Source organism: Medicago sativa, chromosome 1 (assembly GCF_051527215.1).
Source record: "Medicago sativa cultivar Bolivia chromosome 1, Bolivia_mono, whole genome shotgun sequence".
Classification (NCBI taxonomy): Eukaryota; Viridiplantae; Streptophyta; class Magnoliopsida; order Fabales; family Fabaceae; genus Medicago; species Medicago sativa.
Genome location: NC_140749.1, coordinates 62,350,225 through 62,406,055, shown reverse-complemented (window position 1 = coordinate 62,406,055; position 55,831 = coordinate 62,350,225). Strand labels below are relative to the sequence as shown.

The 55,831-nt window shown below is 32.3% G+C and overlaps 3 protein-coding genes, 4 long non-coding RNA genes and 1 pseudogene across 7 annotated transcripts in view; 4 read left to right on the top strand and 4 right to left on the bottom strand.

Moving 5' to 3' along the window:
* Positions 1-17,191: 17,191 nt before the first annotated feature.
* Positions 17,192-18,252, bottom strand: LOC146956175 (uncharacterized; annotated as a pseudogene).
* Positions 18,253-19,295: 1,043 nt separating this feature from the next.
* On the bottom strand, positions 19,296-21,126 carry LOC146956174 (uncharacterized). Its single transcript, XM_085749124.1, has 5 exons — positions 21,096-21,126; positions 20,353-20,485; positions 20,101-20,212; positions 19,741-19,809; positions 19,296-19,376 (listed from the first exon to the last, which is right to left on the bottom strand). Exons 1-5 carry the CDS (start codon positions 21,124-21,126, stop codon positions 19,296-19,298), a joined length of 426 nt encoding a protein of 141 aa, XP_085605250.1.
* A 129-nt stretch (positions 21,127-21,255) lies between these two features.
* Positions 21,256-25,355, top strand: LOC146956173 (WAT1-related protein At2g39510-like). The gene is made up of 7 exons (XM_085749121.1): positions 21,256-21,278; positions 21,901-21,966; positions 22,369-22,485; positions 24,192-24,405; positions 24,516-24,683; positions 24,832-24,983; positions 25,089-25,355. The coding sequence occupies exons 1-7, from the start codon at positions 21,256-21,258 to the stop codon at positions 25,201-25,203; spliced, it is 855 nt and encodes a 284-aa protein (XP_085605247.1). The 3' UTR covers positions 25,204-25,355.
* Positions 25,356-25,554: 199 nt separating this feature from the next.
* Positions 25,555-26,299, bottom strand: LOC146956172 (uncharacterized). The gene is made up of 2 exons (XR_015014479.1): positions 26,247-26,299; positions 25,555-26,003 (listed from the first exon to the last, which is right to left on the bottom strand). It is a non-coding gene; the product is annotated as an uncharacterized LOC146956172 (long non-coding RNA).
* Positions 26,300-31,803: 5,504 nt separating this feature from the next.
* On the top strand, positions 31,804-34,155 carry LOC146956171 (uncharacterized). Its single transcript, XR_015014396.1, has 4 exons — positions 31,804-32,002; positions 33,393-33,488; positions 33,588-33,681; positions 33,838-34,155. It is a non-coding gene; the product is annotated as an uncharacterized LOC146956171 (long non-coding RNA).
* Positions 34,156-34,792: 637 nt separating this feature from the next.
* Positions 34,793-35,535, bottom strand: LOC146956170 (uncharacterized). The gene is made up of 2 exons (XR_015019487.1): positions 35,414-35,535; positions 34,793-35,295 (listed from the first exon to the last, which is right to left on the bottom strand). It is a non-coding gene; the product is annotated as an uncharacterized LOC146956170 (long non-coding RNA).
* Positions 35,536-49,630: 14,095 nt separating this feature from the next.
* On the top strand, positions 49,631-52,125 carry LOC146956169 (uncharacterized). Its single transcript, XR_015014351.1, has 2 exons — positions 49,631-51,461; positions 51,567-52,125. It is a non-coding gene; the product is annotated as an uncharacterized LOC146956169 (long non-coding RNA).
* Positions 52,126-54,641: 2,516 nt separating this feature from the next.
* Positions 54,642-55,831, top strand: part of LOC146956168 (uncharacterized) — a 1,764-nt gene continuing 574 nt past the window's right edge. Inside the window, exon 1 of the mRNA XM_085749115.1 lies at positions 54,642-55,831. This exon is cut by the window's right edge and continues 574 nt beyond it. Within this exon, the coding sequence (XP_085605241.1) occupies positions 54,642-55,831 (1,190 nt within the window).

The following is a 55,831-nucleotide window of genomic DNA, read 5'->3' as shown; positions in this document are numbered from 1 at the left end:
GCTAAAACAAATTGAGGTCAATAACTTTTGAATGAACATTCAAGTTCGTTATTCAACAGTATTTTTTTCTTGAGATAAACTTAGCCCCAGCAAAAATAGAACACAAAATAGTCCGTGATATTTTTCTATTTAACATAAATTAGCCCTTAACTTATTATAATGGAACGAGTAAAAATAATATTTGCAAAAATAAAAGAAACCATTAAATTTTAAAAATAACTTTGATTTAAAAAATTATAAAAATAAAGCAATTTAAGTTTTTTCCCCTTAAAGTAATCCAAGTTTAGCTTATGTAAGTCTGTCCTTCATGTTATTTGAGGAATTAATGATAGAGAGATTTAAATTTTAAAGTATTTTTTTTTTACAATTTTTTTTATATCTATTTAATACTTTGTACTTCATTTTGAATCCATTTATTTGATCAAGCATTAATGAATAAGTTGCAAAAGAGAAATGTTTCAATGTTACTTGATGAATAATCACACATAGATAAGATTGGGTTAGGAATTCCTTAAAAAAAAACAAAGATTGGGTTAGGAATATTCCTAAAAAAAAATGGGTTAGGGATATTCCTCAGGAAAAAAAAATTGGGTTAGGGACTATAGGGCGGTTATGAAATTATTCACTTTAAACATATGGTAAATAGCAGCCATAAATGTAACCCCTTCTTCATGTCAATGTAATAAACCTATATATGGTGGATAGATATATTGTTTTTGGTTCTTTAGTTCAATATTTTTTTCTATCTCATGAAATTTATTATAAAAAAAAGATAAAAAACTTATAGTGGGGGCAACGTTTAGCATGGGGAAATTGGCATATTTCCCCATCTTAGGTCAATTTAATAAGGGTCATTGATTTAATATTGGCATATTTCCCCATCTTAGGTCAATTTAACAAGGGTCATTGATTTAATATTAATAAAGATCAATGGATAAGATTGCTCTCAAATGTTTACCTAGAACTTGGATGGATTTTAATTTTTAAAAACTAATGTCCATTATTTGAAATTGTACAAATCATCTAGTTTTGATTGATTTATAGATTTGGAACCTGTAGAAAACTGTGTTGTTTTACTTTCTGTTACCAAATTGTTTTTTTTAATCAAAATAAATATTTCATTTTTCTTTATTATTTAGAAAAACTCGATAAATATTAGTATTTAAATTAATATTTACTCATTTATCCGGTTTGAACTTATAATCTCTAACTACTTTGACAGTGAACTCAAACCAATTGAATTACCTAACTCTCCATTCAATTTGTTTATTATAAATTTTTATATTAATATCATTTATTTGAGTTTTTGTTTGGCGTAAACATGAAATCTTTTAAAATTAATTTTTTATTACTTGTGTTTATTACAAATATTAATTTTTTAATTACTTGCGTTTTTCATGAATATAGCAGAACACTTGAACTTTTTTTGACAAAAGCAGAACACTTGAACTTGTTCATTTCCTTTTGCTTGCGGTAGAATTTGCCATGACCTTCTTTTTGACCAATGCTATTAACTTCTTGATTTTATTTTTATAATTATTATTTCAAAAACAAGGTAAATTTAGTATTAATAATGATGGTCTTAATAACTGTTTTACCAATAATATGAATTTTGACTATGTAGATTTAATCTTTTTTATGAACCAAATCATACTCATGTAAAAAATAATAAACCAAGTGATATTATTTATTTTTAAAAGAACGTTTTTCACTAAAATCTGAAGGACAAATAATTGAAATCTTTCCTTTTTCGAGGGGATTAAGGAAATGAAATCTGAAATCTGAAAATGTTAGTAATGTTATTTGGGTCTATGTTTTCATATTAAAAAAAAAATATTGAGAATGGTGCTGGAAAAGACTAGCAGTAAAAAAAAATTGTACCTCCCTCCCATAAAGAATAAACAAATTAATTGGATTCAAATTATAATTTTGAGCCAGGGGTAGAAATTGGAATATAAAAGAACAACTCATAACAAGTAAAACAAAATTGACCTAAGATGGAAAAGTTTGACAATTTGCCCATATGCTAAAACTCGCCTATAATGGGACCATGTATGCAAAACACTTTTGCCGTATGTATCAGTTTGAGAATCACTTTATTGATTACACTAAATAATTGGAAAATTTTCAACCAAATCATTCTTAGCTTTGAACTTTTAGGGCTTTGAGTGTAAGTATGCATTACTACCATTGCACTTAATTACTTGCATTGTTGTGTGATTAGCTGTCATCTTCTATTAATAGTATATACCTAGGCTCTGTTTGCATTTTAAACCCAGACAAATAAATCAATGAGAAAGGAAAGAGTTCATTTGAATATTAATACTTCATTTCGTTCATTTTCCCTATAGTTAAATACTCCTTCTTAGTTTGCAGGATTTTTTCACTCTTTGGTCAAAGATTATTTGATATCCTATTTTGAAAAGGATTTTCTCAATCTCTTTCTTCATTTGAATAATCAATACTCCATGTTGTTTTGAGGAGTTTTTGTTTGAATATCCATTTATTTATTTTTTTATATCAATGTACTCTATTTTGAAAAGAGCGCTGCTATATACCACGAATACTTTTTTCCCGAACTGTTCACGAAAACTCCCATCCTTGTTATTTTGCCACCCACCTCGTAGAGACAGACTCCCACCCACCTCTGTTCACTAGTTATTTTGCCACCGACTCACATCCTTGTAATTGGTCTTCATTGTGAAACACTATCAAGTAGCCTAACAACCATAAAATACACACCATGAAGATAGGAGGAATAAATTAAAGACACGTATACAGTGGAAGGTGTGGGTGTGTAAAAGCCATGGGATAATATATGGGAAGGTGGCTGTATTTTGAAAGGTATAATTTCAGTGGAGAGAAGTGAAAATAGTGTGTACAAGCCTTTCGGGAAAATTTCGAGGTAACTTTTGTCGGGACATTTAGCATTATTGTTTTGAAAATATGAGTATTATATAAACAATCAAAATGTTATAACTTTTTAAATATCATACAAAAATACACATAAAGTTAATGTTAGTTTGATTAAAGAAGAGAAAAATTTATTATTAAAATTGACAACGGTATAAAAACACAATGTCAAGCTTTTTTAAATTGTCAAAATAACTTTTTTATTTGGAGAGTTGAGGTGTCATAGATTTTCACTGTGACTTTAAAAGTATTTCCAAAGCACACGGTGAATACGTGCGACAACTAAACTCTCCAAATAGTATAGCTTTTAAAATTCCAAGATAGGAAGGCTGAAAACGTGCTGCAACGGTGAGGGTGCAGCTCAACCAAACACATACTAAGTCATAATTAGTCTAATTGAAATCGACTGAAACATAGGTTCATCTAAATTCAAACTACTAAACTATAGTTAGTCTAATTGAAGTGGGTTGAAAGACTAATCTATCTAAAGTCAAACTACTAAATTATACTCCCTCCGTTTTAAAATGAGTGTCGCTTTAGCCAATTGCACACAAATTAAGGAATGGAATAAAATACTCAAATGTCATAGCAATTTTACCAAATTATCCTAATCAACTATTGGTTTGTTTTTCATTAAAGAAAAAACAATACTTTGGAAGTAGTGTAACATAGTATTAATTGAAGGATACAATTGAAAAGAAAAAGTTATTATTGCATTGGAAACTGAAAGTGACATTCATTTTGAAACAATTTTTTTTTGCTAAAACGACACTTATTTTAAAACGGAGAGAGTAGTTAGTCTAATTGAAATGTCAACTCATTAGTGAAAAAAGGGTTGGCCTCTTCATTGATCTCATCCTATTGAGTTGAATTAGGTATCTCAATTGATTTGAGTTAAAAAACAATAAAAAATCGAGGTCATGATTTCAAGCCTAAACGCAGAATTAATATTAATCTACCAACTAATTATTAATATTTCTCATTCAATTTTTTTTTAATACTCATTAATGAAAAAAACAAAAACGGTGTTTATAAAGAAGAGTAGTTTGCCCTCTATTGTACCAAAAAAGAAGAGTAGTTTAACTCAACACTCTATTGGGAGAAAATCTTGTGTGGACCAGGACCAAAAATTTTGGTTTGGTCACACACACAAGAATTTGCCTTCTCTCTCTTCTCTTCTCTCTTCTCCATTTTCTCTCTCTTCTCTTTCTCTCTCTTCTCTCTTCTCTCTTTGTGTGTGACCAAACCAAAATTCTTGGTCCTGGTCCACACAAGTGTTTCTCCTATATTGGCTAGTACCACTCATTATAATATTAAAATATTTAAATCCATTTAGTTTGTTTTAAGATAATGAGTCGGAGGGATAGAGTTTTTATTAAATATTATATATTTTTTTGAAAGATTAAATATTAAATATTATAATTTAAAAACACTAAAATACTCAAAATTGAATTTAACAAAAAGTTAAAGTATTCAAAAATAAAAATCTTCATTGTGGATGGATGCTTTTGCAGCAAAAAGGAGAGAGAAAATCAAACACGTCTAAGAGCATCCACATTTATACCACTTATATGGGTGGTATAAATGGATCCCACGTAATACAATATATTACTTCACACTTCCCAATTATTTAAACCACTCAACTACATTTTCTAAATATCCATACCACTCTTCCAAAACTTTAAAATAGGTCACACTTATCTTATACTTTATATTATATTTTTTTAATCATTTTAATTCAAAAAAGTAACATCAAAAGCACTTTTTATTATAAAAGAACAATAAAATCAGACAATGCTACCGTATCAATGCAGTGCTACGGGATCAACTATTTACCACCCAAAAAACTCAATTAGTGGTGTTTTTCCTGACATGCTCTGTTCACATATACTCCCTCCGGTCACATATATAAGCAAAAAGTAACTTTTTAGGTTCATTGAATGAATAATGTACATGGTCTATAAATGTGACTAGATGCAATAATTATTCAATGAATCTAAAAAGTTGGTTTTTGCTTATAAATGTGACCGGAGGAAGTACATATACTACGACCGATATTTATGCTAAGTGCAAAGAGGTGGAAGCAGATTTCCTGACAATTTTGAGATCTACAATTTGAAGTGAAATATGGAGTAATATAATTTGTTAATAGGTGAGTTTTGAGATCAATCTGTTTTCCTGACACTACAAAGACTAATTGCAGACTATATTCAGGAGTCAGGACTGAGAGAGAATTACGAAAGTTTCTTTTTGTTCTATCATACAGCTGGACTGGACATTTATTATCATCAGGAAGACACAGCACACCCAAAAAAGCACCAAACAAATTCTTCTAAGAACCTTTGGTACTGTTTGAATTTACTCTCACATGTGGGACCTAGCTAATTGACTCTTTCTGAGGTTTCTCCAACAACTGTTTGGATCTTCATTTGTTGTGACAGTGCCGTACAACATGTGCGATGGTTCCACATGTGAGAGTGAGACTCCTATAAAAAGAAATGTGAGGCTAAATTAAATTAAAAAGGTGAATGGCTAACCATTGCTTTTTCTAACTCAACACTTTAAATACTACCTCCGTCCCAATTTAATTGACACAATTTTATTTTTCCACACATATTAAGAAAAATGTATAAATAAAGGGGAAAGTGTAATATATTGTATTGGGAATGATAAAAGTAGTATTATTTAGTGTTATATTGTATTGGGAATGATGAAAGTTGTATTGAAAATTGAAATGAGTCAGTTATTTTGGGACATTTTTTTTAGAAAATGGGTCAGTTATTCCGGGACGGAGGGAGTACTATGTTTGGTCTCAAATATAAGTAAATATTCTTTTTTATGAGTCAATAATAAATGATATTTTTTTAATTAAAGAATTATTGTTGACTTTTTTATTCGGTAATAGACAATTTCATAAAAAAATATCATTTCATTGTTTATAAGCAATATAATTTTTTTAACAGATTATAAGCATTATACTTATTTTTATACTCTATACTAAAAAATATTCAATATTTATGTGTAATAAAAACTCAGGAAAAAAATAAAATTTTATTCTACCGACACTTTTACTAATTAATATTTTTTAGGGATACTAGTATTTAGTCATTATAACTTTTGAAATGGTTTAAAATTTTATTCTACTGACACTTTTACTAAATAATGTTATTTTTGGGATACTAAATAATATTTAATTATTAATTTTAAAAAAAGACTAATGCTTAATATATAATATAATAGTCCTAGCCTATCCACCCTTATTGTAAATTAGCCATCAACATCCTTTTAAAAAAACACATGCTTAACAAGTAGGTCTAATAACCAGTATAACTGTATTTTTTTTTTTTTTGACAAACAGTATAACTGTATAAGCACAAACAAGCACATAGCAAGAAATATTCTAATGTGAGATTTTCAATTTCATTTTATTATAACGATCTTCATTTTCAATGAGAACGAAATGTGACTATGATAGTCATTTTGTTTACTAAGTGACTATAAATATAGTTTATTATGTTTGCTTACCGCATTTAGCATTTACGTGTTTTTACAATTTTTGAGTAAACTACTAAATTATGAATACTTTGAAAATGTCTGTGACTTTATTAAATTGTCAAACTAATCCCTATATTTAATAACTATTTACTATCAATAAGGTTCGCGGATTTTGTTTCTTTTTTTTTCTTTCCTAGCACTCGTTGTGGGCTTTATCTACTACTCTCTCTATTGAGAAACTGAGAATTCGGAGAATTAGGAAACAAAAGGAGCCAAAAGGCTTTGATTGAAAAAAGATTACAGAGAAATATTTGATCAAAAGATATAAAATGAGTACATACTAGTCCATATTTATAGGACTTATTGGACTAACCAATTGTGTAACTAACTTCAAACTCCACTAACTAACTTGTAACTAACTATTAACTAATCCTAATTAATACACTAAATCCTATGAATCTTAACAAATTTCTTCTGAAGATGAAGAGACAATTTACTTTTTAGATACATTAAATAATGGGTCTTGTTAACGAGTGCCTCCGGGGCACTCTTTAAGCATCCCATATTTAGAAATTATTCTTTAAAAAGTCAACTATTACAATTTCTAATGCATTCAATACATAACTTTTCATTAAAAACTTACTATATAAAATGTTTAAAGAATGCCCCGGGGACACTTGTTAACATTTTATAATTTATGTATTTGGTTTAAGTTATTGACTAGATACATACATTATTCAATGTATCTAAAAAGTCAACTTTCTCTTGTAAATAGGACCGGATGGAATACTTCATAATATTCTTTGCTCAATAAATAGCCACACATTACATTAATTTTCGATTATTGAATTTGGACGGACATGATCATCCCACCTTAAAAAACAGTATCCGATTTACATTCTTCACTAGGTTCTGCAAACCGTATTACTAATGTACTTATGCGTGTGTTGGAAGTAACGCTGTATTTGTGTGCAATGAATGCATATGTGAGTATAAATGTTTTGCTCAATTGTTGTAATAAAAGGATATGACACTTTCCAAGTTCCAACTCCAATGCATATACCAGTTCAGGATATGGTACCATCACTTCTTCTTGTACCATCACTTTCCAAGTATTAATAATAAGGGAAATGTTAACTTGTGCCCTTGGGGCATAAGTTAAGAAACCAAAAGTAGAAGTTTTTTTTGGAAATTGTACATTCAATGTCTTGAAAGTTTCAAAAGCTATATTTTCAACATAAAATTTATTACTTAATTCTATTTTAAGTTCCTTAACTTGTGCCCTTATGACACAAGTTAACATGACCCTAATAATAATTAACTTTCACATAGTGAAAGCTAATTACAACTTAAAGGAAACCGGGAAAATGAGTATCAAATTACAACTTAGATCGCCAAAAACAAAACGAAGAAAGTTACATCATGATCTCCAACAAGCTAAGGGATTAAGCCACCAAGAATGATAACTTAAAGCAAAATTGATGCGATTTGCTCTCAGCCACCAATAAGAATTCAGTTTTATTTTGTCAAGAAGTTGTTGAAGCGATTCCTCTTTTTAATTAAACACTCTAAAGTTTTTTTCTTGCCAAATAACCCAAATGTAACAGAATCAAATGAGCTGGAGAGCTGAATGAATACTTTAGGTGTGCTTTTTAATTTTTTCTTAAAAAACTAAACTAGCCCAAACAAGTTGACTTTGTGGAGAATTGAACATGAGATTTTGAGAAGTAGTAACATACTTTAAGGTCCCAAGATCAACTAAAATGCAATTATTTATTATTATTATTATCATTATTATTATCATCATCATCATCATCATCATCATCATCATCATCATCATCATCATCATCATCATCATCATGAGCATCATTATTTATTATTATTTCTTTTTTCCTCTTAAAAAAATATTAACATGCAAAATTAACGTGGCAAAGATACCCAAACAAATAATGGAAATGTTTATTTTGTAACTTGGGGATATTTAAGGGTAAAACATGATGAATAATTTTTATATAAACACAAGTATTTAAACATAATTTTTGGACACTCTCACATAAAAGAAAAAATTAAGATTTTTTAAAATATTTATCAATTGTGCATTTTTACGAGTGTGTGACTAAATAATGTATCCATCTAGTAATTATTGAAAGATTATCATGGTTTATTATGGAGGTGGAAGCATTGGCAAAAGAAGATGTGGGAGCTGATCAGATAGTGGAAGTTGGATGAAAGATCAGTACTCAGTTACTATAGTATGAGTATCGGGTAGGAGTGCCCTAATAGGCTAATAGCCTAAGAGGAGGTATAAAGTAGTCCCCACCCCAATATCAAAGGAAGTCCTAGGGAAGGGCAACCACAAAGCTACAAAGTAAAGACAATATATAGGGAGATCAGGGAGTACCAGTCTGATCTTACTCCACCCTAACCGTCCTATATTTTGATGTGTATATTCAGGATCTTTACCTTCCCTGACCCACCTATCTTGTCTTGTAGCAAAAGGAAGAAAGAAACGAATACATATACACTAACCCTTTCAAGGAAAGGAAGGGGACCCACCTATCTGTTTGCATTTTATTAACAAAAAATTAAAGTATTCAAAAATAAAAATCTTCGTTGTTTGAATTCCTCATATAAAAGAAAAAATTAAGATTTTCTTCATAGCCTCTTCAAACACTTATCTGCCCTAACCAACCATAGCCTCTTTGCAGTTGTTTGAATTCCTCTCATACTTCACTCCATAGTAGTTCATTGATAAACATCCATCTCTCACGGCCGAGGCGTCGTATTTTTCAAAACACCACAATGAGCAGCAACATTTCCTCCCCAACATCTCAGGAGCAAGCTCAACCACCACCCTCCTCAGACCACTCATCACCTCACATTTCTCCTCCCTCATCCCACATTATTACCGTTCACCACCACACCACCATGGACGCCTCGGCCGACCACGACACTGCCAAGACCTTTGCCGACGACACCACTGGTAAGCAAAAATTGTTATTTTAAGCTTTTTTTAGTAAGAGTAAATAACCAAGTTCATTTCTAAATGCAGATGCTCCATCTTCCTCCTCTGCCACTATGATCACCATAGCTGAGCATGTCACCGCCTATTGGTTGATCAGTGAGGCTCTTTCTATCTATCTATGGTGGATGACCAGAGGTATTGTGAAATCTGTGATCTTTTAATTATTTGCTCCTTGTATTGCTTTTTTGCTGGAGAAGTTTGTTTGTTGTTGGTGTTTATTAGCTCCATTCCTCTATTCTTAAAGAGCTTCGATGCTTTAATAAAATTGGCAATTCAAAAAAAAAAAAAAAAACAAGCCACGTATAGAAATCATTGATTAAGTTCTTTTTGCTTTTTCTTGGTTACCGATTCATTAATTTTTTTTTTTTTTTTTATAGAAACCATTGATTAAGTTTAATTATTCTCTTTTAACACTTCATTTTTTATTCGTTAATTATTTGGGGACTGGGACTTTATAGTTTATCTGGATTCCTAGTTGAAATCAAGGGACAAGAATAGCTTAAAGATTAAATAGTCTGGCTGATATGCAATTTTCAATGGATACTTAGAGGCTATTATTGCCTGCCTACTAATGATGTTCTAAGCATATTTCGTTATTTAATGGTCAGGCTTTGCCAAATTGTTATATTCTCCTAATCTTGAGGAAAAACCATCAGGTTCATCCAAATAATTGTGTTTAAATTTTGTGCCAGAAGTCTAGCAATTAACGAAAATTACCACATCCCATCGTTACAGAAACTAAGGTTAGGTTTTTAATTTGAACCAACAATGATTAGTTTTTTGAGATAGTTTCTTTTTCTTTTTATATCAAGAGTTTCAGTGTTTCACAATATGGCTAACTGATCGTATAAAAAAATTTCACCGTCCATGAGTCAGTATTAAATCCTAATGGGATACAGTGGCATCATCTTCAGTTTTCTCATCCGGTAATGACCTGTGTTTCTGTTGCATCTGTAAACCTGAGATGCCAGAAGCGGGGTCCTCTTATGCGCGCTTGTTCATGAGATGCATAATAGAGGTCAACCACCTGATGTCATCACTTAGGATTCCTTAATACATTCTTTGTGCAAAAACAATCATCTTGACAAGGCAATCACATTAGTCAAGAAAATTAAAGACCAAGGTATTCAATTGGATATGTGTTTATACAACACACTTATTGATGGGTTGTGCAAAGGTGAAAGACTTGAGGATACAATCTAACTGTCGTAACATACACAATTATGATTTGTGGACTTTGTAGAGAGGGCTTGTTTGAAGAAGCATTTGGCTTGCTATCGAAAATGGAAGAGAATGGTTGTTTTCCTAATGCTATAACTTTTGAAATAATGATTCATGCTCTCTTTAAAAGTGGTGAGAATGACAAGGCACATAAACTTCTCCCTGAAATGATATCTAGAGGTCTACTATAAGAGTAAAAATAGGTATTTCTTATGATAGTAGAAGTAGGTATGATATAATGCTTTTTAACAAGTCTTTGATTTATATAACATTTATGTGGAATGAAACATTTGCTAGATTGATTGTTAAGAACTATAACTTGCTTCATTGTTAAGATGTTGCTTGTATGTAATTGTTTTATTTTATGTGGTATATTTTACCATTACCATGTTAGTATGTTAAGGATTCATGTGTTTTAAAGTTTGGTGTGGGAAAATCTCATACGACCTCATGGGCGGATCCATATTGAGGCATGGTGTGGCATGTGCCACACCAGATTATTCCCCATATTTTTTTTTTCATAAAATAAACCTTAATTATTCATTATATATAATATATGTTGCTACTATGATATGATTGTTCACATGACCTAGCGGTTTTAGTTTGCGTAGATGAATGGTTTGTACACGGTTCAACATTCAACACCCAGCGGGCACCCTTTTTAATGTTTTTTTTTTAAATATTAACATTAAATTAAACATTAAATTAAAATAGTTAATCACAAAATGTGAGTTGCTGGGAATCGAACCTCTAACAATTCAGATGAATTCAGATGAATGAATCATATGAATGAACATGTTTATTCAACACCCAGCGGGCAACCCTTTTTAATGTTTTTTTTAAATATTAACATAAAATTAAAATAGTTAATCACAAAATGTGAGTTGTTGGGAATCGAACCACTAACAACAATTCAGATGAATTCAGATGAATGAATCATATGAATGAACATGTTTAAACCAATTTGCTAAAGCATTTTAGATGTCAAAATTTCATCTTTTTAGTATATATATTAGTATAATTTGCTTCATAGTTTTTTTTTGCCACACTGATATCAAATGTCTATATCCGCCCCGACCTTCGTATTTATTTGCCTAGTGGTACTTCCAAACCAAATATTTGAAGTCATATTTGAGAAATGAGACTTACCTTATTTTTAATATTAGTAAAAAATATGAAAAGTGGACACACATGAGTTGGGATTTTCAATATTGTATATCCTATATTAAAGCTAGTAATGTATTAGAAACTTTGTTATTATCCCTGTTAATGAACTAGTATAGAGTAAATTTCAGAGTTGAACAAATTCTACTGAGTTTGTATTGTTATCCCTAAAAACAATTGTTGTTTTATAGCAAGATGCAAGTATAGACAAGTACCAAATGAAGCTTGAAATTTCACTAGACAAATTATTTGTAACCATGTTTAAATGAGTTAAAATTGTTGGTGATGCACCCAACTTTGTTCCTGATCAGCAAATAAGAGATGATTTGAAAGGGAAATACTGGTTGTTGCAATATTTAGTACTACAACATTTAACAGGCACATTTGACAATCTACCTATGTATGCAACTTTATGATCCAGGAATTTAGTATTTTAGAGTGGTATCCAGTTCTGAAAATTTCTCTGTTTAGTGTTGTATTTTCTGTTATGCAGTTGTCAGTTGATTATTTAGTTACGTAGACACTTATAAGTTATAACTATCATCCTTGTTGGTTATTCCAGACTCTATATATTTGTACCTCTTGTGATAGTGTTAGACTCACTTGTATCATTCTTTCAAAATGCACAGAGCTTATAGCATGAGAATAAATCTTTCTTGCCGATATCATGTATTGTAGATATCCTAACCATCTTATTTGGGGACTAGGACTTTGTAGTTTATCTGGATTCCTAGTTGAAATCAAGGACAAGAATAGCTTAAAGATTAAATAGTTGGCAGATATGCAATTTTCAATGGATACTTAGAGGCTATTATTGCCTACTAATGATGTTCTAAGCATATTTTGTTACTTAATGGTCAGACTTTGCCAAATTGTTGCATTCTCCTAATCTTGAGGAAAAACCATTAGGTTCATCCAAATAATTGTGTTCAAATTTCGTGCCAGCAGTCTAGAAATTAACGAAAATTACCACATCCCATCGTTACAGAAACTAAGGTTAGGTTTTTAATTTGAACCGACAATAATTAGTTTTTTGAGATAGTTTCTTTTTCTTTTTATATCAAGAGTTTCAGTTTTTCACAATAGGGCTAAGTGCTAACTGATCGTATAAAAAATTTCACCGTCCATGAGTCAAAATTAAATCCTAGTTATTTTCTCAAAATTATGGAATACAGTGGCATCATCTTCAGTTTTCTCATCCAGTAATGACCTGTGTTTCTGCTGCATCTGTAAACCTGAGATGCCAGAAGCGGGGTCCTCTTATGCGCGCTTGTTCATGAGATGCATAATAGAGGTCAACCACCTGATGTCATCACTTAGGATTCCTTAATACATTCTTTGTGCAAAAACAATCATCTTGACAAGGCAATCACATTAGTCAAGAAAATTAAAGACCAAGGTATTCAATTGGATATGTGTTTATACAACACACTTATTGATGGTTTGTGCAAAGGTGGAAGACTTGAGGATACCATCTAACTGTCGTAACATACACAATTATGATTTGTGGACTTTGTAGAGAGGGCTTGTTTGAAGAAGCATTTGGCTTGCTATCGAAAATGGAAGAGAATGGTTGTTTTCCTAATGCTATAACTTTTGAAATAATGATTCCTGCTCTCTTTAAAAGTGGTGAGAATGACAAGGCACATAAACTTCTCCGTGAAATGATTTCTAGAGGTCTACTATAAGAGTAAAAATAGGTATTTCTTATGATAGTAGAAGTAGGTATGATATAATGCTTTTTAACAAGTCTTTGATTTATATAACATTTATGTGAAATGAAACATTTGCTTGATTGATTGTTAAGAACTATAACTTGCTTCATTGTTAAGATGTTGCTTGTATGTAATTGTTTTATTTTATGTGGTATGTTTTACCATGTCCGTGTTAGTATGTTAAGGATTCATGTGCTGTAAAGTTTGGTGTGGGAAAATCTCATACAACCTTCGTATTTATTTGCCATATGGTTTCAATCTGCAGGCACCATCATTACCACCATCCCCACTGCCTCCACCATTGAAATCACACATGAGTCTTCCTCAGACACTACCATCAATGAAGATGCCACTGATGCTGCCCTTTCCGGTGCCACTGATGCTGCCCCTTCCGGTGCCACTAATGTTGCCGCTTCTGGTACGTACAACCACTTATCCACCAGTACATTAATGCATATATAGATATAGATATATGATGTGTGGTATTTTATGTATCCACTGTCCAGGCTTAGTTTTGTATCTATCTAGTTCAAGCTTCTAAAGAAGCATTATTATACAATACTCTAAACAACAAAGTATAAAAACTAGTATTTAAAATGGCTTATTAAACATTTGTAGAAAAAATTAATAGTTTACTATTTAATAAATATTTATCATTTATTGTTCCATTAAAATCCTAGTTTCAAATTCACGGGCGGATCGTTATTTATTAAACTAAACCCTAGTAGTGAAACTTTGCATTTCATTCCCAAGTCCATATTAAGCTGACCCCTCTTAGTGGGATAAGATTTGGTTGTTGTTGTTGTTCTCAAGTCCATGCTAAAATAAGCAAGCCAGAGAATCAATCAAAAGGAAAATGAGAAACAGTACAGCCGGAAAGAAGAAAAAAAGAGACACAAATCAGGAAAGAGGCAGCATACAAAAGCAGAAGCTCCCACAAATATTTACTAAAGCTCTGGTTTGTCTCTACGGCATGCATGGACGGCCACACTTATTAGCACACTCTGTCAAAAAAAAAATAAGGGGTGGAATACAAGAGAAAAGAAAATAGGAGAGAAGGAAGCCTCTCACTGGTGCCTCCAAGAGCCCCACCGTGCACAAACACCAATGCAAGGTCTGAGCACATCAGCCATTGAGATACAACCCCTGTGCGCGTGTAGCTCTTCTGTTTGGCAGGAAAGGAACCACTGGTCAAGAGGAGAAGGAGCTCGTGCTTCAAGGCACTGATCTTTCTGGTTCAAATCAGGTGAGGGTTGTATTCTTGAGTTCGGTTTCATACTAGTCGCGGACAATTATGCACACGTGAGGAAGAAGATGAGTTGCTTAGGAGCCCTAGCAGAAGATGGGCATGAGTGATGGAGAGAGATTGTCTTCTTGAGTTCTTCTTAATAACAGTTGCAAAAAATCATGCGCACGCGAGGTAGCAGATGAACTGGTTAGGAGTCCTAACGGAAGATGGGCATGAGCATCAGAGAGAGGGTTCTTAGTTTGTTTTCAAATCAGTCATGGATAATCATGTGCATACCAGGAAGCATGTGAGCTCGTTAGGAGCCCTAGTAGAAGATGGACATGAGCGGTAGAGAGAGGAAGGTCAAGGGGGGAGTGGAAGATATGAGAGCCAAAGAAGATGCATTGCAGAAAGAAGAATGAAATCAGAGAGAGAGCAAAAGTTAAGAGAAGTGACATCAGGTTTCTCTTTATGCCTCTCAAAAGAACCATCCGATTTCTCTTTATGTCTAAAAATCCACATAGATCTTATTACATTGACATCAGGTGGCCGTGGTACTAAGTCCCACGTCTTATTCTTAATTAGAGCATTATATTCATCATCCATGACCATTTTCCAATTTGGGTCTTTAAGTGCAGACATTGGGTTTTTAGGTAGAGGAGATTTGGTAACATGGTTGTGTAGGCCACAATATTTTGGATTTGGCTTAAAAATTCCATGTTGACTCCTAGTTACCGGTTTGGTGTCTGTTTGTAAAACTGGTTGGAAAATAAGAGGAGGTGATGGTTGGTTTGTTATTTGAGAGTGCGATGGTGTAACTGAGGTATGGGAAAGAGGTGTGGTACAACTTTGAGGGCTGGGCCGTGTTGTAGAAGGGGAGGTGGGTGGTTGATGTGAAGAATTAAGATTAGGTGGAGTGTTTTGGTGGTTCGAAGTTGGTGAGGAAGACTGGTATATTTGATGAGCCAGTGGGCTTTGATTTGGGTTGGATTGAGTTTGAGTGAAGAGGTGGTCGATGATGTAAGGTGATAAATCATCATCTAGGAATGTGTATGTTGTGGGTTTAGGAGTGTGTATCTTTGCATAAGGAAAAGTTGTTTCGTCAAATATGACATGACGACAAATGATAATTTTGTTTGAAGATAACTCAAGACACTTGTAACCTCTATGATTTGACGGGTACCCAAGAAAGACACATGGTGTAGAGCGAAGTTGAAGTTTATGTATTGTAGTGGAAGGAATGAGAGGATAACATAAACATCCAAACACACGTAAGTGAGAATAAGATGGGTCTTTTTGATATAACATTTTAAGAGGTGACTCAAAATTGATAGTTTTACCATGTAAAATGTTCAAAAGATAGGTTGCCATTTCTAGAGCATAATGCCAAAATGATGAGGGTAACGATGCATGAAGTAACAAAGTTCGAATAATATTGTTAATGGAACGTATTTTTAGTTTAGATTTTCCATTTTGAGAAGATGTATATGGGCAAGACAAACGAAAATGAATTCCATTGGTTTCACATATTTTTCGAAAATTGTTATTTACATACTCACGATCATTGTCACACTGAATGGATTTAATTTCCTTTTGAAATTGTGTGTTTATGTAAGAACAAAGTTTTTGAAAGCAAGAGTACACTTGAGATTTTTATGAAATGGGAAATGTCCACAAAAAATTTGAGTAATCATCCAAAAAAGAACATAATATTTTTGACCTAACGAACTTAAGACCGGAGATGTCCATACATCGCTATGTAAAATATCAAAAGGCAACAAGCTATGATTATGAGAATTCATAAATGGCAATTTAACATGTTTACCAAGAGGACAAGAATGACAAAAAGGAGAATGTATTTTCCTAGAATCATTACATTCAATCAATTTATTTTGTCTAAGAGAATTTAAAACTTGTTTTCGTGGATGACCTAAGCGATCATGCCAAAGAGATGACTACAAAGCTGCAAAGAATGATGTAGGCTCGACTTTATTTGTGGAAATGGTGCTGGTGGTGTTAGGGTATAGGTCGCCACGACTCTAACATCTCATTAGAGCCGTCCCCGTCTGAAAGTCCTTCACAGAAAAACCAAACGGGTCAAATTCAATTGAAACTTTATTATCTGAAGTAAATTTACGAACAGATACTAAATTTTTAATCAAATTAGGGGCATGTAGTACATTTTTTAGGATAAGATGGGGGGTGGGGTGAGGGAATGTATGCACTACCTAGACCATATATTGGAACTGAATGACCATTTCCTACGATGATTTTATTAGATTTGCTCAATTTAGTATAAGACGAGAGATTACATTGCGAGGATGTCATGTGAGAGGTAGCACCGGTGTCCATATACCACGATTGATCTGGCTGAGCAAGATTAAGGGTGTGAATAGCATTCTCAATTTCAGTTGGAGTGGGTGCATTCACATTAAGGGCAACTTGTGGTTTTGGCCCAAGAATTCATCCTTGTGGGACAATATTGTTAGACCGGTTCCAATTGTAAGTAGGGTAAGGACATGGTGGCATGTTCCATTGAGCTGCCCATTGTTGCCATGGTGTCCATTGTTGCTGCCATGGTGCTTGCTGTCCTCGACCACCAGAACGACCACCTCTTCCATTATTTCGGCCACCGTTGTTGTTGCGGTTGTTTTTCTTTCCACGACCGCGAGAATTGTTGCGGTTCTGCCCGTTGCTCATGGAGTAGGACGGAGGAGAGACATCAGTCAGTGGTGTGGTGGTGTTAGCCACAAGTGCCGCTGGTGTTGAAGAGGAAGAATCACGAGCAGCACGTTGAAGAATAGTTGATTCTTCGAGCTCTAATCTGGATTTGGCAGCATCAAAGGTTGGTAAAGGGTCATGTTGCTGGATGTAGGTCACAAATCCGGCATAAGTGTCGGTGAGTCCATAAATCATTTTCAATACCAAGCGGGTATTGGAAATCGGAGAATCGACATTTGCAAGTTGATCAGAGAGAAGTTTGAGGCGGTTACAGTAAGCCTTGGTGGAAGAGAAATCCTCAAGATTGGTGTTGCTAAACTGGTTTTCAAGTTGCACAGCCCTTGGGTGTTTGTTGTCATTGAACATAGCAGCAATGCGATTTCAACATGCTTCGGCAGCATCGTTAATCACAAGGATAGAGTTGAGGATGTCCTGTGTGACGGTTGCATACATCCATTGCAACACAACAGTGTCAAGATGATTCCAAAGGTCAGAATCGTTGGCTTTGAGATCGGCTGCCGCGCGGATGGCTTTTTCATCAGATGGGGGGATGATATGATCGAGTAGGTTGTGGACACGTGCTTGCACCAAAAAAGTGCAGACCAAGAGACATAAAGGTTGGAATCATTGTCCAATGTCACCGGAATGATGGTTTTGACATTGTTAATGGTGAAAGCGGAATGGATGGTGGTTTTCACCGCCGTAGTGGATTGGTTGGTTGCTGATGAAGTGTCATCAACATTGTTTATGGGGGAATTAGGTTCAGCCATTGTAGAAGTGAGGAAATGGGGGGCGGCGGTTTTATTGATTTTAGGGTTACTGGATCAAAAAGAAAGCTGATACCATATAAGAGTATAATTCCCTGATTGTATTGACATCATTTGTGAAAATATATACAACTGTTTACAAATCTATTTAGGAAATTAAAACAATTCTCATGAATTGTGATTCATGGCTAATGAATGGCTAATCAATACTAATGAAAGGCTCATGAATTGTGATTCATGGCTAATGAATGACTGATCAATACTAATGAAAGACTAATCAATATTTACAAGTGAAACAATGGATATAGTCTATAGACATATTCTAATAGTATCGAAAGAGCAGTCTCTGAAGTTGAATTTGGAAAATTTGAATTAAAGGGAACAAAAAGTAAGTGGTGTGCTGAGGAAGCCATTTGTTGAGAGGTTGAAACATATAGAAAATTCCTTTAACACTACCTTACAACTTATATGGTGTAGAAGATGGATTGACATTTGCCAACCTAGCCCCACAATGTGGAGCTTCACATGGTTCTCAAGTTTAAAAGAACACAAGTCCTTTCCTTTAATCGACCACATAAAATATAGGAATATTAAACATGCGGCATGCTCCAGATTTTATTACATGGCATCATATAACAGTGACAGAAAAAACTTGGATATCAATTACCAGAGAATCGGAGATATACTGCATTAATAAGATACATGCCTACAATACAATCGAGGCAAACAGAGGACACTTGTTCTTCTTTAAAGAAGGTAACAATGTGACCTAATAGGTATCGCTTGAGAAAACGAAACAACATATTTGTCTATACTAAATGTACCTAAAAGTATAATGGGGGAGAGGGAATGATAAGTCGGACTCATGTATTTCCCTGGATGCCAGTGTCTCTTGAGGTGAAAATTTGAGACCATGAACCATCCAATCAAAATTCTTCCATGGTTAAAAAATGATATACCACAAATATCTGAGCTTAGACATGGAACAGTTGAGGACAAAGTGACAAATAATTCACTCCGCGTCAATGCTTTCATGATTAGTTCGTTTATTGTGAATTGCACTTCAGCTTTTCCTCTTCAAGCTGTCGTTTTAATGTTTCCACCCTTTCAAGTAAGATTGCATTCTCCTGGAATGGAAAGTTGAATGTCATTAGAACACGCATAATGTTACCAAAACAAATTATCCATGCCAAAGGAAAGCCAAAAATAATTTCCATCAAAATCAAAATGGTAGAAAATTAGAATTACAGATAAAGTAGTAGTACTGACTTAAGTAAAACCAGTGGGTTCGGCAATAAATTTAAATTTTAAAATTTGGGATTGATTATAAGTTGGATCTGCATTGTGTCTTTGACAAAATTAGCAGTTCATAGTGTGATTATCCTTTAACAATTTTATCCTTGTTTCCGTAAGATGGCTAGCGAATAGAAACACTAATAGGGAAACAGAATGAAGTTTGATTGATAGTTTATCAAAATTATAAAGACATACCTTTTGTAGTATTGCAAATTTATGGTTAATACCAGGAGCATCCTTGGCTATCTGAGAGGAGTTCTGAAACTGCAACACAAAAGATTTTACAGGAAAGAAAAAGGGGGCAGTTTGTTCTTTTATTGTTTGAAGATGTAAATTTTGATTTCTATAAGTCAGTTTCATGATTTCATCACGTACCAATTATATCTTGGTAAGTTGGTACAAATATATGAAACCCCATTCATACAGATAGTGAACTTGTGATTAAGGCTGCTAGGTGTGAAGTACTACGAACCACAATGGTATAATACTTGAACCTGAACCTTTCTGGTCATTCACTTTGGAAGGTAGAAAGTGAAATCGTAATAGAATACATACCACTTGACGTTCCTTTAAGCACCTATTCACCCTATCAACCTCCTTATCATACTTTAGCCTCCACTCAGCAGATTCATCCATTGCCTCCCTATTAGCAATATCAAACTGTCTCCTACATATAGTTGAGTGGACCAAGCATCATTATATTGTAATCTATAGTAAACGATGGAAAAAACTAAAAACTAACACTATACTCTATGAATCACAGACATGGACACCAAACAGGACACTGACATCGAATAGAACACTAACACGTATCCAGCGAATAATTTAAGAAAATAGAAGTTATTCAATGCTATGTTGTCAATCTCATATAGTGGCGTGTTGCTTGTGCTGACCACCAAGGATGCTATAGCAGATAGCGGGATGGCCGCTATACTGAAGACTAAGAAACAATATACAAAATAAACATAAATTCCGACAAGATACATAAATAAATACTCAAAAATAGAAAAATACATAATATTAAAGGGACAATCAAACGTAATACTTATAATCAACTTTGTCATTTCCCCTCTCAAAAACAAAAACAAAAAAAACTTTGTCATTTCCCATCAAAATAAGTTCTAAATGTAATCAAAATGACATCCCATGAAAATCAAGTTCTAAATGTAATCAAGATGATATCCTAACAAAATCAGTTCTAAATGTAATCAAGATCTACTAAAATGTAATCAAGATGAACGAGGGCATGATGAAAGAGAGCGGCCACAATTGAACGATCAAGCACGAGGCTTACAATATTAAGCCACTTAAATGGTTAAACCGCTGCGGCATGGCAATTGCGCTGCTTTTCTACCGCTATTCATTCACAACCGCTATCGCACGCTACTCTTAAAGGCGCTTTGCGGGCCTGTGGTGTGATAGTGGGGGCGCCACACTACACCGCAATAGTGACACTATAGTGCGCTATTGATAACTTCAATTTGAATGTAACTAGATTTGTTGGCATCGTGTCAGTATCAAACAAAGGCAGTGGTGCACACCAGACACACCTTCAATCTGAAATGTCAGTGTTACATTCATAGACTAAGGCAGTCATTATAATTGAAATACAAGCTGAAGCATCCCATCATTCCCAAAACAAAACTTAATCTTATCAGTATTAATTCAGATCAGTCGAATTCTATAGCATTATGATTACATCATAAAGATATGGGGATGCAAGGAAAAACAACGTGAGAGGTGGAAGTGGGAAACTAATTTATGAGCGAGTGACATGTATCAATAACACAGAGGATAAAGATTAGAGCAAGTTTTTACTTTAGAGAATGATCAAACATACACTGTCACTGAGGCATGTTCAGACATAGTGATTAGAGAGAAAGATTATAGGAGAACAGAAACAATTTTATTTTTTTCAAGTCAGAAGCAAAAGCAACAATAGGAAGGTAATGCACCACGATTAGCCTTTCAAAGACATAACTATGTGCTAAAACAATTTACACAAAATCTTTGAGAGCATGGCATGTTAAGGACCTTCAAGAGTAATCCAAAGTAAGAGTTAAATATCAGTTGTAGAAAATGGAACATCTCAAGGGATAATATTAGAACAATTGAAATTTTTAAAACTCTTTTTGAATCCCTTTCTTAGTTCTGCATGTAATTTTGAAGTTTAATAAAGTTCTACCCTCTCTATCTATTATGGCTTAATCACTTCATAGTAGTATAACGCTTAAGAAATGAGCCAAAGAAGCTTCTGGAGCTCAAATACTTCACAATTAACATCACACGTCCCTTTTCATTTCAGAAAAGAAGAGTTTCACTTTAATAATATATTATTTTTTTATATGTATGCAGGTCAAAATTGGTTTCAGAGATGGAAGCCACTCATGTATGTAGTGCTGCTGAAAGTGATGTTTGCTGGTATGAACTTTTTCACGAAATTGGCGTTAAACGAAGGAATGAACAACTTTACTTTCGTATTTTACCGCAACGCAGTTGCGTCGGTTGTCATTTCGCCTTTCGCCTTTTATTTTGAGAGGTAAATATACTATGTTTTCTTTCAAAAATTTGACATTTCACCTTTTAAAATTGACGTAAATACTATGTTTTATTTGTGTGAATTAAATTTTTGAAATATAATGAATCCTGTTTTCTTTTTATTTAACAGAAATATATGGCCTGCAAGATCTCAAGTAACGTGCTCAATGATCTTGATGATTGTCGCCCTCAGCATATTAGGGTAATAATTTAGTCATTACATATTTTAATTAATTAATTAAACACAGACAGTCTTATTAATCAAATACATTTTCGTATGGACAGGCCAATTTTCGATCAAGATTTATATTTTCTGGGTATGAAGAACTCCTCAGCAGCCGTTGCCACTGCCATGGGAAATCTCGTTCCCGCCATGACCTTTATTTTGGCTTGGGCCTTCAGGTAATTTGGTATTAAATTAAACTTAAATGCAATTTTGATTCTCATATTCTTTAACTTTTATTCCCCCTATTTTTAAATACCAACATTTTAATCTCTTTGTTTAGAAAGTCAACAATTTTTTTTATGAAATACCAAAACGAATAATTTTTTATGAAAAATAGCTTATTTTGTGCAAAACAACTTATTACGATCTTTTTTTTAAAAAAAAAAAGCTTATTTATTCAAAAACAGCTTATTACGATCTCATTTTAAAAAACAACTTATTCAAAACAGCTTATTACGATCTCATTTTAAAAAATAACTTATTCAAAACGGCTTATTTATGCAAAACAGCTTATTTATGCAAAACAAATTATTATGATCTCTTTTTTTAAAACCGCTTATTCGAAACAACTTATTTATGCAAAACAGCTTATTACAATCTCATTTTAAAAAAGGGCTTATTCAAAACAGCTTATTTATGCAAAACAACTTATTTAGGCAAAAACAACTTATTTGAAACAACTTATTTATGCAAAACAACTTATTAGGATCTCAATTTTCAAAACAGCTTATTTATGCAAAACAGCATATTACGATCTCATTTTTAAAAACAACTTATTCAAAACAACTTATTTATGCTAAACAACTTATTTATGCAAAACAACATATTAGCCAATAGGATCTCATTTTAAAAAACGACTTATTCAAAATAGCTTATTTATGCAAAAACAGCTTATTACGATCTCATTTTAAAAAACAACTTATTCAAAATAGCTTACTTATGCAAAACAACTTATTCGAAACAACTTATTTATGCAAAACAGCTTATTTATGCAAAACAACTTATTCAAAACAACTTATTTATGCAAAACTGCTTATTTATGCAAAACTGCTTATTCGAATAAGCGGTTTTGCATAAATAAGCTGTTTTTGCATAAATAAGTTGTTTTTAATAAGTTGTTTTTTAAAATGAGATGTTTTGAATAAGTTATTTCTAAAATAAGATCGTAATAAGCTGTTTTGAATAAATAAGCTGTTTCAAATAAGCTGTTTTGCATAAATAAGTTGTTTTGAATAAGCTGATTTTAAAAATGAGATTGTGATAAGCTGTTTTGCATAAATATGTTGTTTTGAATAAGCCGTTTTTTAAAATGAGATCCTAATAAGTTGTTTTGCATAAATAAGCTGTTTCAAATAAGTTGTTTTGCCTAAATAAGCTGTTTTGCATAAATAAGTTGTTTTGACTGTTTTGAATAAGCTGTTTTGCATAAATAAGTTGTTTTGAATAAGTTGTTTTTAAAAATGAAATCGTAATAAGCTGTTTTGCATAAATAAGTTGTTTTGAATAAGCCGTTTTTTAAAATAAGATCCTAATATGTTGTTTTGCATAAATAAGCTGTTTCGAATAAGCTGTTTTGCCTAAATAAGTTGTTTTGCATAAATAAGTTGTTTCGAATAAGCTGTTTTGCATAAATAAGCTCTTTTGCATAAATAAGCTTTTTCGAATAAGCGGTTTTAAAAAAAGAGATCCTAATAATGGCATCATGATCATCAACACCATCACCATCACAAAGGCGAATGTAGTTTATCAGTTGTAGATTCTGATGATGATGGTGATGGACTCGAATGTAGTTTTCAGATTTGGGGTTTGGGTTTCAAAGGCGTTGATGTTGATATAAAACACACTGAAATTGATTTTTTTTTTCCACTTTGTTTGTGCTTAGCCGGGAGAAAGTAGATATGACCAGGAGAGGAAGTCAAGCAAAGGTGTTTGGCACGTTCGCTGTTGTTGCTGGTGCCTTGATTTTGTCTTTCGTCAAAGGCCCAGTATTGCTCAGAGGGAAAAGCCACGGTCATCATGGTGGCTCAGGGACATTATTTGGTACAGGGTGCATCGTAGCAGGATGTTTCTCCAGTGCCGTTTTCGCAATCATCCAGGTAGGTTATTCTGTTTCATTTTTCAATTTTATAAAGTTATTATGTCTCACAATATTTGATAGATCTTTTATTTTGATTTGGTACTAACACAACTCTGCTTCTTTTTGTAGGATATTCTTCATCGGTCAGTCAAAGCCCCACTGTCCATTGCATCGCTGATTTGCATTTTGGGTGTCTTTGAGTCTGGGTTAGTAGCTATGTTTTGTGAAAGGAGGTCCCATTCTTCTATCTGGGACATTTTTAGACCAGAAATGCCATTGTTTTCAGCAGTTTATGCGGTAAGTGTAATGTTTGTATAGAAACAATTAGTCAAAATTTGCCAATGTTATATAAATAGTTATGATAAGATTAGTTACTCATGAATTTTTAATTTTATGCAAACTATATTTAATCTAATTTAATCAATTTAAATTTTTTCACCTATAGGGCATATTTTGTTCCGGGTTGGGGCTATATTTATCGGCAGTGGTGTCAAATGCTAGAGGCCCAGTATACTCTGCAACATTCAATTCACTTACCATGGTGATTGTTGTTATATTGGGCATCTTATTTCTTGGAGATCAGCTGAAGTTGGGAAGGTAATTATCAAAATCAAATACTTTACATGAAATTAATTTATTAGTACAAGATATTTTTAGCTAATATAAAGAAACTAATTGAATGTTGAATATGTAATCTTACAGTTTGATAGGTGTGATTGTCATTTTCGTCGGACTCTACTGTTTCACATGGGGGAAGAGTAAAGATATCAAGGAGGAGGAGGTTGATGCATCACAGCCTAGAGTTGTAGAGGTTTAGCAGCTTATTTGTGTGGGGGTTTTGTGTGGTAACTTGGGTGAAAATTATCAACTTGTGTAAAATTATCCTATTTAAATGTGTGTGCAATCTGCTGATAACTTTGTGTGAAATCATCAACTTTTCCATTAAATAACTTATGCGCAATCTTCTGATATTTGTCTAAAATTATCCTATTTAAATAACTTGTGTGCAATCTTCTGATAACTCTGTGAAATCATCAACTTTTCCGTTAAATAACTTGTGTGCAATCTTGTGACAACCTTGTGTGAAATCATCCACTTTTCCATTTAAATAACTCTCAGAAAATATTTAACAAATTAAAGCTTAAGGGGAGTTGAGTTATTCAAGTGGTTTGAACTAAAGGTCGAAGAAGTTTGTAAAATTAAAGGATCCGGTTCAAACAATAGAGAAGGAGAAACATAATTAAAGTTTGAGCTATCACCAACACTTAACTAATGCCGTTAAGCTTGAAAGATAATATTCAATAAAGTACACACAAAAGAAGAAGGCTTCTATTTTAGGGGCACATAATACAAGTGATCATAATATATTTTCTTCATTAAACTTATAGCTTATAAGTTGAGTGGGTATAATAATTGATTTGATGAGAGTGATGAGCAAGACAATCAAGAATTTGAAATTGAATTGATCAACTTGTTGCTAAAATCCCAAAGTTTTCTTCCCAAGAGTCCATTTGACGCAAATGCACTTGGTTGAAACTCATTACAATCCAAAAAGTACTTCCCAGTTACCCCTTTCAAGCTTGGATGCAAAGCAACATAGCATGTTGTTGCAGCTCCCTGCAATTTCAAAATCAACAAAAATTAAAACAACAAATCTGGTTAGTAAATCTATTTTGAGCACTTTCAAATGCAACATTTTTATCAATTATATTAGAATCAGAATTTTAAATAACCGTCGTGGTAACATCTGCAAACTTTCAGCGGCATCATGCACTATTATGTCGCGGCTCAGGTCGCGGTTATTTTGTGCATTTATTTAAAACAAAACATTGTAGAATAAGGAGGAATTAAAATAAATACCTGTGGGACATTCTTCCATATGTAAAATGTGAACATCTTCAAGAAGTCTGTTTGAAATTGCATTATTGCATTATTGATGCGCATTTTGATACATTTCAGTTTACATCTTGGTACTTTGAATAAAGTTGCGTATTGAATAATTTCAATTAAAGGTGCGTATTGAATAATTTCAATTAAAGTTGCGTATTGAATAATTTCGAATAAAGTTGCACAAATACACAAAATCAATTAAAAAAATACACAATTTTATTTAGTTTAATTTCATCTACATTACATTACATTCTCCCTAAATATGTGGTATCATCATGATGTTGGATTTAAATTTTATTCTTGAAAGTTTGCCAAAAATGTTGGCATTGAAATGACGTATACTTCGGGTAGAGATTTGCAACCTTCTTTGAAAAATCAAAAGAATGAAGAGAACACAACACACATATTCTATTAAATCAACTTTATAGGTTTTCACATCGAATTCCCTCATATAAAATGAGTAATCACACAAAGGAATGCATTCCATGACCAAGAGGTTGCTTTGAACTTAATCTTACTGCCCTGCCAACTGACAAATTTCAATTGACAAAGGAGCATGATTCAAGCACAAAAGAACCTCTTAGAGGTGCATTCATGTCATCACATAAAAGAATGCATTCCAAAAGGTTGCTTTGAATTGAATCTTATTGCTCTACCAACTGACAAGTTTCAATTGACAGAGGAGCACGATCCAATTCAAAGAAATCTCTTAGAGGTGTATTCCCTTATGTGACACTCATTCTATACGAAGGAGTTCGATGTGAAACCTATAAAGTTGATTTGCTAGAATACATGTTGTGTTCTCTTCATTCTTTGACTTTTCAAAGAATTTGCAAATTTCTACCCTAAGTATACGACACTTCAATACCAACATCTTCAGCAAACTAACAAGAATTAAACTGAAATTCCAACAAAATAAAGACAATACATAATAATGATGCTACCTGAACATAATTTTCTAGCATAATCAAACTGTTGATAATATCTTCAGGCGATCTCAGCAACGTAGCTTCCAACTCAATTACCGGGAACATGCGTTCCCGATAATTTATTGAAGGTCTTCCACCCTCCTTGTGTCTCCGGGGTTGAGTCCTTGATTGATTTCGTTCAGTTGATCCTTCAGATCCTTTAGCGTAATATCGACCCAAACCTTGAACAAATGACGGTTTCCACCGTTGAAACGTACTTGAGCTTTGAACAAATGAGGGTCCTTGTTTCAGAAATACACCATAAGAATTTAAATAGTCAATGAAAAATTCATTCAAACATTTCATCAAACACTTGGAGTGCAAATTATACATAAACCCTAAAATCATAACTATAACATAAACATGCAAACATTTTAACAAAATTAATCAACTTACATGTACTCTAAAAATGAATCATAATATGTAAATCTACTCAAAAACTAAAATTATAAATAAAAAAATCAAAAAAAAAACAAAATTTAAATCAACCTAAAACTAAAATTATAAAAAAAGAAAAACAATTATAACAACTAAAATGTATGTTAATAGCACTATGATTACTTACTTGTGATTTGTTGAATAAATTTGGTTGGGATTTTTAGAGAAATTTTGAGAGATTTTGAGAGTACTAATGGATGAGAGAGCAATGTTGGTTCTGCCTAAATTTGTATCAGGATCGCATCGGCAGTTAACTGCTGATGGATCCCGCGGCAGTTAACTACCGCCGGTTCATTGCGCATCGGCACTTAACTGCCGCCAGAGCATTTGGGTCTTTTGTGGTGTTTTTCAGCCTTATATGATGTGTCAACAACAAATTTCATGATTGCATATGTCTAATTCAGACCTATAATACCTGACCTGGCTTAACTCAATTTCACCGCTAACCACAATGGGCATGTTGCTAAATAGGAGAAGAATTTTCAACATGGATGTTCTAAAAATTATAGGGTAAAATATGCTTTTCGTCCCTGTAATTATAGGTCATTTGAATTTTCGTCCCTGAGCTTACTAATCCTCCCATTTTGTCCCTGTAAAAGTTAATCACTTGAAATTTCGTCCCTCGCCCCTTTTAATCACTGCCACGTCAGCAAATTACCAAAATGGCATGGGAAATAACGAAAATACCCCTGACTTATTTTTTTTTCCTTAAAAAAAATTTCAAAATTTTGAAAATTCTTTTTTTAAATTAAAAAAATCTGAAAAAATAATTAAAAATCATAAAAAAATTCGGAAAAAAAATGTTAAAATTAAAACTGAAAAAACTGAAATTTTTCGGAGAAAAAATCGTAAAAAAAAATTCGGGAAAAAACAGGGAAAATTTTTTTTGTGAAAATTATTTTTTTAAATTAAAATATCTGAAAAAATAATTAAAAAACATAAAAAATTTCGGAAAAAAAATGTTAAAATTAAAACTGAAAAAACTGAAATTTTTCGGAGAAAAAATCGTAAAAAAAAATTCGGGAAAAAGCTGGGAAAAAAATTTTGAAGGAAAAAAAACAAAAAAAAATAAGCCAGGGGTATTTTCGTCATTTCCCATGCCATTTTGGTAATTTGCTGACGTGGCAGTGATTAAAAGGGGCGAGGGACGAAATTTCAAGTGATTAACTTTTACAGGGACAAAATGGGAGGATTAGTAAGCTCAGGGACGAAAATTCAAATGGCCTATAATTATAGGGACGAAAAGCATATTTTACCCAAAATTATATATAACTCTTTTAATTGGCTATAATGTATTTTGCTATCCCTTCGAGGTAAATTCCTTCTAGACATATAGCACCGCTCTAACATTTATATTTGTACGGAGGGGGCAGAAAATAAGAAGGATTATCAAGAGTTGAGATTCTCTCTATTTATAAAAATAAGGAGAATGTTAACGAGTCTCCTTAGAGCATTGATTAGAGTACTAAATTAAGTAACTTTACAATAAAAAGTTGTGTAATCATTGCTAAGATAAAAGTGAAAACTTGCATTTCCAAGACATAATTTCTATAATGGATTCCTTAATCATTATCTTAGGACACTAGTTACCAAAACCCTAAAAATAAATGGAGATTGCCATTATGAAGGAGATAGACACAAAAAATTGATCTATCATTAAATGGGTCATACCATCATTAATTATTTTCAAGATTTTTTTGTGTATTTTCCTCAAAAAAAAAAAAAATTTGTGTATTTATCTCTTTAAATTGAAGAAATGGAGAAGAGTTTAAATGAAAATGATTTTAACTTGATTATAAGGGGTTCAATTTATATCAACACTAAATTTCAGTTTATGACGTCGCGTGAGCTTAGCTCAATTGGTTGGACAATGCATTATTATATGCAGGGGCCGGGGTTCGAACCCCGGACACCCCACTTATTCATATTCTAGCCATTAGGCTACCTGTGGTATGAAAACTCATTCTGTGGTATGAAAACTCATTGAAATTATTATCAAAACGTGTTGCTATTGATTGACATTCATTTTTAAATTTTAAATTTTACTTTACCCAAATCATTTTGTGTTATTTGATATCTGATGCAATTAGAATTGAATCAATGCAATTCATTAAAATAAATTGTATTCAGCACTAACAACTTGTTTATAGAAACCTATTAAAATTAATAGTCTCGACTGATGCTGGGTTATATATAGCAAAAAAAAAAAAAAAAATTCTTTCAATGTTCTTTTTCTCTAGTATGTCTAGAAATGTACATCTAGCTTTGTAATTCTTCGTTTCTTTTGTACTTTTCCCTCTTTTGTTACCAACATTGTATAGAATTTTGAATAAAATCAACAAACAAAGTTTCTTTTAAAATATATATGCACACCATCGAAATTGAGTTTGTTGCTTAACGATTTCAAATGCTTATTGGTATGCAATTATTGGTATTAAAATGGTATATTTTAGTACTTCTAGGAATATTTTATATTCTTCAAACAAAATGTTGGCACAATGTTTTACTAAGAGACTGGTCTAGAAATGTTTAATTTCTAATTGATTACATTCCATATTTTTATTTATAAGGGTGTGAATGTATCTAGTCATGTAAATGATGAAAATTCAAAAGAGTAGTTGGTAAATACTCCCTCCGTTTCAAAATGAGTGTCGCTTTAGCAAAAAAAAATTGTTTCAAAATGAATGTCGCTTTCGGTTTTCAATGCAATAATAACTTTTTCTTTTCAATTGTACCCTTCAATTAATTATATGTTACACTACTTCCAAAGTATTATTTTTTCTTTAATGAAAAACAAACCAATAGTTGATTAGGATAATTTGGTAAAATTGCTATGACATTTGACTACTTTATTACATTCCTTAATCTGTGTGCAATTGGCTAAAGCAACACTCATTTTGAAACGGAGGGAGTAGTTTCTTACCTTTTCTAAAAACATATTCTTACCTTTAACTGGGGAAATGACAATTAAATGCACATCAATTAGTATTGATGTACACCTTTTAAATGAAAATAAAGAATTACTTTGCATATTTTTAGGTTAGAATATGCACAAAATAAAAAGAATGTATTAAACACTGTGGATGACAGTCTTGTAAAAAAAAAAAAGAACATGGACTATTGATATTTTTAACTTAGATGAGATGACACATGTCTCTTATACCTTAACTAAGGTCCTGAGTTCGAATCTAACTTTGGAAGAGCTTGCTGGCCATTTGGGTCCCACAATGCTCGAGAGATTAGTCTCCGCAGTTGCGTATGCGGAGGATACCCGATTTACACCAAAAAAAATAAAAAGAGCGGAAAGACGGACACATGATTGCCCTCTTTTTGGCTAATATTTATATAAAAATGCTTTTGTCAAAAACAAAAATAAAAAACACAAAATCGTTCTTATAATAGGTAACAACACTTTAATCGGCAACAAATGTTTCATGCCTCTCTGTCAAAAGTTTTTTTTAAAAATGATTTTTTTTAAGTGTTTTTTTTCTTAAAAATCTATAACAAACGGGCTTAATGGTAAAGAAAAATGGAAGGAAAAAAAGTTCGAAATGTTATAGATTTTCTTAAAAATCTATAACATCATTGTGTAACGCTGTTTTTCAGCTTTGATAACTTTTTATTACCATTCAATGCAAGAACAAAAAATTTCCCTTTTTGTGCTCAACTGCTCATGTATATGCATGTCCGCGAATGATAGTTAATTGTCATAGGGATAAAATGGTCATTTTGAAGTGTCAAATGGGAAACCAAATGTCTAAAGAGTAATTTTATTAGGAAGGTTCGAAAACTATTTAAGAATTCTAAAAGAACAAATAAGATGTATTTGTTAAAGCCCAATTTTATTTTTCTAAGAGAGACTGTTATAAAGTGGTACTCCCCTAATGACAAGCTCACTTACTCTGATTATCTTTAAGAGTCCTGATACGTCGACCACCTTACGTGGACAAACACCCCATACCACTCTTAGTTGGCATATTTAACAATATTTTTTTTGCCTAATCCATGTCATACCAAAAAAAAAAAAATTGGCTTCTTTCCTCTGGTTCATTCTCTCTCTCTCTCTCTCTCTCTCTCTCTCTCTCTCTCTCTCTCTCTCTCTCTCTCTCTCTCTCTCTCTCTCTCCCTGTTCCAGTTTTTCGCCGGTGAGAAGAATTTCGCCTTCAATCACTTTACCTTCTTCAATCAATTCAGTAGGGTGAGAAAGGGGTTATTGATGCTCGCAACTCTCTATCTCTCTTTGTCTCACGTCTCGTTCGCTCTCGCTCTCGACGGCCTTCAAACTCTCTGTTCTTCTCCAATTCTCCGTTTTCGATTCTTGTAAGTTCTATCACCTTCTTCAGCGCTAACTCCTGATTCATATTCCATGCATAAGGTTATTAGGGTTATATTTGTGTTTTTGCCTGTGTTTTTCAATTCCATGTGATTGCATGTGTTCAATGTCAATTCAAATTGAGCTTGTTCAATATTTGATGCTGATTGTAAGTGATTACGTTTATTCTTGTGGTTTTGTCAATTTTAAATTTGTGAAAGAACACAATTGGTATAAGGAAATGTTGGAAATGCTAAGGTCAACGTTGACATCCCTGATGCTAAGGTTATATGTTTTAATTATTTGTATATCACAAATTATCCTATGAAAACTATATCATTTTAAGCCAACCTGTCATGTAAAAATTAGATAACCAAAAGAATGAGCAATGCGATTACGCCTGAATAAATCTGGTTACGCCTTTGTAAAATTATGGTTATATGCTTCAGTTAATTGGTTAGTAGAATTATCATTTTAAGACTATATAATTTTAAGCAAATCTATCACTAAAATACCAATTGTGATCAACTTTTAAGTTTCATGCACTGTAATTACTTTAATTTGATGTTTGCAGATTAGTAAACTTATAGATGAGTAATTTTAACACAGAAAAAAAAATATGGTTACGCCTTTGTAAATTATAGGGTAATCTTTCTCAATTTTGGTTAGTTTTTGTGAAGCCTGTTAAAGATGAACAATAGTTCACCTCTCACCCATGCTCATTAGTCAAGATTATCTAGTTTTCCCAAATGTATTCCTTTCACATGATTTAGGTGGATAAATAGTAAGAAAGAGATAAAATGTACCTCAAATCTCATTTTTGGATAAAACATGGTTACACCTTTGATAAAACTTGCAGCTTACAAAAGAAGTTGTTTATTGTCAGATGGATGTTAAATGTGGTGAACTAGTGTGCTTCGATGTTCGTTTGGCTTAAAATGTCATTGTTTTTAAACAGGAAGTTACAGTTAGCCATAAATTTGGTCTGTGTGACCACAATTTTTCAGTTGTGTGACCATCATTTTTCCAGATTTTTGAATTTGTTCATCTTTAGGCGTGAAAATCTCGCAGCTTATACAAGAAGTTGTTTATGGTCGGACGGAGGTTAAATGTGGTGAACTAGTGTGCTTCCATGTTCGTTTGGCCTAAAATGTCATTGTTTTTAAACAGAAAGTTACAGTTAACCATAAATTTGGTATGTGAGACCACAATTTGATGTTCTGATTTATATAGTCAAAACAATTTTCTAGTATGGCCAACATAGTACAATATTCATACAATTACATATCAATTGTCTGTAAAGAATTATTAGAATTAGTTTGATTGAAATTCTTACGTGAAAAATTTCATGCGTTATAGTAGTGTATTCATTTTTTTTCCAAATACTTTTCTTGATAGAACAAGGATGTATCTGATGCAATTCAGAAGGTTGCTATTGCCTATGCAATTCAGTGAAATAAGCTAAAAATTTCTGATCATGTTATTTTCTACCAGGTAACTCTACTAACTGCACAGTTTTGTTGTTGGCTTCAAGCTTGAGTTCTAATCTTGATTATCTTCGTTTAACTTAAAATTGCACTTCCTTTGTCATAGGGGGCTTTGGAGGATAAAAGAGCCTGTTTGGGTTTAGTGGAATGCATAAATCATAAGCTATTGCCACCATTTCCTGTTCGGCATGAAAAAACTGGTAATTTTTCTATGAGCTATAACATGAACAATTCCATATTGGTGTTGTATTCATATGAGCTTAAAATTGAATGTCATGCTATATAGTTTTATTATCAGATGATTTTGTTGCACACAACAAATTCACGGTCTTGTTAATGCCAAATGAATTGGACAGTGTCACGTCTCATATACTCCAAGACTTGCAGCACACAAAAACAATACATGATCCTGAGATAAAGGTTTGGCTACCATTAGGCATAAGGACAAAGAAGAAAGGTGGTGGAAAGAACAAAATTGCGTCTTTATTTTATTTCTCCAGGGAATATTCTATTTTCATACTTGAAGCTTTTCATTGGCCTCGTGGAAGGATAGAAAATGGAGATATGATTTACAAATTGATTATGTATCTTATGGTGATGTCATTTTATTTTGAAAGATAGAAATTAGAGATAAGATTTATATTGTTGGAGTAATGAAATTGGAGATATTATTACATTTTATCTATTATGTATTTTGAATTGTATATCTAAATTTTAATGAGTATTCTTATAAATTTTAACGAACTTCTACGAGGACCAAGCTACCCAAATTTTAATGAAATTGTAAATTTTTTTATTCTCTTTTAAATTTACCAGGACCATGTTAAACCTATATTATTAATGAAACATAATATGTTGTTAGTTACTAACTTTCTTGAACAATACTATAGTATGGTACTCACTAAGCTTGTAATGTACTATTCCTTCTAATTGCACTATGTATGGTTTTATGGTTCTTAAGATAGATATTGACAGAGTATGAATATGAATATGTTTTGTGTGACCACATTTTTACAAATACGTGACCACTATTTTTTTCATAAATTAGAATTTGTCCGTCTTTAGGCGTGATAAACTCGCCGATTGTAAAACAGGTTATTTATGGTTGGAAATGCTTTTAGTGCAGTGATCAAATGAGATTATGCGTTCGATTCGCCTAAAACGAAATTATTTACATCTGAGAAATATAAACTAGCCAAATATATGGTCTGTATGACCACATTTTTACAAATACGTGACCACTATTTTTTCATAACCACATAACTACAATTATTTGTGTTCATATATAGTACAACATTGATACATGAACAATTATTTTTTTACAAGCAAACATGTATTCAATTAAAGATGGTTATGCATATTAGTACAAGCAGCAAAGACTGCGGGTTTAGGGACATATCCCACCGATGAGTTAGAACCAAACCTTTTTCAACTCCCACTAGGCTATGGGCAGCAACAATCTTAGTTCTTTTAATAAAAATAACAGTACAATTGTACATAGTAGATAAAATGTCTATGCAATCTAGAATAATATTTTATATCTCAACCACCCAAATAAGACCTTGGATACATTTCACCGTGATTTCAGATTCAGTTTCAATGAGGAAATGTCCATCTTGATTTGTTGTGAGGATCCATTGGAGACACCACTGAAGGGCTAATGCTTCGGCCAGAGTAGGGAATAGTTGCCTTCATTCTAGTTTTGTTGCAGCAAATTTCAGGACTCCTCTATGGTCTCTAGACTACTATTCTCCATATCATTGTATCATCCTTAAAGCATCCTCCATCCACATTCAAATTCAGATTCATCACACCTGGTGGAGGGGGACACTAAAATTCAGTATCACTTCTCACTAAAACAGTAGCTATAGGTGAAATAGCTATTTGGATAGGATTCAATTGCTGATTTTGGAGCACCATCTAGTTCCTAACCTGCCAAATCTTCCAGAAAGTGATACAAAAAAATTGAGCTGATAGGTGATCTTTTTTATCATCTAACCATACATCCAGACTTTCAACCACAAACGAGTAAGAACATGATGTCCTTAGGAAATTTGATTGACTCTACTAGCATTGTCGAATAGAACTATTATAACTATATATAACCAAAATTTTGAAGAGTATAACCAAAATTGTACAAAGGCGTAACAATATGTTTTCTTGCATGCAAAATTGGTAGTCTATAAGTTTACCATACTCATAACTGAAAACTAATGCAATTAAGAGTCCAAGAAACATAGAATATATATCTCTTGATATCTCTGTGATAAATTGCCATAGAATGGTATTGTTTTAGCAGGAAAACTACATATAGCTAAATATTTGAAGCGTGTAACCACAATTTTACAAACGCGTCACCGTGTTTCAAAATTGGTCGTAAGTTTACCAAATTACGTTTTATCATGGTAGTTAGGGTATGTCGGATCATTAAGCTGCGAGTATTACACGCATATGCACAGTAGGACAAGCAACACACACACATAGTTTTTTAGCCAATGCGATTCAAAATAAAAAATAGATTATCTTCATCCACAAAGAAAAATGATGTCTTCATGTCTTATTGTGATTCAATTAGAACTGCATAGGATTTCTACTTTTCTGAACCGACATTATCTCAATTTAACATTCATTTAAATATGCTTAATTAAATAAACAAATCAAAACATGTCTTTGTTAAAACGATAACCATCATAATCAATAAACCTTATTGAGTCTACCAAATAATTAGGAATAATATTAAGCTACTAAGAGACCAACTCAATCTCTAAATTCATTAAACAAAACCTTCTTTATCAGTAAAACTTGTACATAAAACTCAAAAAATTCAACTCAACCCTAACCCAATCTTTTTTACAATAACCATGTAAATAAAATTCAAATAAAACCAATCTCTTTTACAATCTCTTCTCACCCATTGAAGAGGCAAAAAAAACTCACCTTTAATGTTGAAGCAAATGGGCAGATTGAGGTAATCGCCGATGATGCCAAGTGGAAGGAAGATCAACCAATGGCGACGGTGAAAATGGCGAAGGAAATCGAATGTAATTAACTATTTCCACAACTAGTTTCAAAATTACCTTAATTTCAGTCTTTAATAAACATTGTACCACTGTTCCTTAGAGAGAAAACTCAGGCGAGGGAGAAGAGAAAAAGAAAAAATGCAGATTAGATTTGAGGGGAAGGAGAGAGTTCAGAGAGGGTGAGGAAAAAGGAACACGAAATATCATTTTTACCCCTTGATTTTTAATAAAATTACAGAATTGCCATCCACATCAGCAAGTGGTATAAGGGTGTATCACCAAAAGGGTGTTCACCAATCTTTTTCCTTATTTTAAATGCGATAGGGATGTGTGGAAGTACATAAATCTCAAAGGCAATTAAAATTTAAGGGAATTTCCACGATACCAATCGATAGTAGTTTAAGTTAAAGTCAGGATAAAATTTACAGACATAATTAATATATTTCTATGTTAAACCTCGTGAGTTTAGCTCAGTTTGTATTAAAAAAGTATAATATATGCAAGGTCACGGTTCGAACCCGACCACCACCAAAAAGAGAGAAAGTTTGAAAATGAATTTCAGCAAACAAAACAGAGACAAAAGCTAGATGGTTTGCTTCAGTTAGCAATGTTCGTCATCTTTAACTGAATTGTTGTTTTTGGATTTCCAAACTGTTGTATTTGGATTTCCAAATTCTATTATCTACCGAAGTTGTTACTAGGTTGAGTCACGACCAGGTCGCTCTCTTTAAGACGTTTCGTGGCACTACCCAAAATTGTGCAAGGTAGACTATCAACCACGCCGCCTCCAGGATAAAACAAGCCCAGCTACAACTGTGCGGTTAACTACTGCACTGTAGAAAACCGTTCGAGATATACACCCTCAAATATGGTACTAAGACCACTCTTTAATACTGAAACCACTTTAATATGGTATTATTACCATTCTATTATGGTGCTAAGACCACTCAAATATGGTGTTTCCACCATTCTAACCTTTAAGTTCTCCAAACTATCAATATGGTACTACGACCACTCAAATATGGTGATACCACCATTTCTTTCTCCTCAAATAGAAAAATATTGTTATAATATTTATATACCGTTAAGATCATTCTTGATTCCGACGGGACATTATTATTGGACTATGATCTTAAAAGTACTCTTTATTCCGAAGGGACGTATATTACCGAAGGGACTATGAACTTAAGACCACTCTTAATTCCGAAGGGACATTAAACCGAAAAAGGAACTATGGTCTTAAGAACACTCTTAAAATATGGTTCAATCGATTGATCGAAGCCACTCGATACGGTACGTAACCGCTCTATTTGAAACCGAAAGGGACAGAAAGGAGTAGAAGCAGAAGAAACTTGTTAACACAAGTCGGAGGGAGAAGAGAAGAAAAGAATTCCCGACAACTCAATGAAATTCTTTTCGGTGTGTAGAATGCACTGTGTGAGCTCTCTATTTATAGAGAAAATTCACAACTAATAAGTGAGAAACTTTGGGAACAAGTAATATGAGAAACTTTGGGAACAAGTAACATATTACTTTGCGATTAAGTAATTCACATATTAGTTCTAGTACAAAAATATCTTAATTGAGTACTAAAATATATTAAATTTAGTACAAAAATATATTATATTATGTACCAAAATATTTTAGCAAAACTTGGGGACTAAGAAAGCACTTTCTAATAATGATTAAATTAATTATTTAATTTATCATTTCCAAATAATAAAATATATATCAATATATATTTTTCTCTAGTGCTTATGTACGCCCATTAATTAGAGGTACACCCCCACTATATAAACACTACTAATGTGTGTGTTCCATCCGATGTGGGACTTCCACTTTTTTCAATTCACACAACACTAGTTCTACCCAACATGGGAATTTGTGTTTAGTCTTTTTACTCAATTTCCACACATGTTCCAACAATCCCCCACTTGAATTTAAAAAATGATTTCAGAAGTAACGTCAAAAACGTCTCCATAAGATTTGCTAGTAAACAAAGGTGTCGCCTACAACTTGAACCTTTGCATAGCGAGTAAAATTCTGATTAACAAGAGTTGCTTACAGCATTGAACTCTATCTCAGACATAGAACCCACACACAAACCTTTTCATAAGGTGTATTCTAAAAGCCCGTGCGTTTATGGCCTTGCACGTGTATCCCGGTTTTAACGAACGCTCTAGGTATTCTGCCCCAAATCCCATAGGAACCGGCCCTTAGTTCCACATTCATATAGGTGAGTCTATCAAGAGTACTCCTGTAGCTATGTACTCCACTCCAAATAGAGTATAGATCTCATTAAGAGTTTCTATTATCTCATCCTTCTATCGCTGCAGGAATCATGCTTTCTTACTTTTATCATAGCATGTTCTATCACTTGTGACTTGTTATTACCCATTGAACCTATTTCTTGGGATCTCCAGTCATGTAGGTCGGGTTACCATCACTTGTGACCTTTGGGCATTAGTCCCATCCTATTGGATGTGTTTAGGACTTTCTTTCTAGTAATTCCTTTCGTCAAAGGATTAACTAATTCTTTATCAGTACGTACATGATCTACTTTAACCATTCCTTTTGAGAGTAGCTAGCTCTCTATTTCTCTATGTGTTCGTGCCTTAATAATCGCCTCTTACCATTGTGGTAACGATTCTCAATTTTGTAATAGCTGCAGACTATCACAATAAATTAACACTTCTTGAAACGGTTTTATCCACTAAGGGATTTCAACTAGCAAGTATCTTGTCAACTTGCTTCTCCACTAGTTTTCTCTAGTGTTCTCATCTCAGATTCATTCCATACTGGACTGAGTCAATATCATTTGTTTTAACAAACAACTCCTCTAGTGATGCTCAATATGCAAACACTAGTCGCTAAATATTCATCTGAAAGATGTTCTATTTTATATCTTGTACCATTTAAGTACAATAGGTTACTCCTAGTGAAGTAATCTTAGAGTCATAATCTTCTTAAGGCACCTCATGACTCTTTCTATAGCATGGCAATGCTTCTCATCCGTCTACTAGTAAACTTGCACAAGAGTTTCAGAACATTAGCAATGTCGGGTCTAATACATTCAGTGGCATGCCTAAGTATTGCCAATGATGCTCACATTTGTGTTTCTAACTCCATCTCAAGTGTTCTTACACTTGATCATAATATATGATTGCAAGTTTACGGTGAAATAATTACATTTCCTTAAGATCTTCTCAACTTTGTGAGATTTATCAAAAAAGTTCTCTTTTCTGATCTAGTAATCTTGAAACCAAGAATTACTTCAACTTTGTCTAGGTCTTTCTTATCAATGTTATTGATAAACAATGATTTCACATAATTCATAACATGAATCTTTAAATCAAATATGAGCAAATCGTCTTCATAGAGACATATGATCGTGCAAATATTATTTGTCACTTTCATTCACTTTATACTCATTCGATAATATTAGAATGTCAAATTTTTCATGTCATTCCTTAAGAGTTTATTTTAGACCTCACAAAGAATTATCTAACTTACATACCTTGTTTTCTTGTCCATGAATCACAAAACTTTCAGGTTGTTTCATATAGATTTCTTCTTCTAGTTCACCATAAAAAGAGGCAACTTTCACATCCATTTGGAGTACTATCGAGTTATGAACGGCGGCTAAAGGGACTAGTACTCTTATGGATAGCATTTTCGTGACTGGTGAATGTCGAAGAAGTCTATATTTTTCTCTGTCTAAAACCTTTGATTACAAGGAGGGCCTTGTATTCATAAACCGTGCCATCAGGTTTTAGTTCTTTTTCCCAAAATCCAAATACAACCGATTGGTTTTGCAACTATGAGACAAGTCAACCAAGTGTCATGTTTTGTTAGACTCTAGAAGATTCATTTCATCGTTTATTGCTTTTTGCCATAATTCTGCATCCAATGAGGATATAACTTCTTTAAGGCTTAATGAATCTTCTTCCAATGTATAAACCAAGTTCATACTCTTTAGCAATTTTAGCTTTCCAACCTCCTTGAGGTTCTATAACATCTCGTATGATGTTTTCATAACTATTTCTAATTACATGAATGTGATTAGATATAGTGCCCCCACTAGTTCTTAATTTTTAAAGAAGGGAATTTAGTTTACCCCCACTAGTGCCCCCATTATTCTTTAATTTACAGGGGTACTTACTTCATAGAAATCAGCATCTTTTAATTCTATGATCACTTTAACATTTAGGTCCTAAAACCTATATGCTTCGTTATTTATAACATACCTAATGAATACACATTCATAGGCTCTACTAGTGAGTTCAACTCTCTTGGGGTCCTGAAGCCAAAAAATAAGACAAGTTGGATTGTCTTTTCTTCAAAAATTTCTTAATTAGAATTTTTGTTCTTAGACTTGGGTACTCTATAAATTTCAATTTTCGTTATAAAAATTGAACATTCAAGCATATCAATTTTATTTTTCAAAATTTGCAGTCATCAATAAATATGATAAAATATCATTTTATCATTTCTAGTTTATGTGTCATCAAATTCACACATATCATAATTTATTATGTTTAGAGATTCATATTCTCTAAATTCTGATTTATATGAATTTTTGGTTCATATATCTTGACTGCAATAAATAAAATTGTCTAATTATAACGTTGGAATTAAATCCAAGTTACTCAAGTTTAAAATTAAACACTTGTTCGTGATTAATTTTGATATGTCAAATATTAAAATCACACAACTAATAAAATAGAAGGAGAATTTAATTTTTAACATACCATCAAAGTGCAGTCTTTTCCCATAAGAATGCATGGTACACAAGTCTCTCTTTTAAGTATGAGTCAACTCAGTCTTATTCAATAGAAATCTGAAATTCAGATTCTTTCTTATACATAAAGTAGAATTTTCACAATTCCATTTATTTTCCTTTATTGCACAATTATAGATTTGGAGATTTGTGGCTCGATGGATCTATGATTCATCACTAGTACCCAATATTCCAACAAGTTGCTGCACTTATCCTTGAATTCTCAATATCATTATAAACATAATTTTCTCAATACTGTTTTTCAAGTAAAGTGTAATGACAATTCCTAAAACAGTACGTATGATCCAAAATAACCAAAATTAAAGCCGTAAGCTTATTTCAAATGATATTGTCCAATTATCATTCCCTTGACACAAAAAGTAGCAGCGTAAAACACTTGGGAAAAATTTGTTGGGATTTTTTGGTTCAGTAACTAATAATTTGTTTTGTAACAAATTATTGTTTTCATCAAATAAATTTTTAGTGTTGTTGATTGAAACAACAATCACTTCATCGTTTCATTCGAAAGATGTAAATCTATAGCTTGATTTATCCTTAATGTATTTAGGGACAACTTAACCTCAATAAGTAACTTCTCCGGTAGACATAGCATATCGAAACGTCTTAAAATTGTTGTTTTTGGATTTCCAAACTGTTGTATTTGGATTTCCAAATTCTATTATCTACCGAAGTTGTTACTAGGTTGAGTCACGACCAGGTCGCTCTCTTTAAGACGTTTCGTGGCACTACCCAAAATTGTGCAAGGTAGACTATCAACCACGCCGCCTCCAGGATAAAACAAGCTCAGCTACAACTGTGCGGTTAACTACTGCACTGTAGAAAACCGTTCGAGATATACACCCTCAAATATGGTACTAAGACCACTCTTTAATACTGAAACCACTTTAATATGGTATTATTACCATTCTATTATGGTGCTAAGACCACTCAAATATGGTGTTTCCACCATTCTAACCTTTAAGTTCTCCAAACTATCAATATGGTACTACGACCACTCAAATATGGTGATACCACCATTTCTTTCTCCTCAAATAGAAAAATATTGTTATAATATTTATATACCGTTAAGATCATTCTTGATTCCGACGGGACATTATTATTCCAAATAGGGACTATGATCTTAAAAGTACTCTTTATTCCGAAGGGACGTATATTACCGAAGGGACTATGAACTTAAGACCACTCTTAATTCCGAAGGGACATTAAACCGAAAAAGGAACTATGGTCTTAAGAACACTCTTAAAATATGGTTCAATCGATTGATCGAAGCCACTCGATACGGTACGTAACCGCTCTATTTGAAACCGAAAGGGACAGAAAGGAGTAGAAGCAGAAGAAACTTGTTAACACAAGTCGGAGGGAGAAGAGAAGAAAAGAATTCCCGACAACTCAATGAAATTCTTTTCGGTGTGTAGAATGCACTGTGTGAGCTCTCTATTTATAGAGAAAATTCACAACTAATAAGTGAGAAACTTTGGGAACAAGTAATATGAGAAACTTTGGGAACAAGTAACATATTACTTTGCGATTAAGTAATTCACATATTAGTTCTAGTACAAAAATATCTTAATTGAGTACTAAAATATATTAAATTTAGTACAAAAATATATTATATTATGTACCAAAATATTTTAGCAAAACTTGGGGACTAAGAAAGCACTTTCTAATAATGATTAAATTAATTATTTAATTTATCATTTCCAAATAATAAAATATATATCAATATATATTTTTCTCTGGTGCTTATGTACGCCCATTAATTAGAGGTACACCCCCACTATATAAACACTACTAATGTGTGTGTTCCATCCGATGTGGGACTTCCACTTTTTTCAATTCACACAACACTAGTTCTACCCAACATGAGAATTTGTGTTTAGTCTTTTTACTCAATTTCCACACATGTTCCAACAATGAATGCCTCCGCGGAAATAATCGACCGACAATTCTCTACGACTGGAAGTCGACACTGTCATCGGATCAGAAAGGCAAATGATAAAGGGTTGAATACGATTTCGATTGGTTCAGGAAAAAAAATACCATTCTTCACTTTTTTTAATGTTATCTTTGTATGTTTTAGCATGTTCTATGAGAGATATAACTTCAAAGAAATGAGAATAAAAAAAGAAAGGAAGAACGGTTAATAATAACTAAATATATGATGTTTAACCCCAATGAAACTTATAATAATATATTATTTTATTATATTTATTTTTCAATCAACATAAATTTATTTTAAAGATATATTGATCATGTTACTGACCAAGTTGCTTCTTGCCCATAACAACATCATCAGGATTCCAACGAAAGCAATCTATAGATCTATCTTTAATCTTACATGGTCCCGATTCTTTGTCCACTACCCAATAACAAGTATCTAAGCAATCCTGGTCTCTTGTTTGAATATAAATGTCAAAGTAGTGAAATCCATTAATCCATGAAAAACTACAAAAGTATAGGGATCTTCCTATGATTAACGTTGGACGAAAATTGAAGATGTAACTTTCGCCAAACTTTATTGTTTTAAACCCAAAATCGGTATGCTTGTCTTTACATTCAATACCAAGCTGGAAATCATGTAATTTATTAGTAATGTTGACAGTTACTCTTTCAAAGATGGGTAATGTGCTATTACTCTCCTTAATCTGCAATGCAACGAAAATTGTTAAAACCATAGTGACTAATAACACAAATTTGGAGATTGTAACCATTTTTCTTACCCAATCGATTACTTTTAGATATTATGATTTTGATCAGCTTGTTCTTATATAGTGTCCAGCCGGATGAATGGGGACACTTTTTTTGTTCCCAACTACAAATTTAAATTAATTAATCATGTGACCACATTAGGTATAAATGTAAAAAACATTAATAAACGTTAAAATCAATTATTTGGTCAACGTTATATAACCTTTTTTTTTTCTTTCTTTCCAATTACAATTATTTTTTTGTTCAATAGTTTCCAACTACAAATTTTAACGAACATAAGGTATAAATGTAAAAATTCTCATATCTCCCATCACCTACCTCTATTATTATAATTATAATTATAATTATAATTATAATCTACATCTACGATATAAACATTTCAAAGGTTCGTTCTCTATTCTAATAGTACACGTGTCATTTCTCAAAGACAATTTTTTCTCACAAATCATTAATGCTATGTAAATTTGTCAATTCTCAATGTCATCATTTTAAGATCTTCCAATCATATTACATCTTTGTGACATGTGATATGATCATGCTCGGATTGCACCTTTCTTCTAAAATGGTTGACTAATTGCATTCAAGTTATATGAGATCACAAGATATAATCTGCATTCAATTGTCATAAAAACTTCATATTTTGACTAACACTATTAAAATATTATCTTCAAATTCGATTTTCTCCGAAAAATGAAATCAACAATTTTAATAATTCCATTTGATTATTCTTCAAAAAAAAAAATTCCATTTGATTAGCCTATATAAGGCACATAAGATTGCACCTTTCTTCTAAAATGGTTGACTAATTGCATTCAAGTTATATGAGATCACAAGATATAATCTGCATTCAATTGTCATAAAAACTTCATATTTTGACTAACACTATTAAAATACTATCTTCAAATTTCATTTCCTCCGGAAAATGAAATCAACAATTTCAATAATTCCATTTCATTAACCTATATAAGGACTGCACCTTTCTTCTAAAATAGTTGACTAATTGCATTCAAGTTATATGAGATCACAAGATATAATTTGCATTCAATTGTCATAAAAACTTCATATTTTGACTAACACTATTAAAATACTATCTTCAAATTCCATTTCCTCCGGAAAATGAATTCAACAATTTCAATAATTCCATTTCATTAGCCTATATAAGGCACATAAGACTGCACCTTTCTTCTAAAACGGTTGACTAATTGCATTCAAGTTATATGAGATCACAAGATTTAATCTGCATTCAATTGTCATAAAAACTTCATATTTTGACTAACACTATTAAAATACTATCTTCAAATTCCACTTCCTCCTGAAAATGAAATCAACAATTTCAATAATTCCATTTGATTAGCCTATATAAGGCACATAAGATTGCACCTTTCTTCTAAAATGGTTGACTAATTGCATTCAAGTTATATGAGATCACAAGATATAATCTGCATTCAATTGTCATAAAAACTTCATATTTTGACTAACACTATTAAAATACTATCTTCAAATTTCATTTCCTCCGGAAAATGAAATCAACAATTTCAATAATTCCATTTGATTAGCCTATATAAGGCACATAAGATTGCACCTTTCTTCTAAAATCGTTGACTAATTGCATTCAAGTTATATGAGATCACAAGATATAATCTGCATTCAATTGTCATAAAAACTTCATATTTCGACTAATGTAACGCCCTCCTTTTTATTTAATTATTTTAATTAGTTTTAGAATATATTTATATGATTGGTATGATTTACAATGATTTATGTGATATTTTGTTATGTTATATGTTGATATTTACTAGCATAATATAATTGTTATTTGGTGTAGAAATATATTTGTTATTTGTTATAGATATATTTGTTATTTGGTGTAGAAATATATTTGTTAATTGTTATAGATATATATTTGGTGTATTATTATATATTTAGTAGAGAAATATTATTTATTAGAATATGAGGATTATTAGTGTGAGTGGATTTGGGGGTTAGAATAGAAAGAAGAGTAAGTTGTTGGGCCTAAATAGATTTAGGAAGAATATTTTAGTATTATAAATAGAGAAGCTTAGGTTAGAAAGAGTTTACCCTAAAACCGCTTTTTTGGAAAAGAGGAGAACAAGAAAGAAGAGAAGAGAAGAGAAGAGAAGAGTCAAGAGAAGAGAAGAATACCTTAGGAAAGAAGAACGCTGCTGCTGATTCAGGAATTAATCTAAGGTGAGGGTGAGACTATCTTGCATTAATATTAAGTTGTTAAATCATTAGATTGCATCTAACAAGTTGGGGAAAGTTTGTGAGAATTTGAGAATTAGGGCTTTGAGAGAGATTTGATGATTAGATGATGAAAACTTGTTGAATTGATGTAGAAATTGTATACAGTCCTTAGATAACCCATATGATGATTATTGGATGTAGTTTTGAGGTTAGAACCATGAAATTGGATGAGATGTTGGTGAGTTTAAGAATTAGGGTTTAATAATTGTAATAGGTTGTTAATAGATTTGAGAACCCTTCGAATTTGCATACAGTAAGTTGATGAATAATTAGTATTCTAATGATAGGGTAATCATAGGGTAATGATTAGGGTCAAGTTTGGAGAGTATTGGATCGAATACGAAGTGGAAAAGATTTCCCCAAAGCGAAATCGCAGCTGAACTGCAATTTTGCTGTCAATGTGCAAAACGCGTTTTTATTGTCTCAGTTTGACAAGTTTAAGTTCCGAACTGGGTTTAGGTGTAAAAACGAAAGTTGTAGGTATGGATGTTAGCTTTCTAATGTCGTTGGTCTCACATCAATAGGATTTATAGAACTTGAGTTATGGTCAAATTACTGCACGTAGGTCACAGTGAATTTTTATGGACTTTCAGCACAACTTTTCCGAATTTAAAATAAAAACTGGTACTGATCGGTACAGAATTGGTCTTAGGCGTAAACATGAAAGTTTTAGATAATTTTGTTAGCTTTCCAGTGGCTTTGGTTTGACGTGAAAATGATGTTTGGTCTGTGAGTTATGATGAAAATACTACAGGGAGGTCTTAGCAAAATTGTACGGTGACAGCCTTCTCTGTTTCATGTTTTTGCGTTTTGTTCATATGTTTCTGTTTTGAATTGATCTTTGTTGTAAACATGAAAGTTATTGATATTTGTGATATCTTTCCAATAGCTTTGGTTTGACATGAAAATATGTTGTGGATAATTTATTATGTTTTTACAAAGATATATAGTGAATTATTGTTGATGTTTAAATACGATGTTATATGAAGTTGTTTATGATTGATGAATATGATGTTTTAAGATGTTGTTTATTATCATTTGATATTGTTATATTATGATATGACATGAATTATTTATGTGATCCATATGTTGTCAAGATGCTAAGATGTTAAGATGTTAAGACGTTAAGAGGATAAGAGTGGTTAAGTCGTCAAGTCGTTATGAAGTCATCAAGTTATTAAGATGTTATGTTGTCAAAATATCAAGATGTTAGGATGTCATAGATGTTCATGAAGTTGTCTAAGTTGTAGGAAGTTGAGTCCATTGCATACTCATATACGTTGGTTGGGGGCTTGATGCTCTAGAATGCTTAGTCATTCACACGATTGGTTGGGAGCTTGATGCTCTGAAGAGCCTATTTACGCTCATATAAGTTGGTTGGGAGCTTGATGCTCTGAAGAGCCTATTTACGCTCATATAAGTTGGTTGGGAGCTTGATGCTCTGTATTGGTACCAAATGCATTTGCATATCAAGAAGTTTTAAGATGATTTAAGATGTGAAGTTGTCGAGTTGTCAAGTTGTTAAGTTGTCAAGATGCTAAGATGATTTGAGATGTTAAGAGTTACATAGTCGAGTTGAGTCGCATTGTCGAGTTAAGTGAGGTTTGATTATGAAGTTTGATTGTGATTTGATGATTATGATTTAATGATGATGTTTGTTTATGAAGTTGATTATGAACTTGATTATGAAGTTGTTTTCGATAAATGCTATGTTTTGATAATGATACTTATGTGAATTATATGATGATGCTTACGATTATATTTGGTGTTAGATATTGATGCTTATGATCATGATTTAAGATAAGATGTTTTATGAATAATAATTGAGATTACTTGATGAAGTATATGACTAATGTAGGAAGGATAATGACACTAGTTAAGGAAGTTTAAGTTATTAGATATGATTAATGAATTATAAGATGTTTAAGTTGTTGAATGTACTTTATATGATTTATATGCTTAATATTATTGTTTGAGAAATCTCACCCCTCTGCTTGGAAATGTTGCTCTTCGTATGGGTAACTTGCAGGTAACCAGGATTAGTTGTGGTCGTGAGTGGACTCCTCACAAGTGTGTCTTAGGTGCTCTGATACGTAACGGGATGAGATTATGTCTTCTATTTCTATTCCTTACGTATTACTTATGGATTTTTATGAATAAATGTTGAACAAGACTTATGAGATTTTTATGTTGAGGCCTGCGTGCCAAAGATTATTTTTATTGTTGAACTAATTTCCGCTGCGAAGTTTTGAAATACTTAAGTTAAATGATTTTGAAGAATAAATTGTTATTTATTCAGTTTATGAATTTTTAAGAAGTGTAGCATTCCGTTTAAAGTTGAAAAACTCTGATTTATTTATGAAATTTTTACGTTGGGAAAACGGGGTGTTACAACTAACACTATTAAAATACTATCTTCAAATTCCATTTCCTCCGGAAAATGAAATCAACAATTTCAATAATTCCATTTGATTAGCCTATATAAGGCACATAAGATTGAACTTTTCTACTAAAATGATTGACTAATTGCATTCAAGTTATATGAGATCACAAGATATAATCTGCATTCAATTGTCATAAAAACTTCATATTTTGACTAACACTATTAAAATACTATCTTCAAATTCCATTTCCTCCAGAAAATGAAATCAACAATTTCAATAATTTCATTTGATTAGCCTATATAAGGCACATACGATTGCACCTTTCTTCTAAAATGGTTGACTAATTGCATTCAAGTTATATGAGATCACAGGATATAACCTGCATTCAATTGTCATAAAAACTTCATATTTTGACTAACACTATTTAAATATTATCTTCAAATTTCATTTCCTCCGGAAAATGAATTCAACAATTTCAATATTTTCATTAGCCTATATAAGGCACATAAGACTGCACCTTTCTTCTAAAATGGTTGACTAATTGCATTCAAGTTATATGAGATCACAAGATATAATCTGCATTCAATTGTCATAAAAATTTCATATTTTGACTAACACTATTAAAATACTATCTTCAAATTCCATTTCCTCCGGAAAATGAAATCAACAATTTCAATAATTCCATTTCAGTAGCCTATATAAGGCACATAAGACTGCATCTTTCTTCTAAAATGGTTGACTAATTGCATTCAAGTTATATGAGATCACAAGATATAATATGCATTCAATTGTCATAAAAACTTCATATTTTGACTAACACTATTAAAATACTATCTTCAAATTCCACTTCCTCCTAAAAATGAAATCAATAATTTCAATAATGTTTGTGCTTATAATGTTTACTAGCCTATATAAGACACATAAGATAAACCTTAGACATCATTTCCACTTTACTTATAGTTCAATATATCAACAATTTCAATAATGTTTGTGTTTATAATGTTTATTGTTCTTATGTTTTGATTTCTTTCTTTGAATTCTTTTGTGGTTTTCGCTATTGATTTTTAACGGAGGAATATGATTAACAAATTGTTAATTTTATTTGTGCATGGATATCTTAGACAGAGATGTTGGTTAGAAATTTTATGGTAATAAAATCTTGGTCTTTTTGTTATGTTATCTATCTTTTTCTCCCTCATTGCTAAACGACGTCATGATTTTCTCGAATGAACTCTAAAGATCCATTTATCAATACTTGACCATCATCCCGTGGATCTCCATTCTACTATAATTGACTTTAAAAAATATTGCTAATAAAAAAAGTTAAAATCATTTAATAATCAATATTTATTTGAAGTTTAAAAGCTTTTTATACGTTAAAAGATGTATGACGATTTTTCTCATAACTTGAAATGACACAGTTGGTTATATGTAGGGGTAGAGATTTGAACCCCGAACACCCTACTTATTCATCTTAAAAGATAGGGTGAATTCTAACCACTATACTACTTGATAAAAAAAAAATTATTCTCAAATTTAACATTTTTTTCATACAATATTATTCATAAAAAGATATATGATAATGATAAAAATGTTTTATAGATGAGTGAGATTTTTACAAACTTCATACAAGACATAAGATTACAATACCAATCAAAGTAAATACATCCATGATATAACATAATTCCATCTAAGAGGACCTCAAACTTTACCTACGATCCATCTCCATGATGTTTCATAATTCTACAATTCATCTTCATGATGTTACATAATTAATAAAGTACATTATTTTCATTAAAAATATTCATATTCCACATTAACGTGTAAGTAAATGCCCATTAACTTAAAATCAAAATTAACTCTCTATTATTAATTTATATTTTGAAGAAGTTTCTATCATTTTTTTGGTTACAAGTCGCTATCATTAATTGCATTGCATTGTTTAAGTTTTGAAATTGGTAGTATTTTTTATCTACGTTAAATCAAAATTCTATTTTTTCATCCTGACTTCTCACATAAATATTCCTCTTTTTTTTTTTTTTGAGGGAATAAATGTTTCTCTTTATTATCTCTTTGATCATAAACCTCTATATATAATATATCAATAATCTTAACCACAGTGATAAAAAAATCCCACTGTTCAAACGCGAATAAATTATATTATCCTCTTGTTTGTGTGTTAATGCTATAGTGGCCATCCTGCGTTGAGGATTTTTTGAACGTATGGTTGTTTACTTGTTGAGTGAGGTTAGACATAGTAGGTTTCGGGGTCTATATATAAAGTTGTTGCGTGCAATAGGTTTAGGATGGAAGTTTTGGTACCCCATATATAATTAGGTGCGCCGTTGGATTGTTGCTGTACTTTGAGGTGTTGATGTATAGGCCTTTGATCTTACTTGGGTAGTTTAGTTTTTCTTTGCCTTGGGACTATCGTTTTATCCTTATACGGCTTGGGTTATTTTTTATACATTTTTTTATAGCACTTGCATTTATTAGAGATTGTTGCATGTTCAAGTGGTTTTTCTTGTTCGCCTACTATAAAAGCCATGTGTCTCCTGCTTTGTTGCTCATCGTTTTGAGCTCTCTTTGTGTGGTTTGTTGAGTTCTTAAAGCTGCCTTTTTTTGTGTGCGTGTTTGTTGCGATGTTTAAGGATAACTCATTTGATAGGTTGTCTTCTGTTGTTCTTGGGAGAGATGCCTGGAAATTTTATGTTCGTGTGGTTAGGATGTGGGAGGTTCCCATGTTTTTGAAGCCATAACAGACAAGCTCGATGGAGATGGTATTGGTAATTGATTAGTTTGTAAGTATTTATTTGTGCAAGGCTTGTATATTGTTTGGTTGTGTGTATTTATCTAACTCAGTGTGCTTAATTGAAAATATTTGTGGGTGTTGGTGTTTGTTGCAGCGGGATAGGATTCACGCAACCATTAGGAAGTAACTATTGTATAGGCTTCAGGACAAGTTATCTGATGGAGGAGTTTACAAGCTATCAAATTTCACTGTGTTGCCGAACTCTGATTCTTATGGGACTACAGATAATAAATATAAGTTGATGTTTCAGATGAAGACCACGGTTCAGACATATGAAAGTGGTTTGATTTCATTGCATGGTTTCAATTTCACTGATATATTGGAGATCGCCGGTCACACACGAAGGATTATGATTACTTAGTTGGTAGTGATACTATTTCTTTGTGCATAATTAGTAGCTGGTCGGCGTAGCCCTTCATATACAAGGGGTAGCCTTGACTACCCCAAAAAAATATATTATTCTTGAATTAATTGCTATGTATTTATATCTTGCTAACTCAAATAATAAACATTGAGCTACCACAAACAAGTTCAGTTGTCGAAAATTAGCATAAATAAGAAAGTAAATAATTACTACATCATTGATAGATTTATCTGTAATGGTTTGGTATTTTCGGTCACAATAACAGCTATAGAGAAAACTTTTTTAACAATTAGAATTATCAAGACAATAGTCATAAACATATTAAATAGGCAATGTGTTTCTTGCAAATAAGTTAATTTTTATGGTATTGGCTAATTTTCATATTATTTTGTTTTTAGTCTCTACAACACTTGCGATTTTTAAGTTAATTTCCTAAGATTTCATTTAATTTTAGTCCTTAATTTTTGTTATAGAGATTAAATCCAAGACTAAAAACACATTTTTTTTGTAAAATTTTAAAAAATCGAGACAAAAATTGAATAAATTTTTTTTAAGGGTTAAACCTAAAAATTAATAATTTATTGGACTAAAAAAATATTTTATCCTTAAATTTAATATGTTGGTTTTAAAATATTTTATTTTTTGTATATAGTTGGCCCTTGCGCAAATTTTCTGCTAGCTTCGCCGGTGGTTGGTCATGTTTATTTATAGAAGGCATGCAATTTTTTTTTGTGGGTTTATATTTCTACACAGTGTTTATGTAGACTTGATTGGTCTCTTGAGTGGTATCTCTTCTCATAGGGAGTATGTTAGGGACGGTAAGGTGACGAAGATGATAGTTGTTGAGCTAACCGATCACAGGGGTGGTGATTGTTGGTTTGGTTTTAATTTTTGAAGAATTGGTTATTTTTTATATAAGATATGTTATTGATACAAGAAAATATAACTTGGCAGTGGAAAGGTTGAATATGCTCTATTTGGTGAGTATGTGGACGAGATCAAGGGTGCGTTTGTTTCAACTTAAAAAAAAATATATAGATTTTGAGTTAAAAGAATCTAGAGATTTTTTTTTAGAGATTTTTAAAAAAAATCTAAAGTTGTTTATGTTTGTTTACTATCATAAAAATCATTTTTTTAAGATTTGAAACTCTTACACTTGAGTTCGTTGTATTTAGAAAAAAATAGATTTTGGAAAAGCTACTTAAAATAGATTTTCATTTTGAGGCCAAAAAAGATTTTTTTAGCAAAATGGATTTTTTTTAAAATCTAAAACAAACACAACAAAATAAAAAAAGTGATTTTTTAGTTTAAAAAAGTAGATTTTTTTTTCAATAAATCCAAAACAAACAGGCCCTAAAAAAACTTATTGGTAAGTCAGTGGAGGTTAGGTCCGATTTTTGTTGTTCAGATTCCGAAGGTCAAGATTTCAGGGGTTAGTGTTGTTTATTGTTTTTATATATATAAATTTTTTGGATTGGTAAATTGTTTGAAATTTTGTGTAAGCCTTGTATTTGTCTATTTGGTTGAAATGTTCAAGTAAAATATCTCTTGAAGTAATCATAATTTTTCCAACTATTATTTCCACCCGTGCGTCGCGCACGAGTACTAGACTAGTAATTATACATGTTTGATCACAAAAATTATATATTTTGAAAAATAATTTTCCGTAAAAAATATTATAGAGACAATTACTCTAAGGTATTGGTAAAGATAAATGTCCACAAAATAAACATTTGAATCTCTTTCTGTTCAATAGTATATTTTAAGGGTGTTAGTCAAACCGTGTGAAGGCAATTGAATGTGAAGGAATTCATCACTGGCCTCTCAAATAATTCTTTGAAATTGTAATTCAGATTCAAATATTTCAAATATTATTCATACCATCAAAACATTCAATGAAAATATCTTTAAATTTCATATCATCATACATTAAATAAAAATCAAGCATTCAATAAGAATATTTCCATATTTAATGCTATTCAAAGACCTATAAAGTCATCCATTCTTATTTTCTATATAAATGAGTGTTGGGGGCACTCTCTTGAACACTCATTTTTTATTATCTTTTTAACATTATCTCTAATCATTGCAAATATATTCGCGCAATGATATAATATAACTACATGAGACAAAAAAAATATCAAAAATATTTTATGTGTCACCTCATTGACACTTGAAAGAGAAACAATGGAGAATGTGATGTGATATGATACGAAAAAGAAAGATAAAAAAGATAATATGTTGTTAAATGAGTGTATAAATATAATAGATGTTTAAATATCATTTTTGAAATTTTATTGATGTATTGTTTCCTATATGCAATAGGGATTTAATTTTTTTTTTTGAGGGATGCAATAGGAATTTAATAAAAGTCTATGGAAGTTTCTCACCTGGCTATTCCAATTTCCAATTTCTCAACTGAGTAAGTGTGTTTCTCTCCTAAGGTCCCTTTCTCTATTTCTGTCCTTTAGTGGGAGTTGGTTGTTTCGATTGATTGTCCCCAATCTAATCGATTTGTCCCCCTGAACATTTTGTTTCCTCTTCATTGTTATTAAAGTGCTCCTACTTCCTTTCAACCGGATCATGGTTGGTCCTGTAATTCCTTTCAATCACCATCATATATATTTCAATATAAGAGATAAAGGTGCTTGCTTCCCTTGCTTTCTTTGATCGTGATTCATGACTCACATTATCATCCAATTGCCATCATATATTCAATAATCTAAGAGATAAAAGCTGTTTTGGTCTTGTGTGGGTTTTCCGAATTTTGGATTAAGGAGTTTTTTCTTTTTCTAGGGCTAACAGATGAGTGTTATTAGTTGGAATTGCCGGGGTTTAGGTAACCCGAGTGCAGTTCCTGATTTGATATATCTCGTTCGACACTTCAATCCAGACGTACTTTTTTTAAGTGAGACATTGGTTCACCGAAATAAAATTGAAGCGTATCGTTATTCGCTTGGTTTTGATTCTTGTTTCTCTGTTGATTGCATCGGTAGAAGCGGTGGTCTTGCTCTATTCTGGCGTACTTCTTCTAATTGTCAACTGATAAATTATTCCAACAATCATATTACTGTTGAAATTACTGACTCTGTTCTTGGTTTATGGAGACTCACCGGTTATTACGGGTACCCAAATGGGGAACGTAGACGTGCGGCGTGGGATTTTCTCCGTCAGTTGTCTAATCAATATGCAGGTCCTTGGTGTATTCTTGGTGATTTTAACGACGTCATGAATGATAATGAGAAAAGGGGGCGTACTTCTAGGCCTCGATGGTTGATAAATGGTTTCCGTCAAGAGGTTTTGGATGCAGGTTTGTCGGATGTGCCGGTTGAGGGGTATCCCTTTACCTGGGTTAAGAGTCTTGGGACGCCTCGAGCAGTGGAAGAACGGTTAGACAGAACACTTGCTAATAATGCCTGGTTCACTTTATTTCCGAATGCTAACCTTGAAAACCTTGTAGCGCCCGTGTCTGATCACTACCCCATTCTCCTGAATCGTAATCCTCTGCCTCGACCTCATCTTCGTCACCGTAATTTTCGTTATGAAAATGCGTGGCATATTGAACCTGGCTTTAAAGATTTTGTCACCAACTCATGGAATATGCAGGATCACGTAAATATTATTCCAAAACTTTCAGCTTGTGCGGAGGACATGACCTCGTGGAGCAAGGATCATTGTAGTAAATTGAAAATTGATATTGCAGAATGTAGGCGTGGGTATCCCTTTACCTGGGTTAAGAGTCTTGGGACGCCTCGAGCAGTGGAAGAACGGTTAGACAGAGCACTTGCTAATAATGCATGGTTCACTTTATTTCCGAATGCTAACCTTGAAAACCTTGCAGCGCCCGTGTCTGATCACTACCCCATTCTCCTGAATCGTAATCCTCTGCCTCGACCTCATCTTCGTCACCGTAATTTTCGTTATGAAAATGCGTGGCATATTGAACCTGGCTTTAAAGATTTTGTCACCAACTCATGGAATATGCAGGATCACGT

Excerpts from the sequence above, each read along its gene's own strand:
- LOC146956174 (XM_085749124.1), bottom strand. The coding sequence starts at position 21,126 with ATGAATGTAACACTGACATTTCAGATTGAAG. Across the intron at positions 20,486-21,095 it reads ACTGACATTTCAGATTGAAG|TCTTCAGTATAGCGGCCATC; the intron begins GTGTGTCTGGTG and ends ATTGTTTCTTAG. Across the intron at positions 19,810-20,100 it reads GCTTAAAGGAACGTCAAGTG|TTTCAGAACTCCTCTCAGAT; the intron begins GTATGTATTCTA and ends TTTGTGTTGCAG.
- LOC146956173 (XM_085749121.1), top strand. The coding sequence starts at position 21,256 with ATGGGGATGCAAGGAAAAACAAC. Across the intron at positions 21,279-21,900 it reads GGGATGCAAGGAAAAACAAC|GTCAAAATTGGTTTCAGAGA; the intron begins GTGAGAGGTGGA and ends ATATGTATGCAG. Across the intron at positions 24,684-24,831 it reads TGTTTTCAGCAGTTTATGCG|GGCATATTTTGTTCCGGGTT; the intron begins GTAAGTGTAATG and ends TTTCACCTATAG.